The following is a 72,089-nucleotide window of genomic DNA, read 5'->3' as shown; positions in this document are numbered from 1 at the left end:
GGGAGAGACGCAGGTGCAGGCAGAGCAAGGAGGGGGTGCCGTGGAGAAGACGGGAATGCTCCTCTTGGAAAGATGTTCACTGCCGGGCAACATCATCACCTACTCTGTAAGGCACAGAAAGAACTAAACAAAAATGTGAGAGCCTCCTCAGTACCCTCCAGGGCTGTTTGCCCTTAATCTTCTCTTTGTAAGAGCTGGGGTTTGCATCTACACTCACAAGCTCTCCCCTCTCTGTTTCCTGGAAAAGTCTATCCTGCTTTTTATATCTGTACCCCCTCTATAACTCCTACATCCCTTAGAAAACTGGTCCTCCTAGGAAAATGTCTTACACACATACACCTCAACCTGTCATTTCACCGATGTCGCACACTTGAAAATTCCCCACCTCTTCCCAATGGGAGATGGATGAGCTCCTGATGATAAGGAGGAACCTCTCACACCTAAGGAGCATCCTGAATTCTGAAGCCTTACCTGGGCCTCCACACCACAGCCTCGGGAGGCAGCTCTGTTTCAGGGCTCTGCAGAGTCTCCGAAGGCCACTGAAACAGCAGCTGGGAAGAGAAGGACCTGTGCTCCCACACAGAGCCTCAGCTCGCTTCCTGACCTAATGGGAGCACTGCCTTCACTTCCTGGGGCCTTGGGGGTTAGACTGGAACACAAAAGTCTTCAAGGAAGATGACCTAGTGGAGGAAACCGACTTACCACAGAGCGTCACAGTGACTTCATTGCCACTGAAGCATCCGCCCGGGGCTGGGACACAGTCAAATGAGTGAGCCGAGGGGGGGGCGGGGGGGGGGGGAGCTGCAGCTGGGCGTCAGGGCAGCGTCACTTCTGCCATGCCACACACACCCTTAAAATGCTTATTTTTAAAAAAGGAGAAAAGCAAGAGGGCCAGAGAGGGCTTTAATAAATTACCAAAACAAATAAATGAAATAGAAGGATGGTGAGAACAGGGTGAAGGTGGACTGGTGAGTGGGTCCCCTCTTGAGTCTTCATCTGCCTGCCTAGATTTTAGCTCCTCTCTGCTCACATTCTGGGCAGGTGCCCTCACTCCACTGGATAAACAGTCCTCCACCAAGCCTTCGCATTCCCCATGATTCAAGTGTTTTCCTTGGTTGAAGCCAAGGGTTCAGCCTTGGCAACGTGGGGGGTCTCTGGGATGACAAGATGTTCTCAATTAATTTCCTAGGAAATGATGCTTCTCACTGTAGCTGGGAGACAAGTTCCCATTCCATTACTTATAAAGGCATGTGTTTTTCTTAAATAAATGCTAAATAAAACTAGTCTTTATGTTTTCCTCCTTGATCTGCACCCCATTATTCCATAAATAAAATGAGGTCCTCAAAGTACACAGACTACTTTGCAGGGTGGTCTGGGGAGACAAGCCACAGGCTGTGTGGCGGCCTATGACACCACACTCTTCTCTGGAAAGTCACACTGGCTGTGCGGCTGCCCTCTGCCAGGACACTAGATGCAGAGGAAGGTGAGTCCAGCTGGGCTTGGTTCCCCCATTCCTGCCAACTCCGGGGGGAGGGGCTGGAAGGCAGCTTCCCATTGTGGAAGGAGCAGGGCGTCTGGGGCTCCCAGATCTGCGTGATTGCCTTCTGATCTTGGGAACTCTTGAACTTCTGTAAGCTTCTCCTTTCACCTCAGAAAAAGGGAGATAACAATACCTACCTTGTAGCACTGTTAAAATAAAGGAGCTGCCATTAAGTAAATGCTCAAGAACAATAATAACTATTATTGTTAAATTTTTGTTATTATTGAAGTAAAACACTGCTCATTGGAGTGTTCAGGTAAGAGAGGATTTAGCTTAAATAAATTTTCGGCCTAATATCAATACAGGACTTCCAGAAGCACGCATCTTCAGTTCTGGCCATGTGTAGAAAATAATTCTAGATCATGTTAGAGTGCAGTTGAACCTGAGAGAGGAATTGGACACCTGGACCATTTAGCATCTTTCATCACTCTGGGCAGTACTTCTCATTGTGTAGTTGGCTTTTCAATTGGACAGGAGTTGCAGGCAGTTGAGTTGAAGGTATATTGTCAAAACAATAAAAACAAACACAAACTGTATAAAGTAGCATGTCTTATTGCAGTTTCCTTCTTTTTCCTAAAGGAAGGAGGTGAAGCAAAGCACAGAATAAAAACAGATGGTTTTGAAAGCTGATGGAGATTTTTGCTGTCTGTAGCTCCAGTGGATTAAGATAAAGAGGTTATGAGGTGGGGATGCCCCTTAGCAGACACTGGAGACTAGCTCTTCCTAGACTTTTGCCTGAGTAGACACAGGCTTCCCAGCAGGAAAGAGGTCTTTGGTGTTGTATCTACACTTGCTAGATGAACTGGAGACATTTTTTGAGATAAGCTGTAAACCCCTTCCTTTCTTGTCTTCTCGTGAATCCCAAATGCAGAGAGAGAGAACATAAAAACTCTCTCTCCCCCTCTGTCCTACTCTCCCTCTTTCTCATTTGGATATAAAGTAGCTATTAGGCATTAAATACTAAAAGGAAGTGATAAGACAGATTAATGACATTTACTGATCACATTTATTGATCATCCACTGCTATACAAAGAGCTTGTGTGTATATTATTTATTTTAATCATCACAATTGCTTTGTGGGACATATTTTTTAATTCCCATTTACACATAAGAAAACTAAAGTTCAAGATGTTAGGTGAATTGTGCAAAGTCACACAGCTTATGCAAGGCAGAGCTGAATCGAATTGAGGTTCTCTAAGTTCAAAGCCTGTCCTCTTTCCAAAGAAAGTCAACTGAGTCTAGAACAACTAATACTCATAAAATATTATAATTGAAAGGGAGCAATTGGAGACATATCTTTACTTTAAAGAGGAGAAGGAATTGCACCACAGCTTGTGTAGTGACACTTCCCCCACTGGGTCTGAGCCTCGCCAGCCGCTCCCCAAGGAGACCATTGTGGTTGGCCAGCCCCTGCTACACTGATCAGAAATGCTAATATGTGGGAGGAGAAATGCTAATATGTGGGAGGGGAAATATTAATATGTGGAATGAGTGCAACAGGACTGCATGAAATGTACTATTCAGGCATTGAAGATATATAATATAGAGAAGGACACAGTGGCCCATGTGAAGGAATTTGACAAGAAGTACAACCCCACCTGGCAATGCATCATGGGGAAGAACTTCAGTAGTTACATGACACATGAAACCACTTTATCTACTTCTACCTTGGCCAAGTGGCCATTCTGTTCAAATCTCATGAAAAGCAGGAACTATACAGCACACCCAGTGACCCATCCAAAAATAAAGACTGCAGCCTAAATCCCAAATACCAGAGACTGAAATTTTCAGCCTTGCCTAGAGGAACACCTTGATCTTGAACTTTCATTGCGTTGTTTTGTGCAGGGCATTCTCTATCATCATTTGTGGTTATACAACAATTAGCAAAACAGCTTACATTTGTGTTTATTTTCTATTCCCTATGTCTCTGCCCCATGCTTTCCCTCCTCAAAATCCATTCCTTCCCCAAAAATAAATCATTTGGAGAAAAATATAAAATAAAAGTAAAGAGGAGGAAACTGAAGTCCAGAGAAGCAAAATCATTTGTTTAGGATCACATATCTCATTAGCAGCAAAGCCAAGTGTAGAATCCAGAATTCTTTCCAGTATTCCTTGCTAACCCTTAAGAATAAGTTCTCAGAATCAACACTAAGGTGCTCCTCTTGTTCAACATGAAAGAAAGGCATTTATTTTTTTCTTTTATTTCTCTGACTTGGATCTTGTTGTGAAATGTGTGAATGGTGATGGACATGATGTTTCCCAAAGGACTGGCTGCTATAAATGCGCCAAGAACAATTGACGGAGACTCTGGTCTCGGTGCTCCGGACTCCTCCAGGAGCCTCAGATCTGTCTCACATCTCCCCTGTGTCAACAGGACTCTCACACCAAGGCCTGGGAAGCAGCTACATGTCTTGGTTTTAAAAGTCAGTCGTGTTCTATTTAAATTGTTCAAATATGAGAAAGAGCCAGTTGAACATCATTGCAACAGTACCATATTTGAAAATAAAGTGTTAAGATATCTGTCAGTAAGAATTGTGAAAATATATTAAAAGAACTCTATGTTAATGTTTCTAAGCACATTCCCATCTCTGTAGAGGTTTGTCTTGCATTTCCATGCCAGCTCCTGGGCGTGGTTTGCATAGGGGTTAGAGTCAAAGGCAGTGGAGTTGGATGCCTAACCCTGGCCCCACCACTTGCTGGTAAATTTCTTCAATTCCTAATCCTCAACTTTTCATCTACTAATTGGAGGGTGGTAAGAATTACAACAGAGACTGCTAGTTCTCTTCCCAATTACCATGATCAGGCTAAGGGAATCCTGGTCTTATTTGGAATGTCAACAGGTCGGCTGAAGGAGTTTATGTCTGGTCCTCCTTGCCACTTTGAATAAAAAATGAGATGCAAGTGGAAGTCATCATGTGTAGGTTCCAAAATTTCTCTAAAACAGAACTACTTATCTGAAAGGTGTTCCCTTTCATTCTGCCCCCAATTCCTCGTTTTTTTCTGTCTAGAACTCAGGGAAGGCATCTGGAACTCTGGCAGCCACCTTGGATCACGAGGACCCAAGCCCTGCAGATAGGGGTCGGGGGGACACGAAAGGAGCCTGGGTCCTTGACGACCAGGTGGCACCATGCCAGCCCCGAACCACCCACCTCCAGGTTTTTCTTACATAGAAGAAAAGTAAATGTTCATTTTAATATACTTATTTAGAAGTAACTATTATATACAGTCATATCTAATGCTGATTGAAGTATCAACATCAACGATCTTATAATAAGTAAATAAGATAACTCATATAAAACATGTAGGGCCTGGCATTTAGTAAGTACTCAACACCTTTTAGTTGCTGCTACTAATATTATTAATACCGTTAACTTCTATGATTAGTACTACACCAATAGTTTCCTGTCTTATCTTCCCCATGCTTCCCAGGTAAGCTCCTTGAGAGCAAAACTTGTATTTTACTACTGTTGTAGGCCTGCCACTGTGCCCTGCACATAATTTTGTAAAGGTATCTTCTACTTAGAAGAAAAGTAATTTTAAGTTTTTTAGTTAAACCTGCTAAGTAGAACCAAGTTTATATGAAGGTCTATACAGAAAGTATCCAACCAAGTACTATGAAAAATAGAGACATTTATTGAAGAAGATACAAGATACAAGAAACATTGTACATAGGGCAATGACACCTCAGTCCCTTCAAAGTGGGCACCTTGGGACCTCACACAGTTCTCCGGTCTTTGTTGATTGCAGCATACACGTTCAACATTCTCAGGTGTTCTGCTTGTTTCAGGCCTTCCAGAACATGGATCACTTTCAACAGATTCTCAACCATCTTAGAAGCATTTGTGCCACACTTTTATTTGTGCTGCGCTGCACTCATTGTATCATCCCTGAAAGCCTTCTGAATCATCTGAATAGTTTCTGTAGTGGAATGTTCAAGCTTAATGCAAAACTGGATGCAGATTCATTGCTCTACTCAGTCAGTCATTTTGAATGCTATGGCCACACAGTACACATGCTCACTCAACGGCATCTACTGCCCCCACTGGCTAGCACAGTGAAGTGGTCACTGTTTACACATGCACATTTCATCCACCCTCCTTGGCCGCCAGGTTACATTGACATCAAGCAAACTGTTCTCATTATATTAACAATGGCTGGACTTTTTCTGGACAGACCTCATAAATCATTCATAATAAAACCTGCAGAAATAAAACCAATTTTTACATAGGTTTTTTTTATTTCTTAATTCTTGTTTCAAAGTATGTATTATGTTGTTTATGTGTGAATTAGCAACCAGTTTATAAAGGTATATTGTTAATAAAACTTTATGTTTTTTTCCAAAAAATATGCAAAAAAACAGGGAAAGCTTGGCACTGGGCCGAGAAACCACCTGCCACACCCTATCACCAACCTTTAGGTGTCTCATTTTATTATTATTAAATTTATTATTGGGCCTATCCTTTATTGAGGACTTACTATGATCTAGGTACCAGGCTAAGCACTTTTGTTGCCCGTAGAAATGGGGTATGTCCAGAGGGTCATGAGAAAAGCATTCTGGGGACCCACGTACTGGAGGATGAGGAGTAGTGGTAACATTCATTGAAGCCGCAGCACAGAGTTGGAGCAAATACAAAGGATGGTCCCAGGTGCCCAGTGTCTGTGTCTCATCCATGGCCAGGTGGTTCTGCTCCAACCCACTGTGGAAGATGTCCAGCCTTGTCTTCACCAAGCCCAGAAGGGCTGGGGTCCAGAGATCCTGTGCCATCAGTTTAGTCCACGCCAAATCTTAGTCCCCATCCGACTAGCTTAGTCTCAGTTCCTGGCTGGCGCTGCCCTGCGGTATCCAGGCTCACTCTTGGAGCCAGTGGGAGCCGCACTTGGGCCTGCATGGCTGTCAGGCCCACGTGGCTGCTGTGGAGAAAGAACATGGAAGGAAAGGGCAGACACACAAACAAACAAAAAACACTTCCCTAGAAAAAGGCCCTTGTTAAGCTTTGACTATATTAACTCGAGCTTTCAAACTGACCAATATCTTTTTCAATCCTTTGTAGGTTTGTGCTGGACCTTGCCACAAACCAATCAGTTTCCTGTATCTTCCAAGGTCCTGTGTCCCTTATTCATCTGATCCTTTTCCCAGGCTAGACCCCTCCCCTTTCATGGTCATCATCTGGGCTCCTGCTGTGCCCGCCCCAGAGTAGAAAAACCTACCTTGCCTGAATTAATCACTAATATCGGTCTTGTGGGAGAGCTAGGACTCCCCACCCACCCCCCACTTTTTGTAGAGTTAGGATCTGGAAGGAAATATTCTAATGAGTGTTAGTTTTTCAAACTCAAGCCAGATTACAGAGAATGTTTCTTAAGATATTTGAGCCTATAGAAAGCTCACAGTTTTGTTTTATCTTGTGTTTATTTTTTTCAAAGACTCATTTAGAGGATAAACAAAGTCGTAAAAAGAGCGAAGAAAGCTTAATTACTCATTTCTCTTTTCCTCTAAAGTAACCTCCATTTTAAAAAAAATTATGTTCTTGATCACCAGTTAGAAACAAACCGAGTGTGAATTGAGAAAGTCTTTAAAAAAGACCTTCCTTCCTCCTCCTCCCCCTTTCTCTCTCTATTTTTTTTTACAAGATCTTCACTTCTTAGACCTGCCTGCCCGGACCACCCCACCTATCAGGATAAAATTCTCTTACCCACTCTTTTAACTCACACCCTTGTATTTCACACACCTGATTCTTTCCATATTTCTAATTCATAAATGCTTTGTCTCTCATCCTTGTTCTGTATGTTAATTTCTGTACAATAAGTTTGAAGTAAAACTATTGATTTTTTTATGTCAAGTTAAACTCATACAAATAAGAGGGAGCCCTGCTTTAGCACACTGACCTTGTCATTCATTTGCTTAGGGGTACTGAGAACCAGCTAATTCCACAAGAGCTGCTCTGTGGGCCTATTTTACGCACTCATTTGGTTCAACTGGGTATTGTTTTTAAAAGCCACATTGAAATCAAAGTGTTTTCCCAGGCTCTTGGAGTGCCCGGGTCAAGAATGCTGACAATCTGCTGTCAGAGAGAGGCTGTCAGCATCACCCCCTATCAAGCGCTCCCAGTCATCACTTGCATAAGAACAAGCAGGCAACCCGCTGCCTTGTGACAAGGGCTGTGACTCTGGAGGGAGCCAAGTGCTATGAATGAAGCCCTGTAAAAGGTCATTTTATGTAAGAGGAAATAATGGCGTCACTCAGGGGGCATACATAATTTTGAATTAAAAACCTGTTTCCTGGATGCTGGAGTACATGTACTTACCAGGGAGGGACCCCTCTCCTTTTTCCCCTCTCCTCTCATGAAAAGCTACGAGTCCTGAAATCTTCTCCAAGTCGTGGTTATTGAATGTCCTACGAAGGTTATCAACTGGCATTTATTATTAAATGTTGAGCTTTGTGGATTACCTGCACCTAGTTTCCTGGAAGGGAAGCAACAAGGTGGACCACCTCCAGATTCCAGGGTTGCCCACTGCCCTGCACACCCCTTCCTCAGGGCACACTTCTCCCGACACCTACACAGAGAGGCGAGAAAAGCCAGTCAGCTACCTCCTTAAACAACTGTACAAACATTCAAATCACTTCAACATTTTTTCAGCTCCAGAGATAATTTCAAGACCTGGGGTTGCAGTGGGGGTAGCTGGTAACACCGGATACATTCCATGAATATTTTAGGAGTCATGTGATAAAATAAATTCCAAACAGCTTTTTAATCCAGTTTCCAAATAAATAATTCAATTAATTTTTGAAAAGGATATATTGTAATGACCACATTTTAAAATATGCTTGTTTCAAAATATATACCTGCTTTCATTTGTGAATTTTCTGCTCACTTAAGGTTTTTGTGAAACCACATGGATGATATTTGGAAAGTCTAAGCGAGAACTCAATTTTGAAAACTGTAGACTTAAAGTTTACTTTTAATATGTATAAACCCCTTAAGACAGCTTACATAATTTAAATAAAATTTATACTTTTGGCAGGGGGCAGGGTGTGATGTCTGAAAGCTTCAAGTGATTATTTGCCAGAATGACAATACCTTGAGTTTACATAAATTATCTCCCAAGCTGTAAGAGCAGTGGCTCAATGGAAAGAGTACTAATTACCAATCAAGGGGGCTAGGTTTGGTTTAGAATCCTGTCTTTGACTAATTGGCTGTGACCATGGGTGGCTCACTGGCCCCTCCTGGGTTCATTTTCTTCCTCTGCAAAAAGAGGAGGGATAAATGAGACTTTGTCTAAACTTCTAAAATACCATTTGCAGCTCTGGTTTCACACTCACCATTTATGTAGATAGAGGAGCAGTATTTTTGCCTCCTCTTTTATACCAGGCACATACAAACCTGGGTCCACCAGCTGGAGACAGTCATGCAGGTCAGGTCTTCTAGTAGCTACCTGATGCCTATAAGGCATCTGAAGTTTAATGAAAATTTCTTGCAATTGCCCTGGCTGGCATAGCTCAGTGGATTGAGCTCGGGCTGCGAACCAAAGTGTCGCAGGTTCAATTCCCAGTCAGGGTACATGGCTGGGTTGCAGGTCATGACTCCCAGCAACCGCACATTGATGTTTCTCTTTCTCTCTCTCTCTCTTTCTCCTTCCCTTCCCTCTCTAAAAATAAATAAATAAAATCTTTTTAAAAATTGCTTGCAATAATTACAATTATTCCATTGTGAGCCAGTGCATTGTAGCAAGGGTCAGATTAGTCTTCATACCTTCAACCACAGCTCAGGTACTAACAGCTACCTTAAGAGTCTCCTTTGCTGTCAGAAACTAAAAGAGTAAATTCATAAATTATTCTGCCACTGAGACTGGAGCCATTGCCTCCAGTGGTGGTGTTGAAACAGGGCAACAGGCAATTACAAAGGGACTTCGCACAACCACAGACCACTGCTTTCTAACAGGGTTTAGGCAGGCTGGGGCCAACCCTCAAAACAGGATGCTCACAGCTCTGGGGAAGCCAGCTCTGCCCGGGGCTGTTTCAAACCCTTCAGATGTCAGGCTCTGCAACAAAAACTAGCCAATTTACCTTCACGAGCCATGAAAGGTACTAGCAAGAAAAGTGAATATATAAATGCACACACACAAATGTATGTATTGAGGATTACTTAGAAGGATCATTAACGGCAGGATGTTTATAAGCTGTAGCCAAGCTTTGTAGAAGTAAACATTTTTTCCACAGCTAAATAGTAGAAAGAGAATATGCCTAAAACTATTTCCAGTTTGGCTTCTTTAACTGTGATTAGTCACAAAGCCAGGCTGCTCTTTTGAGGTGATGAGTCAGCCCTGACAGAGTAAGCCACACTGCTCGGTAGAATTTGCTCCAGCCAAGCACCAAATACTTGCAAAATAACTGAACTGTTGGTTTCAGGAGGAACTGAACTGTACATGAGCTGTCAGCTTCGGGAGAAAGACTGTGGAGGACCGTGACATAATTAAAACTTTGAAACTCTGCACGAGTCATTTCCTGTTTCTCTACAATAGTTGAATACTCATTTGTCAGTCACTAGGGAAGCACAGGATGTCTGGTCTTACAGGACTGCGGTCTGAGTTTGCTGGCTCTGCTGGGAACGGCTTTGGCAGGGTTCGAGGGTCTGCAACAACTACATTGACTCTTTTTTCAGGTTGTTCACTTCCAGAGTCCAACTGATCAAACGCTTCAGGTGAATGCCCAGGCAGGGAGCAATCCACTCCCACATCGACCGTGTCTCAGCAGTTAATTCTGACTCTGCATTGAGGTGTAGCAAAGTGCAGCTCTCCGTCCTCAAGTTCTAAAAATCACTTCAAGATAAAAGACAAAATCAGATTCAGGAAACCCTCAGACCAAGAAGATCTGCCTGCATCAGCAGTGCACTCAGCTCATCCAAATCTCTGAAGTCCTCTGACCCCACCTACACCCTCTTTTATAACCAGACTCACTGTGTAGGCAAGGAAGGCCAGGGCTCTAGAACCCCCACCCCATGGCATCCGTTTGCCTGTGCGCTGAGGGTTTCCAACAAGGTCTTTTGGAAAGAAACAAAGCAAGGAACAACACCCTGATTCACGGATTCATATGATCAGTGAGTTCATTATTCAGGTTTTCCTATGTCAATAATGCTAGACAATTGCAATGCTGTATTCCTATGATTCCTTCCACTTTAATATAAATATAAATTTGGCTCCAGTTCGACAAAAAACTAGGAATTACTGTTATTTTTAGTTGCAGTAATATCTTGTTCTTAAATCCAAATTATTTGAATTGAACCATACATTATATGTACTATATGAATGTGTAATATCTATCTGTATATAGGTATTATGGAAATACAAATATCTAATCCCTCTTAAAATTGTCTCTAGATAATATTTTCCATAATGTATAATTGCTTCACTATACTGCATAATGCTTCACTATAAGTAAAGTGGTTAAGTAGCGGCTCTGGGACTTGGCCACACGCAGATTTCATGCCACTTCTTAGTGCACCCAGGCGAGTTCCTCCGGCGTGGAGGGGCTGTCGGTCCCACTCACACGTGAGCGGACTAAGGCTCAGAGAGAGTGAACAGACTGCCTGCTGTCGTAAGACTAATCAGAATCAGAACCAGAATCCAAGCCCATCCATGCTGTTTCCAATATAATGTATGCATGAATTATTGCAGCAGTATTGATAAGAGCATAAATACAGAAACTCACTAGATGACAATAGACAAAGAAATGAATATATCAACTCAGTGGGATATTATGCTTTCATTAAAATTATGACTTTAGATAGTAATAATGAAGATGATAGCTACAGTGTATTGAATGCTCACTTGTGACAGGAAGAGCAACAGCCCCTTTACGTGAACTGATTTTGAGTTCACGACCCCACGAGACAGGTGCCATTGTTGTCTGCATATCACACATGGAAAGCGAAGCTAAAATAAATTAAATCATGTGCCCAAGAGAACTCAGCAAAAAGAACAAGCTTACTGACTCCAAGCAGATTTCTCAGTCTCAGCACTATTAACATTTGGGGCTGAATAATTCTTTGTTGTAAGGGACTGTCCTGTGATTTGTAGGTTATTTAGCAGCATTTCTAACCTATATCACTAGCTGTGAAAATGAAAAATGTCTCCAACTTATCAAATGTCTCCTGAGGGACAAAAGTGTTCCAGACTGAGAGCCATACTCTAAAGCATAAACTTAACCACTATGCTATACACCTCCTTCCAACACCACCAGCCTTCCTACAGAAACATTTTTTTTTCCTACAGACATAGCCATAGACAGAATTCTCCAAGAAACAGGATCTGAAACTCCGGGCTTTGATTGCAGAAGGTTTAGGTGGGAAGAGGGCGAGAAAGGGCAGTGTTCTGGAGAGTTTCACCTGTGAGGAAGCACGGGAAGCAAACCTGGGCAGAGGGAGAGCTGAAAGGCCAGCCCATTATCCAGACAGGGCCCTGCCTGTTCTGCAGGGAGCTCTGGAGCTGGGATGGCCCTTTACAAATGTCCTGATGGAGACAGCAGGGCCTGGTCTTTATCCACTCCCTGGATGGACCCAGACCAATCCCTGGACGTGGGTTACCACAAAGGGGGTGCGTCCCAAGGCGATATGATTCTCCCTGAGACAAGACTGAGGACAATTCTGAGAAAAGGACTCACTGAGAGCATGACAGCCACCAGCACTACCATGCCTAGGGACCGAGTGCCTTCTCTCTATTAAAAAAAAAGTATATATATGTGTGTGTATGAAATAAGGTTATGATGAAACAATCAAAATATTATTTCATTATCACTCAAAATACATAAGCATATGAACTAACACTGGAAATTAAGCAAATGAAATAGTAACACTATAGTTTTTTTTCTCTTTTTCAAAGTTGAATGCAAGGATGTTGCTATCATACTGCTCTTACCATTTAAAGAAATGCTGAGATCTCAGAAAAATACAATTCATAGCTTTAAAACACCATATATTATGTATTCATGTGGCTATAACGATTCCCAAGCCAGTTTATGTGTCCTAAAATACAGGGAGCTTCCAAGCACTCTTAGATTATGTACTAACTTATTAAATCTTCTCAATAACCCTAAAGTAGATACCTTCATCAACTACATTTTATGGAGAAGAAAACTGAATTTCCACAAGGTTATGTAACTTAATATCTACATGGCTGTTAAGTGATGGACCTGGAACTTGAACCCATGTACTCTGATGCTCAAATCCTGGCCGTTACCAACCGTGCTTTGTCACCTGCTGCGAACTTCCTGTCGCACTGGACCCCTGAAGTCCCCTCACAATGGCAGTAACCTGACTCCCCAGGTTTTATTTCTTTTTTAAAAAACAAAATATTGCATAAAACAGTAGAGTAATAAAGCTGACAATATAAAACTATGCTAAAGGATAAAAAACTGCCTTCAAATTTTCTATTTTAAACCTTTTGAGATTTAAAGGTTTTTAATAATGCCAATGGAGATTTTAAAAGTTATGCTATTTTCCTTTAAAGGATCAAGTCTCTCTTCTGCTCTCAACATAAAATAGGAAGCTTTATAAATATCTGTTTGAAGAATGATTCTCTGAAAGTCAAGGCTTTACCCTCTCAAGAGACCTAGAAGGACTAGAGCACAGGTGGCGAACACAAGGCCCAAGGGCCGCATCCGGCCCTCCACCTTGTTTTATCGGCCCGGCACCTGGTTCCTACCCGGCAGCAGCACCGAGCTCTCACTTAACAGTTGAGGAGCAGTTCCATTTGTACAGTCCTAAAATTACATTCGGCCCATTGAAGGCAAGCTAGAGGCTGATGTGGCCCCCGGTAAAAATGCATTTGATGCCCCTGGACTAGGCTCTGCTGGGACTCAAGAGGGAATTGCCTTCAAGCCAGTGACTAAACACCATTTCTCATCCTCTGGGACATCATGGAAAATTCAATTCAAATTCATTAGCATGAGGTAATTATTTCACCAAAAGATCTGACTGAATTTTTATATGCCATATTCAAGATGCCCAGGTAATGCTTTTGAAAATAAATTTCCAACCTCAAAAATGATCCTTTTCTTCCCAGAATGGCTACAGACTTTACAACAGAGAAGCCCTCTAGAACTTCTCTCCCACAGGGACGCATGGTGCCCGTGCCAGGTGACAAGGCTTTCACAAGGTCTGCAGATCGGTCGTCTCAGTTGGTACTTTATTGGAAATGGAATGCATTTTTAAAATATGAAAAATATACCACATCTACCCAAATCATCTAAGAGGCATATTTACACAAATTATGACCACACTTAGATCCACCAATGTGATAGTAAAGCATTTGGTACATGGTGATACTTGTTTTTCTGAAGCCAGCATTTGAATATTCTGAAACTAAGCAGAAAGCTGACAGTGGAATGTAACAGACAATCATTCTATCTTTCTTCTCAAAATAAACACAGTGATGTGGAAGGACCACCTATTATTAAGATCCTCGTCTTCTCTACCCAGCTGATCACTAGCAGGCCAGCTTCAGAGCAGAAAGGAGCAGGCCTCTCTAGCTCTTATGCAGAAGCTTCTGCAGACCCGGAGTCCTTCTGCTTCCTTCGCTGGACAGCAATGCCCTTTTGAAGAAAACCCCGTTGGGTCCTAAACTGTTTGGCAGGTGCCCTGCTGTTATCCAATATTATATACATCTCGATTGGCTGTACAATTTGCAAACCAAAAAAGTCACCCTTCAAATTATGTCCAAATCTTAGAAAGTAGTTCTTAAAAACCCATCCAAAGCCATTTCACAATTAATATATCTTAGTTTGCTTTTGGTAAATTGGTATATTTCTCTTGAAAGAATCACTGATGGCTTCAATACCAAGCTCTGTAATTTTCAAATTGAAATTTTATTCTGCTGAAAGCAATTTATTGGTAGAGCAAAAAGAAGTTTGTTTAACATTTAGGGAAAAAAAGAGAGAAGAATGAATGCTCACAGGCCCATCCTCACCCTACAAAGCTCTGTTTGATGGGATTTTTCTAGTTCCACCCAAGTCTTAGACCCCTCTTTTAAACCTACCATTGAAATTGACATTGCAAACACTTATGTCAGATTTAAAACGAGAAATCTTTAAGAGAAATAGGTAGATGAGGGCAGTTTAAAAAAAAAAAAAAAAGACCTTTGAACTTAACCAGACCTCCTAACAGCATTTATGAATGAGAGAAACTCTTTTTAAGCAGCAAGTTGGGTTTTTCTACCTCCAAGTGAAAAAAATGTCAAGTGAAATTATAAAGTTGGTTCAGTTTCTCTCTGAGCAAAATCCAGCTTCCTCTATGAGGGCAATGTTCAGTTTGAAAGGGCCCTTTATAGCCATTTAGTCTCTGACCTCAGCACTCCCTGCAGGGCCTACGCAGATGTGTGATTTCCGCTGAGAAAGTATGCCTAAGGAGCTCCGTCATGTTGTGAAGCCCTTCCCAGTAATTGCTGTTCTCAGGGAACAACAGGAAAGCAAATGAAACACATTGTGAGGCAAGAGAAACCACCTCCTGGGTGCTGGGAAGTTACATGTTTCCCTCCTTCATTCCTTTGTCCAAACAAATAGTTAATTGAGCTCACTGTATACAAAGCTTGGTGCCAACAGAAGTTCAAGGACAAAAGTTCAGATGGGACATTCCTTTTAATTTTCCAACTTTTTACATCTTACATTTATTTAAGGAGTGGGTTTTCTGTTGGACCTCCCCTTTCCTTCTTTTTCTTGGGTTGAAAGAAGTACTTTTATCTTTTTTCATGGAGGTGATTGGTTAGGACTTCTAATACCTTGGATGGCTTACATCATTTTTTATGGGTAGAATAGAACCACTGACACATTAAATGATTTGCATTTGTATTTTGTTGCGCATAGTTGTTTCTTTGTTCTAGAATTATTCAACCATAATAATTTCAATGTTGTCAAAACACAGAAACCATCCTACTCCTCTCCTTTCTCATTTCTGAGGTTTCACAATTAAATGCTAAGAGACCTTCAAACTAGAGAGCCACTAACAGGGTCAATTCAACATAAATATCGCAGCAGACCAAGGCTGTGGAGAGACAGAACAAGGGACCATGATTCTGGTGGCCCCATTAAGAACCACAGACACTGTGGAAAAAAATCTTCCACCAGCCAGTACTTAGCCTATGTATAAGCTAACAACCTACAAGAACCTTAATTTTAAAAGTACTTGGTATAAGTTTTACCTTTTTCATAGCAATGAATTCGAAAGAAAAATCCTTCTATCTGGAAAAAAGCCGTGGTTTAATAGGGGTTATATAATGTACATATATGAAACCTCGAGCACAATGAGGCATTATCTAAAAAGTACAGCGGTGGTTCCATAGAAGCCGAACCAAACTTGCCTCAGCTCTGCAGATTTGGCTAAGTTGCCTATCCTATTTACATGCACATATATATATGTGATTTTTTAAATCTTTGCAGCATATGTTCACAACCATAACTTAAATAGCCACTGGAAGTCCACTTAAGTTCTGCTTGTCATTTTCTCAAGTTTTCATTTCCCTTGCCACTTTTTGGATTAATGAGCTCAAAATTTCATCATTGTGCTAAAAAATAATTTGACCACAATACTCCTTTCCAGATGAAGGAGTATCTCTAACATAAAATTCTGTTTTCATTTCTTGACGACATTAACTTAGCATGGGCCTAATACTGACCTGCCCAATCTGGATGCTGGAAAATTACTGATCCAGACTTTGTGAAAAAGACAATGGAAAACAGGGACCTGTGAGCAAAGCTGTGCAGACAGGAAGTGATTTTCAGCCCCTGCTGGATTTTGTGTCATCTACAGCACATTTTAAACTCAAGTAGCATCTGCCCTTGTGGATTTTGACCATCCTTTTCATTTAACACAGAAGAGGGTTTGTTTTACCTTTAAAAGCACATCCCCCACACCCAACCCTTCTTGAACAAGTGGCTGCTAAAACAAAACTGAGGTTGTTTTCCTACTGAAAATTCAGTGTTTATCCACTCACTCCTTTCTTTTTCAATTTCTGAGTTTAGTTAACCTAACAACAAAACATATAACCCTCCAATTTTTCACAGAGCAATAGAAAGTAAAACATTTTGTTTCTCTGATCAACATTATTTTCAGTAAGAAAACAAAAAGTTATGACTCTTAGTCCTTTGAAATAGTTACAAACTGTCATTTTAAACTCTAAGATTCTAGGCTATACTTCTAGAATAAAGTAAGAAAATGTGGTTCAAGTAAAGTATACACAGCTCTTGAAGGAGGGTAATCTCTACTGTGGACAGAACACAAAAATGGTCTCTCAAACAACTGGAATGGTTCCCTTTTCCTTCACTATGTATTTTGAAATAAAACACCGAATGCATTTCTACTCAGCAACCAAAGAAACGTCCTTATTAACCCTTGACAGATAACGTAAGGGAGGTTTTTTTCCCTACAGTAGACCCAGCCCTACCACACGTTCAAGATCACCTTGCCATCAGTTGGGCTATGTTTTAAGTATTTTGAATTAGACATCATTACTACTGATTTCCTTTTAGAAAAACAATTAGATTTTCATAATTACACAATTCTGAACATTTAGCTTCTTTAAACTTCTACACAACAGATATATCTAAGGAGAAAAAACCTCAAAAACAAAGTTATATCACAGAGTTTAATTTCAACCACCTGGCATAACAATGGAAGTGTCAGATGTTCTGAAAATGCCCTAGGAATAATGAATTAATTAATTCTTAGTGTTTTCCCCTACACTGCCCTTTCTTCCTTTACAAGATTAGAACTTACTAGGGAATAGGTTTTTGAAAATAAAACTCCTTTTTGGGGAAACGGCCTACATTCAGAAATGTCTTAGAACAAGTATTTTTAAAAAACTAATAAATAATCATAAATCAAAATACATTAAAATAAAATTACAGTACATCATCGCTCCTAGAAGGTCCACCATAGTGGATATCCTTTCAAAGGTTCATAAATAAAGCCTTCTGGACTTGAAATTGTTTCCTGCATTGTGATGAAGAAGAGTACGCAGAAAACTGAAGAGGAACCCCAAGTTATCAGTCTGGTAATGTCCAAACTACTTGATCTGGTGCAGAGCAGAGATTTGTTTTCGATCCAAGTGAAGACAATGGAAAGGTGCTCGTCTAACTTCATCAAGTCCTCAAAACCTGGAAAGAAAGGGCATGAAATGAAGTAGGTGGCTCAGATTCCTCCAAGACCCAGTTCTCTTCGGGCCAGTCAGGCAGACAAAGCGTGCTCGTTCAGACACCGAAGTCACTCCCTCAAGTGCTCAGACACGGAGAGGGCCAGCGGTGTCGCTGAGGGTGCACACCACTGAATGTGTGCGGGCCAGGGTGGGCGGGGTGGCAGTGCTCGAGGCCTCCCTGCCTGGCCCGAGTTCCCCACCCTCCCCGCTCTGCCCTGCTTCTCCTCTTTTCACCTACCCAGAAACTTGTTATAACTTCTCATTTTTCCACCCAAGAGTCAAATCGGTGTACAAGCTTCCTACTCCTAAGAGCCCTGAGCTCCAATCCGCCCCAATTCTCATAGGGCCCTCGGTAGCGGGAGGTGACGGGACCTTACCTTGTCACCTAGTCTTGCCCGGGTGCTGCCCCCTTCAGGCAGAGTTGGAGGTGCTGCGGAGAAGTCGGTGGCCCTGCGGCTGCGAGAGCGGTTGTTGGTGCGGGTGCGGTAGTTGATGCGGGTGCGGATGAGGATGCGGGTGCGGGTGCGAGTGCGGATGTGCATACGGATGGAGCGGCTGAGGCTTGGGCTGGGGCTGCAACTGGGACTGGGGCTGGGGCTGGGGCTGAGGCTGAGGCTGGGGCTGGGGCTGGGGCTGGGGCTGAAGCTGTGGCTGAAGCTGTGGCTGCGGGGGCTGCTGCTGGACCAGGTGCTGCTGCTTCTGCCGTGTGGACTTGACCGCCAGGATTGCCTGACGATTCTTGTACTGCACCATCTGCAGCGTGATCTCGGCGTTCCAACCCTGGTCCTGCGGGCACCGAAAGTCGATCTCCTTGCCCTCGGCCATCACCACAGTGAAGTACATATACTTGCCCTTGCGCTCTACACAGTCCACGGTCTTCATGTTGGAAAAGTGCAATTCCTTGAGCTTGACCGGCGGCTCGAGGTTGGCCACGGCGGGGCCTCCGTGTTGGGACGGTTCCGCGGGCCCCTGACCAGGCTGTTGCTGTTGCTGGTGGTGTTGGTGTTGAAGCTGCTTGGGCGGAATGAGCAACAGCCCCTCCTCAGTGAGGATGCAGCACTTTTTCTTCCAGAGCTGCAGCAACCCATCGCTTCGCTTCTCCAACACACCTTCTTTCAGCGCCTTGCAGCCGCTGCTTTCCAACATCTTTCCAGCATAGAGGGGGACGCCAATCGGCTCGGCCTCTCCACTTCCAGCCGCCCGGGCTGGGGGCAGCAGCAGCAGACGCGCTCCGTCCTCGCCCCAGCGGTTTCCGCGGCCGCCTGCCCGGAGAGCGCAGAGGAGGCTAACACGCAGAAAGCAGAACGGCGGCGCCTCGGGGCCCGGGCAGAGGGGCAGCCGCGTCCTGATGCGCCACAAGGTCCGGGAGCTGCAAGCCTCCGGGCCTTTGCGGTCCTCTTGCGAGCGCTCACTGAAGGGCACTGGCCGGGCCCCCTCGCGACGCTTTTGAATGGGCCATCCCCTCCACCCCCGAGTGACACCCAGCGGAAAAGGCGGCTCTTGGCGCCCGCACCGCGGGGAAAAGCCCAACTCTGAAAGGCGCTCTGCCGCCGGCACACGCCTCATTAACTTGGGGCCTTTCCAAACCCGGCCGCGTCCCCGCCCCCAGCGTCCCTCGCTCCGCCTCTCACCGCCCACTGGCTCCTGCGCTCCTTCCCCGGGATGACTGTAGAGACCCAAGCGCTGGAAACTCCTTTCCTCCGCCAGATAAGTGAGGGTGTCCTAGCTGCCCTACGACAAATGCCGACGCCCAGAGGGCGCGGAGAGGCCATCCCCACCGCCCCGCCTCTTTTCGGCAGGCGGGACAGTCGGCTCACAGCCTCAGAAAATGAAGATGGGGCCGTGAGGTGGGCACAGCCACCGGACAGTGCACAGAACGCCAGCCTCCCTCTCCGCCCCCGGGAACCAGCCCTGGGAATTCGCGCTGCGCTTTGGAATCCCGCAGAGCCAGAGTCCTGACCTGGGCGAGCGAGGAGGCTGGGGATGAGGCTAGAGACCCGTGGAGTCTCGTGGAAGTGTGCCCTCCCTGGATGCTATGTAAACATCTCAGTGCATAAAGGCCGAGAGGACACGGTGTCTTTACACTCATATTCGCTCATGGTCCTTAACTATATCTTCTCTGAACGGAGAGGGCGATTGTTAAGGCAATAGCACTATCGTCTGTCCCGTTTGGAAGGGGTAGAGGAAGGTGACCCACTTCAGGTTGCGCCTTCCCTCGACCCAGAACGCAGGCACTACCTATCTTCACGCAGGCTCTCCAGCTTCCTTCGAGATCCATCGGTAGAGTCTGCAATATCTCACAACAGTAACTCAACTCTAACTACAAATCTGGGGAGTGTCCGGTGCTGAGAGAATCCCCACTCAAGGCACAGTTTACTTAAGCCTTCAAAGAGCAGATTGGGCTCTGTGGGTCACTCTCTTTAAAAATGCCTACTAGGCCAGATCTCTGTTTTGTAATCTTATTTGTGATGTGGGAAAGGTAACGCTGAACTAGCCCCTAGCTCTCTCCTACTTCTACATTCAATTTCTATAGAAATTCTGAGCATAAGCAATAAAGAGCATAACCTGAAACCAAACCTGCTGGTGGGGAAATTCTTCCATTAAGTAAACAGGGGACCCCAACTACGTACCAACTTTGAGGGTATGAGGAAGAATCACACGAAGAAGAAATAACCCGGGGGCGGACAAGTCGGAACAGGACAAAGTAAGAAGAAAGGCTCAGTGCTGCGTGTACCAAGAAGGGACAGTTTAGTTCATCTGCTAACTTCTTGCCGCAGGAACAAAGAACTCAATACGGGAAGAAGTCAGAGATGAGCTTGGAGAGCCGAGGAAGAGTCAAATCCTTTGTACTATGATAAGAAATTCGGACTTAATCTCAAGGTAATCGAGAACAAACTATAATTTTATTCAGATTGTGAGACTGATGCACTGCCTATTGAGCTAAGAGGACAGGCTTAAAGTATAAATTTAAAACAGGAGGACTCTGAATCTTAATCTAAGAAACAATGCCTTAGCAAATGGGCCAATTTCAGCACAATCCTGAGTCCAACTGAACTGCATTTGGTGAGTTCTCAGGACCTTCACAATGTTAACGAATTAGCAGTCTTTTAAAGAAAAAGGCAGTTATTAAAATTACCTAAGTATTTTTAGTAAGATTATGTGAAAAGATATAAACAATTCTGTATACCAATAACACACACTATTCCTCACATCTCAGTTCTTTCCTTGCCTTTGTAGGACAAATGGGCATTCCAGAGAATTTCTACATGACCAGCTGTTCATCTTCTTAACAGAATGCCATTCAACTCATTTGGAAATGATACTTCCTAAAAATGTGTAATTCAGAGATCCTGAGGGCAGGTGTATTTGGGAAAGTCATTTCACATGAAAAAATGATACAATACAAACTCAATTGCATAAAAAGTAAGATGTAATCTGGAAGCCCAAGCCATTTTCTTAGGAGAAACTCAATGTATATGGTGTTATCTAACCTGCAGTTTACCAAGACTCAACAAATATATTCTATCTAAATTACTTCAGAATGTCTGAAGAAGTACAATTTTCAAAAGCACTTATTTTAACTAGAGACTTTAAAACTCGGAATTTCCAGTTGGGTATTTCATGATTTGGTGACTTTGTTACCAGCTCAGAAGTACAATATGTTCTTCCTGACCACAGTGCATTGATTATTGGAAATCTCAGGTTATAGCAATCTTGTAGATTGATGACAGCTTTTATTTCAACATTAACCACCAACTCATAAAAAATGGCCATATTGGCAATGAAATAAATTCACACATAGAAAAAGAATTATAGGAAATAATTGTTTCCAAAGACACACTACAAGTTCAGCTGCAGATATAAAAACCTACAAAACTCACTTAAAAGTTACTGAAATTTAGAAAGCTACCTACCAAAATCATTGCTTTGGTAAACAAATTTGAAATAGCTAATTCAAATTATATATTACAGCTGGCTGTACCAAGTTGCCTATCTGTACTATAGGTAGCATTTGGCACGATTGATGCTTTTCTCCTCTTGTACACAATTCTTCATTTGGCTTCAAGGACGTTACTCTTAGTTTTCCTTCCACCTCCCTGATGACTGTCTCAGTCTCCTCTACAGGGTCCTTTTCTTCCTCCCAGTCTTTTAGAATGCCCCCGGAGCTCAGTCCTTGTTTCTCTCTCTACTCACCTACACTCACTCCCTTACTGATCTCATCTAGTCTCATCATTTTCAATGACATCTATATGCCAAAGGCTCCCAAATTAATATCTGCTTGCTGCCAGAGAATAAAACAAAGAGTACCAAAGTTAAAAAAAAAACTGAACAAAACATGATACTAACATTCCAGCAAGGCAACACATACTAGTAGAGACATTCACTGAATAGGTCACTAGGAGAAAATGTTTGAGGGAATTTTAGGTTGTAGAAAGCAGGGTTCAGATTGTTTGCTAATTTGAAAAAATAAACAAAAATAGTGCTCCAGATAAGATGGAGTCCACCAGTTTATGTATGATTGGATAAAAATTTTCTGGATGGAACTCATTCAGTAAGAGTGGAGTCCCTTCAAGTTGATGGTTTTCTTAACATCTTTAACTGGTTGGAATGGTTATAGTGAAAATAGCCTTCAGTCTTATTTGATATATTCCAGGCCAGTATTACTATAAATTGAAATTTTCCCTTTAGCCTTCTCTATAGTACTATTTGGATGTCTAATAGAGAACAGATAATATGTGCTTCCAAGCTTATCCCTTCACCCTGATCTCCACCTGCAGCCCCCTTCTCAGTTAATGGCAATACCATCTGTACAGCTGTTCAGGCCAAACCCCTTGGGGGGTAGTACTGCCCTTAAAACAAGCTGAGGCCCTTACCTAGGGCCCTGAGCTTTAGATGAGTCTAAATGATGTGCCTACCTGGAGTCCCCTCATTCAGGATTCCAAATACCCTGCCTAAAGGGCTTCAATTGTTCCAAACTGTACATTATATCACTGTCACCAGTGTGTGCACTAGTATGGAAGGAGGGTGAATTCTCAACATGCAGACTAGGACGTCCATACAATGTGCAGGAGGCCTGGGGCCACACAATTCAGAGCCAGGGATAGAAAGAGAAGGATGGTGGGACATGGCTGAAGATCCACTCTGCTTGCAAATGTTCTGTCACTGGAATTTAAGAATCTGAAATGCAAACCTGACCATCCAGGTACTCATGAAGGTGTATTTGCCAAGATAGTAGCACTGAATGTATTTTCATTTAACAAACCTGTAATTGTTTAACCATTATGTATGTCCATATACTCTTGACCCTGATTGCAGTTGTTTAGGAGCATGCTTGCCTTGCAGCTCTCTTACTCATTTCTCTTGATACCCAACCCACAAATTGCCAGGAAATCCCATCAGGTAAATCTGGAAACTACATGTATATTTCATCTATTTTCTTCTTTGCCACCCTGATCCAAACCATCGCTCTCTCCTTCTCCTGAGTTACTGCAGCAAAATCCTAACTTGTCTCTATTGTCGTATGATCTATTTTTAATCCAGCAGTCAGGGTCATCCTAATCACTTTTTTCAGGTCTTTGCTCAGATGTCCTCTCAATGAGGCCTTTCTTCATCACTCTTAAAGTTGCAACCCTCCAATTCCCCTTAATTTCCCCCCCATGGCATGTGTTACCTCCTAACACACTACTGAGTTATTATGCCCTTTGCTTATTTCTGCTCCCCTTACTATAGAATGTACCCTCTTAAAGAGGGTCAAGATCATTGTTTTGATGTATCCCAGTCACCTAGTACAAATCTTGGTACATGGTAGGGACTCAACATATGTAGAAAATTTAAATGTATTCAGAAGCCCTGACATGAAAAGAAAATCAACGTCTTTAAATGTCTTGAGATTTTTCATGACACATCCTACTTTAAAATTTTCTCAAACTGTAAAACATCATGATAAAACTTCTAAAACTTGCCATACCAATATATATTTGGTATAATTTTTTAAATGGATTAACTACTACATATGCTAAGCCTCTATGAACTTACATACTATTCTGTAGATGCTATCTAAAATAAGTCCTGCAAACCTTTTCCTTTAAAGCCACATGCAACTGAATATTGCTATTTCTTTAAAAAATTTATTTTATTCATTATGCTATTACAGTTGTCCCAATTTTTCCCTTTGCCCCCCTCCACCTAGCACCCCCAACTCCCTCAGGCAATCCCCACACCGTTGTAAATGTCTGTGGGTCATGTGTATACGTTCTTTGGCTACTCCACTTCCTGTCCATACTTTACATCCCCATGGCTGTGACAGATATTTAAATTACCATCCTATTGGTTTCTAGTAAGAATAACCAAAGGATGAGAAAGAGTAATGGAACTGAATTGGTAGCAGTTTCTCTTACTTAGCAGTTAAGTGGCCAAATACTTGCTTAAAAATCCATTAATTCTGGCTTAAAGACCTTATACTTAATAGAACTTTAAAAGTTAAGAAGTGCTTACTTTCATTTATAACTTGATTACAAAATCAAAAAACCTCTAACCTTTAAACTTCCCAATTTGCAATACACAGTAAAAGTTTATGAGACTATTAAATATATGGATATAGCAAAAATAAAGTGTTTTTCAAGAAATAGTTAAAAGTCAAACCAGCAAAAATATCTACCCACCCTTCGGTGCATAAATGCCCACGTTGACTACTATTCATTTCTTCATTTTAAGTGAAACCCACCTTAAAGATTCTAATTTCTCCAACGCCAAGCTGAAGAAAATTTTTCTCTTCAGATGAATACTGAACTAGCCACTTCTCTGGTGCATTGGCTTACTAGTCTTCCTTTCTGCCTAATATAACTGATGCCCCCTAGTGACCAATTTGTATAACACAGCTTAGAGCATGCCAGAATAAGTGTTAATACTCATGTTTTTGAAACTGTAGATCAAGCAATTAGCTCTCTGTTCTATTATGCCAATAGCCTAATTTTTGAAACTTCCTTGTTTGTAGATCAAGCAATTAGCTGTCTCTCTTCTATTATGCCAATAGCCTATTTCAGATTCTCATTTTTTTCACCTATTCTCTCATAATAGCCCAACCACTGGAATCCACGCTATCCTATGGTGTGTTGCTACCAGTTCTGGTCCTGAAATGATAGAAAACTTTATTGCCTACCATTGTAGAGAACATTCCAAGTCTTTTCCCTGGCATGGAAGCCCTTCCCTCCTCCGAGAGTAAGTCCTACTTGCCTTTACAATTTAGACTTCCACTCAACACTGAGCTTGTCATCACTTGTGCCTACTTTGCTCCCCCAAATCCTCTGTAGTGTTTTGTTCTTCAAAGCCCAGTTCAAATGATGTTATATTTCTTTTAGCTAACTCCTCCCTATTCATATTCCACTTCAGATTTGATTGGTAGTTAACATCTTGGGTAACAGTTTTCATCATTGTGCTTACTAGCCTGGTGGATGACGGAGATTGCTGCTTAGGTGCTGACTGACAGCACTTAAGGTGAAGGCGACTAAATTTTAGTTCTGGCTGGAAGTATATTGCTGTTATTCAAAGCAGAGAGGGCAGGCAGGCCGAATAGACATTTTATTGAAGATAGTCAACAAGTAGTAATTCAGGGGTCTGGTGATGCTTACTTGTTAGAGTAATATTAGCTGTGAAGTGACAAAAATGAGCAGATAAAATGGGGCAGAGGTTTGGCTTTGTCCTAAGTTCAGCAGTTATTACCTTTGAGCAAGGAATGTAGTTCCACGGAGACTAAGAACCAATAGTATGGTGTCAGAGTACTACTATTACTCAAAAACATTGATACTGACTTCTGAGCCTGCAGGGGTGGCAGTAGAGAAGCATCAGATAGTTCAGTGGCTGACAGTGGCAGCACTGAACTTTGTTTACTTGGAGCATTGCCCTAGCTAAAGAGCAGCACATGAGCCTCTGCCCTCCATTAGGAACCCCAAACACCTAATATCCTTTCCTAAGTCCTCTTCTACTCAGACTAGATAAATGCTCCTGTTCTTTGCAACTCTAAATGTATGGTTGATAGCCACTTGGGCAAACCTCTCCCCCTAAGGGACTACATTCCCAGAAGCACTCCTTTTGCAGTCTTCTATTACTACATGTTATAGTCTGAGGGAACCAACTACTCAATTTGGTCATTATTTGTTTAAAAAAAAAAAAGTAAATGAGCAACACCCTTTTCTGGACATTAGAGGAAGAAAAGCAGCAGCAAGTATAGGTGATTCTTTCCAAAAGTTCGAGGACAAAGGAAAATGGATGGTGTGGTAAACTTGTTTGGGTGCCGTGAATGACAATTTACGTGGTAGAGGAACTCGGGCTTGTAAGCCAAGGATTGGAGGGTGAAGGTTATGTCCCAGGTGATAGTGTAACTGACAGAGGACTGAAGAGTGAAAAACACAAAAATTCTTTGCTGTAGCCAGGCCCAGAAAGGTAGAGGGATGTTAAAGAAAGAACCCAAGACAGCTTTTTACCGCAAGATTCCACATTGCCATTAAACCAATCAGAAAAAGTCAACTCCCACGTGAAAGGTAACAAAAATCAGTTACTTAAGTAACTATTAGTATCTTATAATGAAAAACTAGAATATTTTTTTCTAATGATTCCATTTACACGATTGCTTACATCATCATCCCAACCTCTTGTATCCTTCTAGGGAAGGTATCATGTAAGACCAAATGTAAGCTTTGGGTGAAGACCAACTCGTCAGAACATGCCCTCTAGGCTGTATTCCTTAATGATCTAAGGCCCATCTACTTGTGTCTTAAGTTCAGTTACTTGTCTGTATTCTAGGATATCCCTGCCGAAACCATCCCTTTGTAAACCTGAAGCTTTTCAATATATATGGGCAATGTGGCTGACATCCCAACCTTCATTCTCCAATTCCTAACAAACTCAGCTTTGGCTCTAGAGGTCCAGGTCTCCATTTCCAGCCTCTGGAGTGCTGTAAGCACTAATCACAGGGTCTTTAAAGATAGCTGGATGCTCTAAGTCTTTTACCTCTTTCTGCCCAACCTGCTGCTGCCTAAACTGGGCATGATACAGCATTTCAGACAATAGAGCAACTTTAACAATGGAAGCCACATGCCAAAGACAGCAGAACAGAGGATGGATACCTCTTTTCTGGTAAATCCAGATAATTCTGGTCTCTCAAGTCTTCGATATTCTGAAATCTCTACCTTAAAGTGAGTATTTAACCACAACTTGTGGACAGGAAGCAGGTGCAGGAGTCTCTTTGAGTGGATGGGAAAACAGGTGGAGGCCATATATTGCCATCAACACATACTAACTTGTGGCCTTGTCACTCATCTTGTATCATTACATATAGAGGGGGAAATTACCATCTTTAAACAAGCATGGAGATTAAATAAAGGACAACTTCTACTGTCTTAAATTACACACGTGTTTCAAAAATCAAGATTTATAATGCCACAAAAGCAAACGTTACAAGTTAAAAAAATCCAGGGTAGTAGTGAAGTTTGTCTCACTGTATATTGCACCCAATCTTAAGAACACTGTCCTTAATGGTCATCTGATACCATTTGAGGTTCCTTTACTGATCAAACTTGACATTTTTGACTCACAGTCATTACCTGTATAAATTCCAATATTAAGATTCCAATAAAGTGATTTTTCCCCCCAAACGGGCATGTAACGTATAACCTTTCTTGATGTCTTTTGGTCATTTTGGAAAACAATTGCAGCTTTTGCTGTATCAACACTATTGTACCTAATAGTATTTAAAAAAAATAAAACAAAATAACTTGTGGCCACACGATTCCAGTTTACTTTTCCAAAATCTTAAGTCCTCCAGCAAGATATAGTCCCCCTACAATTAAACTTCAGTGGGTTGTGTCTGACTCTATAACCAACGGAGTACAGAAGTGAAGACTTCTCAGGATAGGACACAAGATACTTTCCCAACTTGGAAACCAACCACCCTGTGAGGCAATGTCTAGGTAGTGCTCTGACAATCCCAGCTTGTTTCATCAACTGCCTATATATGAAATGCTTTCAGTTAAGTTCATTTGCTCTCCATTAAAAGCTGGCCACTGCCAACGATGAGCGGAAATAAAGTATCCAAACAATGATTTATCAAGATTGATAAATCTTGTCAATGCTTTAAGTTTTGATAGTGCTTATGTTATGCAGTGCTAGGTAACTGCAACAACTATTGATGAAAAACTGTCCATAGTCCCACTGAGTTTACAAACAATTACCTTTATCCACTTCCTCAATGTAAGCTACTCAGTTATGGATGGATGTGACTACTACAAAGGATCTTGGAATATCTTGGTTGACTTATGGGATTGAACTAATGAGAATCAATTACTTACCTTGTTGCATAGCCCCATACAGTACTATGGCTTATATATTGGAAGGAGTCCAAATAAGTCCTACGTAATCTACACATGCAAAAACTTGCTATACACTTACCAGTTCAGAACTGAAGAACCAAAAAGAGTGGGTAGTAATTCAATGAAAAGGTGACTACTTTGATCTAAGATCAGTTGCAGGAAGTGAATGAAAAGGCAACGAAGCAGAGCTGAAACAGTGCAAATGTAGGTTAGAGAAGCTGAGTTGTTGCTATCCAACTTGCTTTTAAGGTTAGGTCCACTCACCAAGGCCAACTGAACAGCAAAGAACAGATCCCAGTCTCTAGTTTTGAAACACATACTGTATGTATGGACTGGCTTGATCCAAGCTGAAAATCACTTGACCTCAAGACAGACACCTCTCATCATCCACCCCTCATGGTCCCTCCCCAGTGTCCAGGGCTCCATGTAGGTATCAGGGATATACAGGATAGGCTGACAAATTATGACTTCATTTACTTTTATCTTAAATCAGTCTGGGTTCAGCCAAAGGCAAAATAAACCAATGTATAAAAATGTGTGTTTTAAAAAGTAATTAGATTCTTAAACTGACTTTAAGGGCATCAATTATTTTCTTACTTTTTTACAATATCAAGCACATACAAAATGTGTATTGCGCAGACTTAATTTCAGTGTCATTCTGCACACCACGTATGGCATCTCTTAGCAAGGAGCAATTTTACCTTTAAAACAACAAAACACCCCAGCCCTCCCCCCAACTAATTAAAATTAACTGCATCAATTTAAAAGATGATCCCAATGACAAACTCTACGTTTTCTTATGTTAGAAAGCCCATTTCCTGACTGCTCATTACATGTATATCATGGTTGAAGTACTCTCCAGGTACTAGTAGGTTCTCAGCACAGCCAATCTTTCACAACTTATCACAACACTGAGCATGAACGAACAAAGTGGTAGATGGACTCCAAAGGCTTTTTAACCATTGTACTGTCCAATGTGGTAACTATTTTATTCCCACATTCATTAAATATGAATGACCATATTCCAAGTCCAAGAACTTGGCTTTTTATCTAAGTTATGGGGTTAATAACTGGATTTTTAAACCTGCATACAAAAATCACCATTATACAGCTAAAAATTAATCTCAATTTCACCATTTAATTTTCAGCTACTGGAAACTTAGTGCTTTAAGTAGCACATTACCTAAATTATGAATACATATTTTCAAAAAACAAAACTGTTTACAATTACCAATAATGAAGATAAAAAAATCTAAATGAAGAACATACGCTTCCTTCAACCTATCCATTTATTCTGTCCATTTTAAGTAACTCTGGTTAAAAGAATCACCGGGAATAATCACTTCAAGTTCTGTATAATTGCTTTCAATCTTTTAAGGCTCTAATTAATATACATTGAACCATATAATGTAATTAAATCGGGGGGGGGGGGTAAGGTCTGTGGGGTTTGTTTCTGCCGAGCCAATATGAAGTGGCAAAGGCTTAATTTAATCATCGTTCACAAACCATTGTGAGCTTTCCAGTTCACTATGGGATACTTATGAGCAATAGGTGCTATGACCCAGAGAAATTTTGGCAAGAGATGTCTTCTATGACAGTTAAAGTGAAACATGCCCTTTCATCCCCTATTTTGCATTCAGTAACCCCACTATTATCAGGGGCACCCTATTTCCACTAAGTGTGATCCCAATATGACTACTTTGGGATCTACTATTGATTATTTGCACAAGGATCTATATATTACAATAGGTGGCAAAATTATTTAGAAACTGATACAGAGGCTCCAAAACCAAACAGTGCCCCTTTATCTTCTTTGTTGTATAATTCTTTGAGTATATTTTAAACTTTAAATTGGATTAAATTGTGAAAATAAAATAGTAACATCTGGCTTGACTTCAACAGTCAAAAATATAAAGGCCAAAACTTTTGTAAGACTAACCAACACATAAAATGGACTCAAATGCTAAACCAAGCCCTGAAACCAAACATTCAAATACCCCAATATTAATGTTTCTGCATAGTACAATGTTTTCACAAACCAATGAATTCACTCTTATAAGCAGCAGTAATATAAAGTTAATTCAATTATCTTAAAGGACTTATGTACCAATCAATGTCATAAACCTATTCACAAAATAATGAAAATATTTCTATTCAAGCTAAGGTCTCCTTTTCATGTCTACCTGTTATTAAATGAGCTAAAAACTGAAGTAGAGATAAAAAGTCCATTTTCTTAAGTATTTACTATTCTATGCCAATTACATAATTATTCTCAGAAATACTAATACTGCTTCAGATTTAAGAATTCTGAGAAATTCTATAAATTTTACTTTCATAAAACTATAAACTAAAAATCTTAAGTGTCTCAAAAAAGTATCTCCAGTTAAATCAGTAAAATCTGTAGAACTGTGGAATTCCTTCCTTTCTAGTCTTCCAATGACAAACTCCATTTAGCAGGTTTTGGGAGGTTGCTCATATTCTGAAATTATGCCAATTTACAGGCCACCATGGCCTAAGCATAGACTATCCAACTCTGAACATCTCTACTCTCTGTTCTTACAAAAAGTCATTAAAAAAAAAAAAACCACCCAAATCATCACCAGTACATTTTATAAAATTAAATGCAAATTTTATTAAGGATTTCCAATTACATATTTGAAATTTCTTGAATGGGGTAGAACCACTTTGGAACTGGAGAGATGGCAAAGATGAACACTGATATCCTTTGAAACCCCAACTTCATTAAGAGAACAATTCCTCTGCAAACCACATCCTTATCTAACAAGACAAAATGGCATTACTCCCCCACTTTGGCAATAGCTATTTCCTAAAGGAATGGAGGGAGAAAGAAAGAAAAAAAAAAACAAAACCCACCACCTGGTTTTACTACTGTCAGTTCATTAAAAATGGGACCCTATCTTTAACATTTTTTAAGTTCAGCTGTGTTCAAGTGAAGTATGGGTACAAAAAAAAAAAAAAATTAGCACAGAATACCTGATCAAAGCAACCAATATCATTTTGAAAATGAGGAAGAAAAATATAAGGAGTTTTCATGGCATTTTCCCCCTATAAACTATTGTAATTGGTTAAGGATTTCCAGTAGTTAATTAAAATCTCAGGAGTAAAACAGAGAATACTATACAAATAACAAAATGTATTCATTCACATTCCAAAAATGGAAGCTTTATTACTTCTAAAGATGAACCTAATGTTATTTTATTACGAGCAGAAACACTAAGCTGTTCTACAATTACAATCCAATTAGTCCACGCTTACTGCCAAAGCTTTTAAGTTCACCAAAAAAAAATTAACAGTAATTAGCCTGAGGTATTTGAAATGTGGCTCTACAATCCTCAAATGTAATGGCATTCCACCCACTCCCAGTCTTATTTCTATTTTAGTACCATGATCTCTACAACATGGTCATAACTAAAATACCTAAAACAATCTTTGGACCTTTTCAAATAATTGGCTATCCATCCATTTTTATTAAAATAGGAGCCACACAAAGAACGTTGTCTGACCAGATCCCAGAATAAAGTACTTAACTTTTGTTTTCTAGTTTATTTATCAAACTGTGGTAGAATAAAAGGTTAAATATCATACTTGTGGTGCAAACAGGTCCAAAATTTTAAGCTTTTAATAAGATTGAGAAACATTTCATATAATTTAATTTAATATGCCTAACACATGAGGTAGTTAAGTAAACAGTACTACCCATTTTAATACATAGTAAGCAAAAGCATGGGTAAATAACATGCTCATACTTTAAACAATAAGAACTGGAATTAACCATAGAGGCTCGGGGCCCCTCTTGTGTTTCAACCAAAAGAAATAAAACTTAAATTTTCTTAAAAAAAAAAAAAAAAAGAAAAAAAAATCACTTGTCTTTGTTTTTTACACTTTCTTACTAGATGTAGTACACCTCTTCCAAAGTTGGCACCCTTTTCTTCAGTATGATGGTAAACTGAGTATAATGTTTAAGTCAAGCTAGGGCTCTATTTCTGCCTGAATTAGTACACAATTAAGACATTATCTGTGAGAACTAAAATTATATTTGACATTTTTATTTTAGGCTGCAAAACCAAAAACAAGCAAGCAAACAAACAACATAAAACTTGAAATGAACTTGTCAAATGATGAAAATTCATCCTTTCCAGGGAAGCAGAAGGTAGACCCTACCACAAAGAAAAGATGCTTAGTTAATGAGGTTAAGTTTAAGAGTACAGTTAAAATAATAAAGCTTAACTTCTGAAAATACTAGGTTTTATTCACCTCCCTATGGTAACCAATAATCACACTACTGAGTTAGGGTTCTTTCCAGTGAACTATGTCACCTAAAATATAAAAACCCATTAATCCCCTAGGTTAACATGTGTGTTCTTACTGGAAATTCTTAACCATAGCCTTATCTTGACAAGTTTTTTTTTCATTAATGATAAATTGTTTTAGTATAGGCACTGCATTTCTATAACAAAGTAATGAAGGGCAAAGCTAGTACAAGCAAACTTAAACCCATGGAACTACCACCTGAAAAAATACTTTGGTTCTTCAAGGAAAAAAAATAGCAAAACAAAAAATCTGTTTCATTTAATAGTTGTTTTATTTTTGTAGCTGTAATCTAATAATTACATGATAAAAAATACCTCAGAAGAACCAAACTATGTAGATGAATGACAATGTGTGAGAGAATTTCTGCATTCAATATATCTGGCAGAAAAACTAAAGTTAAAATGCTAGGTAGAACAAAATTGTTTTTAAAATACCAATTCCTTTCCTTTAAAAAAAAAAATACTGAGTCTACCAAGAAAATACAAAAACATAAGGCTGTAAGTAAATAATAGTTGTGTTTAGGCTATTACAGTGCAGGTTATCCTCAAGGCCACACACATCCTGCTTCACTGCTGCTTGCACTCTGCTGGGTTTTGATCCTTCTGTTAAAGGAAAACAAAAAGTCAATCTATCTTTTTCTACCTGCTTCAGTTAAGTTTTCATTAGCAATTAACTACCTTAATTATCACATTATCTCACTGCTCTGTCAAAACTTTTGCCAAATTAATGACAGGTTATAGCAACGATGGCAAATTAATTTATTTAAACATTAGCAGATAACAAAAGTGCCAAAATAAACCCAAAATTTAAACTGTAGAATGAACTCTATAAATTGAGACACACTGAGCCATAATCTCATTAAATTAAATAACTAGGCAATTGAGGTTAGTCATAGTACCCAATATTTTTGCTTTCTTATAGATCAGTTATTAAAAAAAAATACTCATTCCATTCACAATTGAACTGTTAGGAGTAATTCATACTTGTTAAAATATTAAATTTGTTTTTAACTATCCCCTCTTACCTGTTCGCTAGGTTAAAGTGATTTTCTGGATATTTTATAGCATTTAGCAAATGAATGAATGTATTAAAGAGAAACCAGAGTTACAAATGAATCCTGGTAAAATGTATGATGTATTTTGTGGGGAGGTAAAGAAAGGTCTTTACTAATCCTGATATGACAAGTTCCAGGAATAAAACTGGGATTCAGAGATGGAAAAGAGAGGTGGTTGAAAGAATCTAACCAAGCACTCCTGCATGCAGATGCTTTTAAAGCTGACCTTTGTTTATAAGCTTTCCTTTGGAAGGAAACAACCTAAAACCATAGCTATAATTTAAAATACTTCTAAAACACTATTTTAAAAAATGTACGTGGTAACATGCCATTAAAATAGAATCCTAGGACTTCAGTTAGCCTGAAACTGGAAAATATAGTCAGAACCAAAAATAAAAGTTTCTTAGAGAGAAGCATAGAAAGTATGTACACTGTTGAAATGCCAGTGGTATTACACACACACACTCTCTCTCTCTCTCTCAATGGGCTAGACTTTAATGTACAAAATCAAACTTGATGTATTCAGATACACTAACTCTTATTTAACCTGATTTAAATTTAATAGAAAACAGCACTAATTTTGCTCACCTTTGAGTCATAGTCTGGATCATTTTCCTCATCTTCTTCTTCCCCTTCCTATATTAAAGTTCAAAATGCATCCATGAAGTAGGTACACAGTAGCAAGAAACGGCTCATAACGTAGGGAGAATTTAACACAAGTTATGCTATAGGTCAAAAGAATTTCATGATTACAAAGTTTGGTGCAATGCAATTTAATTTGAAAGCTTCTAATATGAAAAATTTCCCAACACAACTTGAGACATCCAGACAGCTTTTATTGAAAAGATTTACTGCAGCCAACGTTGAAAAAGTTTACTGCAGCTTTTGACTTCTTCAAAGAGCTGATAACCCTGCAGCAGAACAGAATTATTTGAAATAAAAAAAATATTCTGAGTTTTGCAATTTATTTATTGAAACCTTATACATACATTGTTTGGCTGTAGATTCTAAAATTGTAATTTTTCCAAAAAATGATTTTATCCCACACATCACAGAATAATGATTATAGCAAAGGAATACATAAGTCACTCAATTTCCTTCTCAGTGTGTTTGAAAGAATTATCTGCTCATTTGGTAAACATTACCTCATCCGCTTCTTCACCTTCTTCATCATACTAAAAAAGGAAAAAAGGATCAAGTTTAATGAAGCTAACAAACTTTGGAGAACAGCATTATTTACATTCATCATTGTATCCATTAATAATTAAAAGGAGGAAAAATACTTTCCCTGAAGTGACTGACTATAAATTAAAAGAACAATAGCTATAGGAATCACTCAGCCCAGTGCCATATAAATCTATCATTTGAAGAAAATCAGAGCAAAGTACCACTTGTGGATAAAATATGATTCGGGCAGCTATTGGTGTAAATATTACTTTTCTCTACTTATGTGTGAAACACAATGCATACAAAGTCCTTCTGAATATTGCCATTTAGCAATAAAGACTCCCAAGCCTTTGAGGGTAGCCTAATTTTACCTTAATCATTAGGTAATATTCCTTGGGATAAAAATTCTATGCTTCCTAATATGGTTATCTCAAGTACTTTAAAAAGTCCTTGGTATCTTTTATTTGGTTAAAAACAACAGCATAATAGATCTACAATACTAAGCAAACATAATTTTCACTAATTCAGCCAGTCTTCCAATTAGCAGAAAAATAAAACCTACAACAAATGGACCCAAAGATGGCCTACTTAAAACAATTCAGGAAAGTTATCTACAGGAAATCAGTAATTATCCTAATTGCATTATTCTGTCTTGCTTTCTAAAAATTACATCTATTCATTAAACCCCTCGCCAATTCTGACTATCATACCCTCACCAATTTTATTGCAGGATTCAGATTCACTCACATCATCATCATCATCTTCAATAGCTTCTCCAGTAAAATACAACACTGATCTTGGGATTATACGCTCACGTAAAAAGTGACCAATTTCAAAGTCTGCAGCAAGGATAGCTTCAGCATCATCATCCTATTTTAAAAAGAAAAGCACAAAATTTAATAACTTTGTTTTAAAACTCTGGGATTTAAATCATGAAGAAACTCAATTTCACTTTTAACTTCCTATCATTTTTAAACTAGCTTACACGTGGTATGATCAAATAGTCATTTAAAGGTTTCTAATAAAAAGAAACTAAGTTGAAATTAAGTGTACATACTCAGAGAAATTTTGGGAAATAAAAATTAGAGCTGGTTATTGCTTATTTTTTATGGTTTGAAAGTAAAATATAAATAAGCAACTTGGTTATATGACTAAAATTTTCCTTTTAAAGTATTAGTTACTGAAAACACCAAGTGGAATAATAGAAGGAATCTCAAGTTTTCGTAAGTATGTTCTAGTTTTAATAAGGAGGAAAACTATATAGTCTTGAAAACCTGAATCCCTCACAGCAATATCTGTCAAGTCTCAAAAGAAAAAAGAAAAACAACAAAAAACTTAGCTTTTCAGCATTTCTCAGTGAAAGCACCAGGAGTATTCTGAGTGTAATCTTTCAGATCCATAAAGGCCTTCTCTATGTACTGCAAGGCTCAGGACAAAATGCTAGTATCAACTACTCCACTACACACTTTTCAAAACCAATCTTATTTTCACATACAGGAAACAATTCCATAACTAAATAAATGACAATTCAGCTTACCAGGTCACCACTCTCAGGAACTGCAAAATTGAGAAGAGAAATTCAAATGAGTAAAAAATTAAACAAAACTTACTACAAAACAACTAAAAATACCCCAGCTAAAACAATATTTACCTTCAGGAGGAGCAAAAAAATTAAAGAAAGAATCATTGGAAACTGTTTTGGTCACAGTACGAACTGTCCCACGTCCCTTGTGTTTCTGCTTCTTTTTAATGGTTTTCAAAGTGACATTCTTCCCTTTTTTCCAATCTATCTGGCACCTTCCAAAACAAAGGAAGGGAAAAAAAATCTGTCACAATTAACACATTACTTTTAATTGCATGGAGAACTAAGATTTTTCTAAATAAATAATATATTAACTTCAAATCTTAGAAGGGAAAACTGGTCCAAATGTTTTCTGTAGCAATATAAGGAGAAAAATTTATTTCTAAACATTTTTTTCAATAAATGTATTCATAATTACCACAAATTTACAATATAATAAATTAAAGTGTGCATTTCCTTTGGAGAAATATCTGTAATAGCCCACAGCCAAGAAAAATTCTAGGAAAATGGCTAAGTTCTCAGAAAACATTTTATTCAAACATTTGTTTAGAAATAAACTATGTATGTATATATCAAGCACACACACTAGAAAAATACCAATGTCACAAATCACAAGTAAAACAAAAACATGTAGCGTTCTATTAATATAGTAAAATTAAAACTCACCCTGTACAACCCATAATTTCTGGTCCATCAAAAGAAAAGGGATCAGAATCATCTGGTTCCGACCTCATCCTATATGTCTTTGTCAACACTTCATTTGTGAAATACTCATTGGGTTCAAAGTGAAATTCTAAAACAAAGCTCTTAAAAAAAAAAGTATGAAAACAAATTAAATTCCCACACCACCATTTTCAATGCTTTAGTAAATAAAGCTTAAACTGACCAAGTCCCCCTTCCTCCCTCCATCCCCATGAAGATGACTTGTAAATCTTAGACTAGATCCTGAGCTTGACAAAGAAAAAGCCCAACCTTACTACATGCCAATATAAGAATCTATAGCCTATAGTAGCTTTGCCCATACTTTACATAATACCATTGATGGTTTTTGGGACAAGCTGTTGGTTGATTTCTCATAATGGAGAAATAGGGGCCTTCTAACATCTTGTTTTATATAATTCCCAGACATATGCCTTTTAATGTAGAAAAAGTATTTTCTTATTCATGTATCTTTGATACTATTTTTTAGTCCATTTTTAATCCAGGATCAAGAATAGACTATATTTTTAAAATAGTTAAAAGGTAGGAGAAAGAATAAATGTTATATATCACATTACCAACAATTAAGTATACCAAGTATCATTTTTAATTTCTTCTCACCCCCTCAAATGTCACATCTTTTTAAAAACTTTCCATTTATTTATCTGTAAACACTTAACGTTACAAAATTAAAAGTATTTCAAAGTTTTTACCATAGGCTGGCCAGCATCTGAGAACTTCACTTTAATATCTTTCAAGTGCTTCAGAATAGGCTCATCATGTTCCTTCAAATTAAAAATATATATATATATAAATAAATGAGTAATGTGGCATTTTAGAATTAGTGTTCTGTTACTGGACAAGAAACATTTTAGAATGAAGTTTTACGTAGCAAGGACAACATCATTATCCACACTAACTGGGATGAAGAATATAAAAGCCAAATCTAACATAGGCATGTTTGCTTTTATAACTACTGCTCTTTGTTTCTTTCAATCTGCTTGATGTTTTCCTACTTGGCTAACGTAGAGATTCAATAAGCAGTCATTGTTTTGAGATTTGTTTCTTGACATTAACTTCCAACAATCACTGTATCAGGCAATAAGACTACAATACAAATGGTAGTGGCTCAAAAAATGTTTCTGATTAGGAGGGGCAATGTTTCCCAAAAAAGTGACAATTATAAACGAGTTCAAGATATGTACAGTATTCTTTTAAAATGCAAATGTTCCTTGGAATAGTAATTTCAGACTGAAGTATCTTCTGGATAAGACAATTGAAACTGTTAAGTCTTTCACATCCTACCACCACACTAAGCATCTAAGACATAAGGCACAAAGCCATGAGAAAGGAACAGACAGTAATGAGCAATTATCAAATGGACCATTTCATTATCAAATTTTTGAAAGTGAATAGTTTATTTGGTTATATTAAGCAAAGCTGCAATACTGCCTCTATACGTAACAGCTCCTTTAAAAGGCAATCATTCTACAATATTAATAATGATGAGACTAGTCATCAGACATTTATATTTCAAAGGTTTACTCTCTAAGGTAAACTGCCATTTTTAAGAATAACATTACCTGAACCATATCACTGAGCAAGTCAACATTCTTAAAAACAGTCAACCAAAATTCGGGGATTCCCTTGGGGTCTTGTTTTTCTTCATCCTTTTTCTCATCTTCAATCTTGGCCTTTTCTTTCAATTCCTCCTTGATAAATAACAGCATGTGTTACTGAATACTTAGATTAGACCCTTAGATTATATATTCCCTTAATTTAAATGCAATGGTATAAGTATAGAAACCAACAAACCCTCAATTAGTAATTACAACTTTCAGTCCTAATAGTTCTAGTCTAATTACGTAACCACTGCTGTTACCCATACCAAATCTACTTTTATAAAATAATGACTTTTAAGCATAGTAAACAGGAAAACCAAAACAAATATAAAACTTGTCCAATTTTTTAAATTCCTGTTTTAAAATCATTCATCAATGTTTTTTAATCAAAATATTGTATTCTGTTAACCAACCAACATTAAAATAGCAATTTTGGAGAAAGAGAGTCATGTTAACAGCACTGATTTGTGTTCTGCCATTATTAGTTGTAGGCAAGTCACTCAGAGGCCTCCATTTCTTCACTTGAAAAAGCAAACAATCCTCTGCATGTCATCAAGTTCAAAGGAAAAGTTTTTATTTCCAAGGTATAAAACATACTAAATTAAAAGTTGGCACCAACCGAAATTTCATCTTCCTCATCTGGTTTCCATTCACATTCTTCTTCCGTAGGTTCATAAATTGCATTAATGATCTCAAATCGCTAAAATGATTTAAAAAATGGTTTACATAAAAACACTGACATCCAAGCAAAAAACTGTTTCTCATTAAGAATCCATAGAGCCCTGGCTGGTGTGGCTCAGTGGATTATTGAGCGCCATACTGCGAACCAAAGGGTTATGAGTTCCATTCCCAGTCAGGGCACACGCCTGGGTTGCAGGCTAAGTCTCCAGTAGGGGGCGCTCAAGGGGCAACCACACATTGACATTTCTCTTCCTCTCTTTCTCCCTCCCTCCCCCTCTAAAAATAAAAAAATCTTAATATATATACATATTATATATATATATAATATATATATAACTCATAGATCTAATTAATGTATATCACAACTTAAATGTTATTATTGATAGTTTTCCCCAATTCATACATGTAATAACTATCTTACTGAGAGGTCTACTTTGTTTCCAGAGTTTTATTACCTTCTTGATTTTTACATAAATAAATAAAATGAAACAGTAAAAAGCATTACCTTATCAAATAAAGGCTGATAGAGAACAGCATACTTTCTTTCAAGATCATGAACTTCCTCATAGAACTTGGCTTCTATCTGTGCACATTTAACTTGAAGATTTTTGAGAGCATTCACTCGTCTTTTAACTACCTTAGGCAAGCTGAAAGGTTAGAAAGCACAAAGTTACACAGCATTACAGTAAGACACAAGTCACACTTCTTTTATTGAAACTGAAGCATACAAGTGAATGATAGGTTTCCTATATGAAGCAAAGATATACTAATTTAAAGTAACAACTTTAGGAGATATATAAGTACATGGGCCTCTGGACTGTAAAAGTTGAAAAGTAAAATTTTAACCAGATAGAAAAATGTAAATCATATTATCAACCCAGATCTTTCATCATACTCATCGTTCAGTTTTGTTTTCAGTAAGGGCATCTCAGCTATAAAATACAGTCTACCTTATAAAGTTAAAATGTCATGGAATGACAACACTAACTCTAAGAACAACAATGATAACCTAAATTTTCTTTAAAAAAAAAAAGAAGAGAGTATCTCACCTGTACCCATTAGTATTGGGGGAAAGGAAGGGAGTATGTATATACTGTGAAAAAGGACAGTACCCTACACCACTATTTTCTATTTTAGCCTCTATTTAATTTGGAATTTGAAATTACATTAAATAAGAATGGAATATTTTATGAAGAAGAGACTTGGGTTTTTTAACTAACAGCTTTATTGAGATACAATTCATTTATTATATAATTTATTGTGGCACATAGATTTTTAAAATGTTATACACACCTAGTCTGTGAGCCCCTCAAAGAATTACTTACACTTATGAACCACTCCACCTGTCAAAATATGCTCACACTCAAAATTTACCTAACTCCAGAGAGTCTGTGTAACAGATCCACAATCCAGGTTAGAATTCCCTGCCATAAACCGATTGTTGTGTATCAAGTAATTATCTTACCTAACCACAAATTTAGTTAAAATAACCAAAAGTAAAAAACAAATACCTCAAGATATCAACATTTTATTTCTACCAATTAAAAAAAAAAAAGCTTAATGTTGTTCTATTAGTGGGCTAATTGACTACCCGGACTCTGGCTCAGAACCCACAAGCACTGCCTCCTTCACCCCCTGAAATCTGGGTACAATGGATTACAACCAGGAGACTGCCTCCTCCCAAAGCAGCCAAATAATTTGCCCAAAATTGTCAGCAAACTTTGAATCTGAGATAATTGGAACTCTCCTTCAGCTCATCCCATCCCCTTAAACTCCACAGGATTGACACAAACCAGAGTCTGAACTTCATTCCTCCCTCAATATTCATTACTAGAATAACACTTATAGTCCAGTATCCCCTAAGCTAGACACCTGAATACAATTTCTAAAAGAATGAAATCTGAAGCAGCATCATTAGTAAGAATTGAGAGAAAAAATATACTTAGTGATGAGGGAATATACTAACAATATGAGACAAGACTGAGAAATCTAAAACAAGGTAGGAATATTATGGAAGATACAGTAACTAAAATAACCAACAAATAGGATAAACAAGACAAGTTCAACTGAAGAAAAAGTCCATGAGGTTTAAAAGGTCTCCCGATAGGAGACAGAAAAGCTGTGAGATATGAATGACAAACTAAACAATAGTTGAAAAAAAGGAGATGAATATCTAAAGAAATGAGAATCTCAGAGTTAAAGCAATATTAAAATACTTATTCTACTCCCAGACAGGTATCAAAAGACAAAATAAAATTTTAAGAGTTCACAATGAAGAAAGCAAGTAACCTACAGAAGAAATCAGACTGACATCAGGTTTCTAAAGAAAACACTGTATATATGTCAGAAGTAATAAAGTGAATTAAGAACTTTAAACTTACAATTTTATAGCCAAATTATTATTCAGATATGAAGGCAAAATAAAAGTATGCCAAATACTAATTGTAATCATTAAAAATAATTTTTGAATTAAGTTAAAAAATCCAAGAGAGGCTGCAGATAAGGTATGAGTAGTCAAACCCCTTAATAAATTTTACTGTTCCCTTGAAGGAACTGAAATACAGTACTAGAAGTTATATATAAAGAATACAGATATTGGTAAAATTTTTAAAAATCAGTTGGTAAATTTATATACAATATAGATATTGGTCAATTTAAAAAATTAACTTAGGTATTAAGGTTAGAGCCTTTACCATAGTAACAAGAAAAAAAGAATGCACTAACTTTGAACCAGCAAAAGACAACTCTATTCAATGAACGCAGAAAAGAAGAAAAAACAAATACAATAAACTTAAAAATAAGGAAAAGACAGTAGCAATTGAACCCAAAAAGCATTACCAATTTTAAGAAATGTAGAGTTGAAATTACTAATAAAGAAGCAAACATACACATTAGAATGAGATAGAAATTGAATGGAAAAAGACATACCAGGTAAACAAAACCCAGAAGAAAGCTATCTTAGTATCAGAAAGGACAGAATTTACAACACAACACACAACTGATAGATTTACAGGGAGAAACAGATAAATTATACAAAGCTTTCTAACTTATCCTTCCCAGACTGTTAGATCAAGCAGAAAGTAATGATAAGGAGAACATGAACACCACAATGACTAAGCTCGGGCTATTAATTTCAGCATATACATCTCCATACTTAGCATCCATAAAAACAGAATATTAAGGCCACAATGATACAAAGTAACCGTTTTAAAAAAAAATCAAATTACTAAGCATTTAACTAAAAAAATTACAAAGAGGAACTAGAAAACTGGAAAGAAGGAAATAACATTAAAGCCAGAGAAAGAGCAGCAATTAAGAACAACAAAAATACAGAAATGAAAAATCAAAAGCTGGTTCTAAAAGAACAGTAAGATTGAAGCAACTGGCAAAACTAATGAAGATGCAAAATACAGAATACAAAAGAAAAAGATCAGATCTCTAAAAATATCATGAATTATATACACTAATCAATTTTGAAACTAGTAAAATGCGTATATTTTTAGAAATGCTTACATTTTGAAACAGGCACAAGAGAACTTGAAGAGGTCAATTAGAGAGAAGGAAGGAAAGGAGGATAGGAGGGAGGGAGGAACGGAGGGAGAAAGTAAGGGAGGAAGGGGAAATATACCCCAGGACCTCTATTTCCCAAATCCCAAAGGTCCAAGTCCATTTTTAAAAGAGTTCTACCAACTGTTCAAGAAATAGTTAATTCCTATCTTGTACAAGTGATTCCAGAAAACAGGAAAAAAAAGTAAAAGCAGCCCTGTTCATTTCATTAGGCAATCGAAATCTTGAGTCTAAAACCAGGGGATACAATTACCACCCCTGAAAGCTGTATTGTACATATATACATAAATGCACATATCTAAGTTCCTATATTCATTTCATTAATGAATAAGGACTCTGAATAAAATATTAACTACCCAACTCAGTGATGAAACAACACATAATGATTAAGCTTATTTCAGGAATGCAAGGTTAGTTTGATATCCAAAATATGTATTTACAAATATATATATTTAATATGCACTTAACAATCAAAAGACAATCTAAAGTGATACATAAAAAAGGTCATAAAAAAATCAGAAACACAATACTTAATGGGGATTTTATATTCACTTCTGGTTAAGATTAGAAATAAGACAAAGATGCTCATTTAACACTAATCCTTACCATAATACTGTAAATTCTGGCAGTGTTATAAAGAAAGAAAAATAAATATGCAGTATAGTATAACATGGAAGGTTGGAGCTAAATTGCCATTATTTGCAGATAAGATCTTTTGCACATGGGAGAAAACACAGAACAAATTACTATATTAAGTGTAGCAAAATTTCTAGATACAAAACCAACTTTCTCTACCATGTTAATCTATGTTTATTCAATGAAATCGCTATCAAAACTTCAGTGTGTTTTTGAAAGAACCCTGATAAACTGTTAACCATATATACCTTAAGGGTCTATAAATGGTTGTTGGGTCAGTCCTGGCAGACGGGGGTATGTGTGAGGTGAGGAGTGGTGGAAGAAAGCAACTCACCCTGACAGATACTAAAACAGACTATAAAGGTATAGTAATTAAGTGTGACAATGACAAAAGAGATGACAAAAAAAATCAATGACACAGGCTCAAAGACATAGGTGTTTATAAAGAAGGTGATATACTATAAAGGTGATACCACAAATGGGGGAAAATGAACTGTTTACAGTGTTACAAAAGTTAGCTCACTAAGAAAGAAAGAAAAAGAAAAAATGGATGCCCATTCACGCCTAATACAAAGATACACTCTAAAGACATTAAAGATCTAAAGGTAAAAAGTAAAACTAGTCAGTAGCTAATAGAGAAGGAACCAGGAAGGACTTAACTTCAAAAGAACAAACCATTAAGTTAAAAAATTTAACAAATATAAAAAGTAATAACTTCTGTTTAATGAAGGATGCTATATGTAAATAAAAATGACACAATGGATTTACAAAGACTTTCTAAAACTGAAAAGGAATGAATACCTAGAATACATACCTAAGAACTCCTGCAAAACAAGAAAAAGACAGTAAACCCCAGTACAAAAAAGGGCAAAGGTTACAAATGGGCAACCAAAAAGCCTCACAATCATGAACAGAAATTCATGAGAAGTCAGAAAAAAAAAATAATAATAAGGCTGCACCTCTTCCACTGGTAAAAATAAAATTTAAAAAATTATAAAGCTGAAGAATGCCAAATGTTGGAAAGGATGTAAATATAAAGGAATCTTAGTGCACTGGAAACAGTCATTCTAAAAAGCAAGTGGGAAGAACTTGAGGCTTGCAAACTCTGTAACTAGCAATCCCACTGGTAAGTACAAGGAAATTCTTTCAAAGTTCCTTGAGAACCTGTACAAAAACAACCATTACAGTAAACTTTGTGCTAATTGAGCTTGGAGGCAATCTAGGTATCCATCAAAGAAAAAACATAATAAAACATGATAGACAAACATCATGAGATATAGGCAACATTCAGAGGCTAGAAGATAATAAAGTGCATATAGAGAGCAACACAGATGGATCTTAAAATCATAAAGCCATGTAAAAAGATTGTAAGCACAACAGGATATCTGGGCTATTAATGATTCATATGACAAACAAAATAAAAAATCTGTTATTTCTTCTAATTCTGTGCATTTCTAACCAACCTCTAAACAAATCTCAGAAATGAGTAAGATCAGTATAGTTCCTGTGGAGATGAGAATAAACTTTAAAAGACCAAACCTAAATTGGTGGTACTTAAGCAAAAGCTTGAACTCCAAATAATCCTATACTAGGCATTAACAAACATTAGCTTTCCACTATTATATACATTCATTAAGTCTCAGATGGTCTTAAAAATAGATACACCTGCAATGCTGATTACAGAAAGAGAAGGACTATGAAAAAGAACTTGTACCTTTCAATGTATCCTGTTGGTGTTTCTACCAGACCATCAAGTCTTTCTTGGAGGGCTGCAAGAATCTGAGGATTTTGCATCATCTGAACAGTCAGCTGACGCGCTTAAAAAAAAAAAAGGGCATCAAAGAAGGATTTTATGAAAATGTATTATGCTATTTTAATAGGACAATCCAATCATGGGGTTTCCCTGACTAGCCAGTAATTGCTGGTATGAGTAGAGACAAGCGGCAAGCTAAAGAAAATTCATTCTAGGAAAACGCAATGTGTAGGAAAACTTCAGATTCCTAATGATCTCTAATCCATGCCATTTTTCAAGACCATTTATACAACTATCAACAGTATCCTTTCTCTTCCTACTATCTTATATTTCAGCCATTGTGCATTTTGGGAAGCTCAAAGCTTCATCCAGATGCCTACCTACCACTCTTGATAATCCTTCAAAGGCAGACAACACATCAGAAAACTGCAAACAGTGACAGTTACAAAGCCTGGGTAAGAAAGTGAAACGAGTGACCTGAATATTTATTTGATGTTCGTTTCTATAATGTGCCTGGGTCTGTCCCAATAGAGAAAGTTAACAGCTGATAGTCAAAGGCTATAACTAAAGCCAAATAAAAAATGGTTATCAATGGTATCTGCAAATTATACTTGACCCAAAAATAAGCTAGATTTATGAAAAAGTTTTGCTATCTTTTCTTCACCAATAGACATTCCCCCAAATTGCATTTTCCCGATTAAGCTTTTAAAGTTCAATTTACTTCTAATATTTTTTCTTTCTTTCTTTTTACTTCTAATATTAATTTGGTTATCAGATGATGTACCATTCTGATAACCAGCATGCCTTTAGAATATCAATATTGGCCACTAAAGACAGTCCATTATCTTTTAAGAAAATGTTGCAAGATAAAATCTAAAACTGTAAGTTCAGTAGTCTTTTAACAACCTTATTCTGGCTTAAAAATTAAATGTTGAGTCATCTGATACCTTAATATTCTTGGCCCATATCTACAGGATATAACCTAAAACAATGTAGTTCCCCACCACCATTGACCTCTATTAACGTCTCTTTTGTTGTTTGATTGGAATGGATTAAAAAAGACACACACACACACAACTTTATATTGTCTACGTATTGAGTATGAAACATTTTCAAGTAAGCCTAAGCTAGTGGTATTTGTTTAGAATCACCACGAAAACAACTCCCACCACCACCTCTAACATTTGTTTTGCAGGCTGGTGCTCAATCCACTGAGCCACACCATCCAGGGCTTAACATTTCTGAATGGAAGCAAAACTCATGGTAGCTAAACTGTTTACCACAGATATGCCATGTCACTCTAGCAGTAAAGGGTACACACAGTGACTTCTGAGGGATCACTATACCCATACCTACCTCCATTACTATAATTTCATCCCATCTTTTCCCCATCCCTCCCCCTACAATATACAAGGACTTAATGAAATGAGGTATGGGCCAGTGGATAAAGCAGACAAGGATCAAAAAGAGAATGGTACTTATTACTACCCTCTAGAAGACATGTGCCAGTAATCACTGATCCTGAAAAAATTTAAATACCTTTGATTTTTGTTTCTTCACCAGTTTCTTCTTCTTCTACTTCTTCAACATCATCCAAATCTTGATCAAGTTCAGACTGTTCTTTGCTACAATATTATAGTATCACACCAAGTTCAAATGTACAAAATTACCAAAAATAAAAAAATATATAGAAAAACTTGAATTCATTTTCTAAGTTAAAATAACTTTCAAAAATATGAAATAGAAAACTCAAAAGATAACTGTTTTCGCTCTAACTTTGAATGTAAGCAAGTACAAATACTTAAAATTTCATTTAAAAGCATATGGTCAAATACAAAGTTTATACTTCAAGCTTTAAAATGTGGTTTAACAGGTTTTGATTCAGAGAATGTAGTATCAGAAAGTATGTGCTTTATCCCAATATCTAATGATTTTTCTTAGTAACAGTACTCTAATTTTACAAGACGGTAGGTCACAAAGCTAAAATATCTGCATTTCCCAGACTACCTTTTTAGTTTAGATATGGCTATGTGACTGTTTTAGCAGTGAGAGAACTAGTAGTATAGAACTTTGAAGATTTCTTTATAAGACAGTAAACAGTTGGGAGGCCTTTGTGACCTTGCTTCCTCCCTAGAATATGGATGGATGTGATGGCTAGAGCCCCAGCAGCCACACTGGACCATGGGGCAACCCACATAATGGAAGTAACCAGCTAAGAATGACAGTTTGGAAAAACAGAAGAGCCCTGTATCCCTGATGACTGTGAAGCATCCATATCAGCCTGTACTCACTATCTTTGTGGACCTTCCTCCTTTTTCGTTACTTCACAGTAGTGACAGAAAAGAATAGTACAAGTTAAGAAGGCCTGAGACTACTTGTGCTTAGAGCATAGCCAGGAGGATGGCACCAATGAAAGAGAAGATAAAAGTGGTAACATTCTTCTCATTTCATCTTAAAAATCTAGTTTCTGTACATGAAATTATGACCAGGAATAAAAAGGGAAATGAGAATAGCTAAGTCAATATGTAGATCGCTATATAATTCCTTTTGTGATTTTACATTTTAATATTTTGCTTAGAGATTTGGTTGCTTTACTTGCTTACAAACAGCATTAGAAAGATTTTCAAATATGGACAAATACTATCTAATTTTCACATGGGGACAAGTACAGAAAAGGTCAACTGTATTCTGCCAGCAAAATTTACGTTCCTATCAACTAAGGAAAAAAACCAGCCTCCCTATCAAAAACAAAATAATCATTTCTGAAATATCTCTGACAGCATACACTTAAGCACACTAGAGTAAAGGGTAACTAAAGACAACATGGAACAGCTCTTCCTCCAGTGCCATTTCCTTCAACCATTTATTCAACATTTACATCTTAAAGCTTTAAAACAGGGGACCACAAACTACGTCATATGGCCAAATCCAGCCCACTCTTATTTTTGTAAATAAAGTTTTATTGGAATACAGTAATGTTAGTTCATTTATGTACTGTCTATGGCTGCTTTCATGCTTATACAGCGAAGTTGAGTAGTTGCAAAAGAATGTATGGCCTAAAATGCCTACAATGTTTAAGATCAGGTCCTTATCAGAGAAAAGTTCACTAACTTCTGCTGTAAAAAACAAGAATCCCCTCTTCCCTTCCCTCTGCGAAGGCTCACAGGCATCCAAAATTAAATAATGAAAGAGGGAATCAATTTATTCCTCCCTCCAAATTTATAAAATGGAAAGGTTAAAATCACAGACTGCACATACTCATCTGATCTCAGTCCTTCCAGAATCCCTACTAAAATTATGATAAAGGGACTTTTTTAAAGAGACACACACCAAAGGACAAGGAGAAAAGAACAGCAACTTCACTGAGATCTGAAATCTAAGTAGTGGGGAAAGCTGAGAGCCAACTCAAACACATAATCTTTAAAAGAACACTTAATATGGATAAAATAGGGAGGACAGGGCAAAACCTGACAAGCAGTTAAATCCTTAGCTCCTCTCCCTCACTATAACAGAATATGGCAGTTTCTTCTCTGGAAAGGGATAAACAGAGACGCTGGACTGGAGGATCACAGTTACAATTACCTAAGGTATGACAATATGCACACTGGAGTAATGAAAGTAGAACCCCTCCCTAGCTGTTTTCTCCCAAATTGGCTCCCAGAACACCCACTCTTCACTGAGGTATATCTGACCAGCCAAGAAAAAAAACTGATGCTGAGAATTCTCACAATGCCCACCTTCATGACCTTACATTAAAATCTCAAATGGACAAGCATCCCCCTTCCCAACACCCAAATTTTCCAGGCAACTTTTTAAAATCATCCTTTAACTGCCTGACCCCACTCCACCCCAATCTTAATGAGCAATCAAACACAAGTATTACCTCCTTTTGAGGAAGGCCTCTCATATTGACACCAAATCAGAAGAAATAAAAATTCAAGAGCAAAAAGACAATGCAGGGGAAAGAAACATCCAAAGAAAACATATTACAATCAATGAAAGAAGAACAAGATGCTATAAAATCAGGAATAGATGGCAAAGGAGAGCCTGAGAACTAAAAAATAGAAATTTGGAAACTCAGTATGAGAGTTAAAGATGAAGTTTCTTCAACAATTCTTAGAAAAAACAAAGAGACAAAGATGGAAAATAGTACAGAAGGTAATTAGAAGAACCAGCCCAACACACAACAGAACAGGAGATCCAGAAAGAGAAAACAGAAGACAATCAAGAATATTCCCTAGAACTAAAAGTCATCAAATGGCCAAATTCAAAGGGTCTACCCCTGAATGTGTTAACATGAGGCGAAAACACAGACCCAACAATGTAAAAAATTCTGAATCCCAAAACCAGAGTAGTTTCCAGAAATCAAGAGATCTATGTGTACATTTGTTTAAAAAAGTGCCATGTACAAATGATCAAGAATAATTAATAAAGACCTTGAGTTTTCAATACAGCAACACTGGAAACCAGGTAACAACAGAGCAATGCCTTCAAAATTCTTAAAAATGATTCCCAAATTAGAATTCTACACACAATCAAGCATCAGAGTAGAAATGTCATTATCATTTATGCCATCTCAAAATAATTTACTTCCCATGTACTCTTCTAAAAAAGGGAGGGGAGGGGAGGGGGGAGAGGGGAGAGGGGAGAGGGGAAATCAGGACATAACAAAGAGCAAACCCAAGAGAGAAGAAACAAAACAAACCCCCTGGAAGGTAATAAAATAGATCCACAATTTCTTAGCTAAGGCCAAGAAGCCAAGCTAGAGGAAAGTGATTAAGGTGATGATACTTTTTTACCATTAAAATGCCTACTACCATTTCTTTCTTTTTATGCTCAAGACAGCATTCATGGGAGGATCAGCCAGATTCCTGTATGCATAGTACTTGAATGTGTTAACCTTGTGCTAAAGTTTCCTGCCCTTCCACCTCCATGCTCTGCTGCTTATAAAAGCTGTGGATAATCATATCATACCTCCCCCATCCCCAAATATTGTTTTAAACTGTCCTCTACATTGGCAGGCTACGGTAAAATTACAAGCAACAAATAATACAGCTCATCCCATTTTTCCTGATCATATTTCTACAAGACACCCATCCATATTATAGCCACACCAGATGCCAACCTCACCAACACTATTTCCAGGATGTGTGACCTTGCCCAATGACTTCTCCAAAATAAGCCCTTGAAATGCCAGAGTAAAACTGAAGTCACGCTATGACCCAGATACTCCTTTTTGCCTTTTATTTTCCTACCCTGGAGCCTTCGACTAATAATGGTAATGTTGCCTTTTTCTTTATACATTTACATCTGTGACTGCTATTCAGTTTTTCAAAATTAAATGTTAAGAATTTGTAGGTGGTGAAACTCTTTAACAAAAAATGAATAACTTAGACAAAAGCCAAGACAGTGCTTACACCTCTGAAGAGGAAAGATGGAAGATGCAATGGAAAGGGGCACACAGGGGTTCTAATAGTAATGGTCTATCTTTAAAAGCTTGTATATATAGTGTCCTGACCTTCTTTAATCTCCACATAGACATTTTATACACTTTTTACACCTTTTATCTGGTATACATGATACATCATAATGTTAGTAGAAATCTTTGGGAAATACATATAGGGTAAAAATGGATTCTGCAAGTATCTGATTCATTATTGTGCTCAGCACTTTCCTATGAATTTGTCAAATGGCTTACTGTATTTATGAGTGATTATATATGCTATATTTTGTCTTGGATATGCAATATGTAACTTTTCTAATAGGAGGTACTAAATATTAGTCATTACCGTACTTTTTCATAATACATAACTAGTACTACTGTTAACTACATCACAGTACAAATCTCTGAAAAAGAAACCAACTATTTGCCACTTACTTGTCAATGTCTGCCATGCTGTAAGAATTCCAAATATCTATGGAGAGAAACATCAAAGTTAAAAGTTTAAAATTTATTCAAAACCAATAAAAACACTTAAAACCCAAACCCTATAAATCAATACTATGTTAAAAACTATCCCAAAAGAAATGTATACTCCCATTAAGTAAAAGTATCAGTGTTAAGAAATACCATGGAACATAGGTTTTCATGGTTAAAATTAGCAAGTTACTAGTAGCAATTTAGAATCTATCATGTAAGAACTTTTATTATAGCACTGTTAGTAAAGAATCTAATGTATGCTAGAATCACAGAAAAGGAACAATGCAAAGGATCTTTATTCAAATTCCTGTAACAACCATGAATGATCAACTTTTTAAGTTTTTAGGCTTAGTACCTTTACAGATCAAACCCACTCATTTTTAACAGCATTCATTTTTATCAAATTCATGTTTAAAAGCCAAAATTTGCCACCTACTATACTCATGCCTGCCCCCAACCCTGGAGATCTTTGTAAAAAAGGTTTAATAATTCCTATATTCAATGTCAGCCTTTTAAGTTATTTAATGACAGTTTTAAAGCTCTACTTCCTAACCCATGTCAGCTAAACCTTTCTTGTCTCTTCATTCCACATCACTGATAACCACCACACCCCCAGCCTACCCTGGATATGCTGGTACATTGTCAGCGCTCTTGGTTAACACACCCAAATACTGTTAGAATCAATCACAGCACATCCTAAGTTCTTTCTTACTGTAAAATTAGTATTAACTCTAGAATATTTTTAGAAAGCCAAAACTCAAGGTAAAGTGTTATATTCAGTCAGAAAAATGGATGAATGCCACTAATGAAGCAGATAGTAAAAAAAAAAAAAATTTAATCAAGCTTAGAACCCCACATTAAAATCAAGTTCTTATCTTTTAAAAATTAAACTTAGCCTTTAACTCACAAAATGATACACAATACGATTCCTTACACCAACATGCTTAATATACTTGTTAATTAAAATGTTAAGAGATACTGATTTTAGCAGTCAGGGCCTAATATCTGGAGTATTACTCCTCCACTGCTAACCCTCAAGTGTCCACTTGGTGGCATTACATTTAAAATTCAAACTCCTCCAACAAAATTACTTTGATTCTTTATTAAACAGGATTCAAGACAGACCAGGATGGAATTTTTACTTCTTCACAGATGCCGATTCTGGATAAATTAGATTTCATGGTTGTACACATTTTTTGTTTTTTCGAAGTAGACCTGATTTTGAAATCAGATCATTTGGGTTGATACCAACTTTGAAGTAATCTAGCTCATGAAAAAAAGTCTAGTCTTACTTAATCATCTACAAAGTTAGAAAAAACAATGTTTCCTCATTGGACTGATCTTTTTTTAAGTATACTCTATTGATTATGCTAATTACAGTTGTACCATCTTTTCCCTTTTGCCCAGTTTCACCCAGTACCTCTATTACCTCTAGCAATTCCCTCCTTAGTTCATGTCCATGAGTCTCATGAGTTCTCTGGCTTCTCCATTTCCTATACTACACTTAACATCCTCCCGTCTATTTTGTACCTACCAATTATGCTTCTTATTCCCTGTACCATTTCCCCCATTCTCCCCCTTGTCTCCCCCACTGATAACCCTCCACGTGATCCCCATTTGTGATTCTGTTCCTGTTCTAGTTGTTTGTTTCGATTTTTTTTTAGATTCCATTGTTTGTAACTGTGAGTTTGCTGTCATTTTACTGTTCATAGTTTTGATCTCCTTTTTCATTTAAGTCCCCCTAACATTTCACATAATGAGGACTTGGTGATGATAAACTCCTATAGTTTTACCTTGTCTGGGAAGCACTTGATCTGCCCTTCCATTCTAAATGATAGCTTTGCTGGATAGAGCAATCTTCATTGTAATCCTTGTTTTTCATCTCTTTGCATACTTCTGGCCAATCCCTTGTCTGCAAAGTTTCTTTTGAGAAAATCAGCTGCTAAGTCTTATGTGAACTCCTTTGTAGGTAAATCTCTCCTTTTCTCTTGCTGCTTAAGATTCTCTCCTTATCTTTAATCGTGGGTAATTTAATTATGATGTGTCTTGGTCTGGTCCTCTTTGGGTCCAACTTGTTTGGGATTCTGAGCTTCCCGTACTTGTATGTCTGTTTCCTTTACCAGACTTTTACCAGACTGGGAAAGTTTTCTTTCATTATTTTTTCCAATTAAGTTTTCAACTTCTTGCCCTTCCTCTTCTCATTCTGGTACCCCTATGATTCGGATGTTGGTACATTTAAAGCTGTCCAAGAGATTCCTAAGCTTCTCCTCATTTTCTTGAATTCTTGTTTCTCCTTTCTGTTCTGATTGAATTTTTGTTTCTTCCTTTTGTTTCAATCATTGACTTGAATCCTGGCTTCCTTCCCTTCACTGTTGGTTCCCTGTATATTTTTCTTTATTTCACTTTGCATAACCTTCACTTCTTCCTTTATTTGGTGACCATACTTAGCCATTTCTGAGCACCCTGATCACCAGTGTTTTGAATTCTGCATCAGATAGGTTGGTTATTTCCATGTCGCTTAGTTCTTTTCCTGGAGTTTCGATCTGTTCTTTCATTTGGACTATATTTCTTTGTCATCTCAATTTGGCAGCCTCCCTGTGTCAGCACACCTGTTATATTTTAAGGGGTGGCACCTTAGGTATTCACCAGGGTGGTGCAACCCACTTTACCACTTTGTGGCACTGTATGTCTGGAAGGGATCAGAGGGAACAATGACATCTGACCAGCTCTAGCCCCATTTCCAGTCACTTCTCCTACTTCCTGTAAGCAACTGGCTCCCTTCTAGCTGCTGGCCTGGTGCTGATTCCCATAGCGGGTAGGCTTGCCTAAGTTCCAGGACCCTGTAGGCCCTTTAAATGGACTCTTCTGAGAGACCAGCACTTTCTTCTGCTACGCTAACCCCCACTGGATTTTACAGCTAGAGGTTAGGAGGCTTTGTTTTTCAGGTGCTAGAACCCTAGGTTGCACAGTCTGGCCTGGGGCTGGGGATTGCTTGTCCCAGTTGTCCCTCCTTGTTTTTATCTGCCACCCATGAATGTGCGACTGCCCTTTCCACCAGTGGCAGCCCCTGCTGCCTCACCACACCGTGTCCTCTCTGGCCCTCCTACCCATCTGAATGAATGTTTCTTCTTTAAATCCTTGGTTGTTGGACTTCCATATAGTTTGATTTTCTGGAGGTTCTGGTTGTTTTTTGTTTTTAAATTTGTTGTCCTTTTTTTGTGTGAGGAGGTGAAGTGAGTCTACCTATGCCTACAACTTGGCCAGAAGTCCGAATTGCCAGATTGATCTTAAGAAGCAAATTCACTTAAAACATTCCTCTAGTTCTGACAAATGTACAGAATGACAAATACACCACGGTAATGTAAGATGGTAAACATTAGGGAAAAGTGATTGGGAACTGTCTAAACTATCGACAACTTCTCTGTAAATATAAAATTACAAATAGTTCATTTTTAAAAAGATTTCCATACTCAGATTCTGAACCATCATGCCTAAGGAAGCAAAATAAGAATAAGGAAGTCACTTTTGCCATATGGCCAACTGCCAACCTCAAACTTGAACTACTGTACTGTGAAATCAAACGTTATGGACCTATTCAAGGCGAGGAATCTTTATGGCAACCCTCCCAAATTAAGCAGTAACCTAAAAGTGCTAAATTCACAGGGATAATAAACCAGTTCTACTGAACAAAAGCCCAATATAACCTCATCTATGTTCCCTTCAAAATCCAAGCTATAAGCTTAAAGTGGTCTCTGACAAGGGTTTGTAGGCACCTGCATATCCAAATGTAAGTGAAAGGCACCTTCATCATAGACCTCAAATAATTCGTAAAATTTCCAAGAGCAAAAGGGACAACAGAAGCCAGTCTATAAAGACTTAAATAACTATAAACACAGACAAAAACAACCATATGAACTACGTTTGAAAATACAATGCCTGCAGCTACGTCGACAAGGAACAGTAATATATTAAAGGTGATGTAGCTATTTTGGCAAAGGACTAAATAGAACTTCTACAAATAAAAATAACAAATCAAACTAAATGAACAAGTTTAACAGCAGACTAAATACAGCTGGAGAACTAAGTGAGCTGAAAACAAGCTTAAAAGAAATCTTCTAAAATATGACAGAACTAGAAGACAGAAAATACTAAAGTTAAAACACAATTTAGGATACAATAAAGTGTAACAAAGACTTAACACAACTTTTAGGAGTAAAGAAGAAAATGGAAAGAGTATTTGAAGAAATTAGGAGCAAAGAATTTTCCAGAGCTAATAAATGATAGCCCTACAAATCCCAATTGGGACAAATAAAAAAAAAAAAAACACACTTATCTGAGATATATGAGTGAAAAGGCAAGACACTAAAAACAGTCACCTAAAAGATACACAGAGAAAAGACTTAGATTAACTTCAAAGGCACAAAAGATGGCTCTTTTCTTTTTAGTAATGAACATCAAAAGACAACAGAATGTGCTGTTGTGCTTAACATGCTGAAAACAATGGAGGATTTTAAAATATTATACCAACCAAAATATCCTTCAAATATGAAGATAACATACTTTCAGCTCCAACACTCTCAGTAGTAAATTCTAAAAGGACTTTCTTCAGGCAGAAGGCAAGTGATTGAAAATGGAAGGTCTAAGATAAAAGAAGTGAGGGGCAAAAGGATATCCATATATATCTAAATAAATATTTTAAAAGAAGTAGTATCACCACTGTATAGTGTAAAAAATTTAAACTACCACAACACGAAGTCAGTGGTGAGAGTTACGAGGAGAGGAAATGGACCCAAGTATTCTAATGTTCTTATGTATGCATACTGTAATTTCTAGGGTGAACACCCTGAAAGGTTAAAGACATGTATGTTCCAAAACAAGAGGAAAAAAATTTATATATACAAATATGTGTATTTTTACATCAACCTGAAGAAAATGGATAAAAAAAGGCACATGCACACACAAAAATCAGATTTAAACCAAACACCACAGTAATTACATTAAATCAACTAAAGGCCCCTATTAAAATTGTTAGTGAAAGACAACGTGACCAAAAGAAACCTGGTATCACTATATTAACATTAGGTCAATGACTTTAAGGAAAAGTATTACTAGAGATAAAAAGGTGAAAGGTTCAACTCATTACCTCATATATGTAATGTATAGAAGACCTCAATGAAAACACAAGGTTCATCATGACTAAAGTCATACCTTAACCTAAGAACTTAAATACAAAGAAAACCTTACAGTGAAGAAAGAGGGAAAAAAAGTGATTGAATCAAAGCATAAACTAATTATTTTGTAATCTTATAATAGCTAGATGTCCAGACACGAGCTATCAAGTAACTCAACATTGCAGTAAACCTGATTCTAAGTTCTCCTTACTTTCAATGAGAAGAAAAACTAACATTTACAGCCTACTCTGTAGTGGACTATTATAGGGTTTCCTCTTATTTGTATATAAAACATTACAAATTTGCTCAGCAACACACAAGAGATTAAGTGGAAAAAACTAGTAATTAAAATCTGACTTCTAAAACCCACGCCCAGTCCACACCACTCCAAAAACCAAGGTGCATTCCCAATCAGCCTACTGTCTCACAGATTATATAACAAAGTAGTTACTATTCCCTTATGGAAAATTACTCACTCATGGTTAAACGGCCAATCATTACAAACTACGTGTTTTAAAGCGAAAGAATTAATAAAGAGAAACAGTAATATCCCAAAGATAAGATTTCCCTTTACCTCAGACCTCATCTCATTCTAAATGCACTTGAACAAATCTGTCTTTCAAGCATTACTGTTCCATTCTGTTCCATTACTGTTCCACATTTTCAGTGGTCCAGGGGCTCAGTCTTTGATATGGCTCCAACACAACTTCAGTCAGTCCCAAGCAAATGGACTTCCATTTGAGAACACAATCCTTTGTTTAAAGGATCTCATTATCTAAGGTATTATCTAATCCAATGACAAAGAAAACAACGGGTTGGACTGATATTTGAAAATAACACACAAGCATAAACAAAAAGTTTATTCACGTGAAACATGACATATTAAAGACAACTTCATAACCATTAAGTCCTCCAGCTTTTCCTTAGAGCACAGTGAAACCTAAGCAAGAGTGTTTTTCAGCCCTGGCTGGTGTGGCTCAGTGGACTGGGTGCCAGCCTGCAAACCAAAAGGTTGCTGGTTCAATTCCCAGTCAGGGCACACGCCTGGGTTGCAGGCCAGGTCCCCACTTGGGGGCATGCAACAACAGCTAACTGAAATAGCTTTTCCACATCAAGGTTTCTCGCCCTCATTGTCCTCCCTTCCCCTCTCTCTAAAAATAAATAAAATCTAAAATATATATATAAATAAATGTGTTTTCAAATTCCAAACTAATGTACAGTGTAACAATTTAAGTCAAGGGAACTATCGCTTTAAAACCAATACAAAATCCTCATTAGAAATCATGATTGCTCAGTTTGCATCCCTAGGTAGTTCTTTACTATGTACCTCAATTTCCTCATTAAAATGGTCATACTACCCACCTCCAGAAGCACTAAATCAGTTACGTAAAATAACTTAAAACATTGCCAGAATAATCACCCAGTAAGTGCTGTTATTATCTACCCGTTCTACCTACTTCTGTACCCTTTACCTTAGAAAACAATCCAAACTAATAAACTTCAAAATTATAGCCCCCTTTCTCAATAAAAATCAAAATACACAAACCTTCTAAAAAAGCATGTAGCAGAAGGTAGAGTTGGTAACAAGACGTAAACAGTCTACCTTTGGTCACAAGCCCAACAATGCAGCCTAGTGGTCTGCTGTCAACATACTAAACAATTTACAAGGATGAGTGAAAACAGCAACAGTCACCTTCTAACCCTAACTCTGCCCAACAAGAAAAGAAGTTATATTGATGAAATCAGCATGAAATAGGACTCGTTATCACCTCTGTAATAGGTTCCTTCATGTGAAGAATGTTGTAGAAGCCCTGGCCCGTAGTTCAGTTGATTAAAGTGTCATCTGGATATGCCAAGGGTGTGGGTCAGATCCCCAGTCAGTGTATACACAAGAAGCAACCAATGAATGCATAAATAGGTGGAACAACAAAAATTGATGTTTCTCTCTAAAATCAATAAAACTTAAATTTAAAAAAAAGTCTTATAAATACTACCCTAACTCCACTTTCTTTTTCTTCACACCATCACCACAACTCAACATTTTATATGTAGACAACCAATTCCCCTTTTGGTTCACGATGTAAGATGTATGTCTAAACAGGTACTAAAATACACAAAGAATCAACTAAGAAAACTAAGTAATCACATATTTGACTTGATCTGAATAGATTAATCATTAGTTTTCTAAACTGATTAGGATTCATTCCTTCTCATCTTTTCTGTCATTAGTATTTCAAATTTACAACCAAGCAAAAAAGGACCAAAGCAAGCAATGTAGTATTTTATTTTGCTACCATTGAAGAAAAAAACCACAGGCCCAAAATGGCATCACGTTTGCTAAAAGCCCATGATACCAAGCCTAGATTTAATACCTGATCTAATTGCAGTTTCACTCTCTCCCAGCAACAACCTTAATCAATCCGGAATTTTCTGCTCAACATCAATCAAGTAATCTCATATGTACCCTCTTCTCCCATCCACAGAAAAAGGCAATTGCATGACAAAAACCTTCCCAGCTGAAAACCCTTTTTTTGTTAACAGCAACCTTGCCTTACCCTTCCTCCTATTAAAAAAACCTTCCATTTGGTACAAGCCCTCAGAGGGCTGGGTGGGATGCCGCTCATGACTTAAAAATGTCAATTAGACCTTCAAATTTACTTGGCTTAATTTTGTTTTTTTGGCATCTTCATACCTTGAAGTCAAACAGACTCTACTTCTTTTAGCCCCCTTCCCCACGAAAGGACTCTGTATTGAATATATTTTAAAATGTTTAGAATCAGCCCTGGCTGATGTAGCTCAGTGGGTTGAGTGCCGACCGCCAGGTTGCGGGCCAGGCCTCCAGTAGGGGGCGCTCAAGAGGCAACTACACATTGATGTTTCTTTCCCCCTTTCTCCCTCCCCCTCTGTCTAAAAATAAATGTTTAGAATGAAATCAGTTATCTAGACACAGTATGTGTAAGTTGAATAAGTAATAAAACAAGCAACTGAATTTTGGATTAGTTCCAGTACAGACAAAATTTACAAAAGGTTTTCAATCAGGTATGGTTAATTTTTAAAATGCTATTAAATTAACATAACACATAAAAAGGCAATCTATGAAGTCAAGATTTTTACAATATTATATACCCAAGCCAACCTACCATTTAGCTTCATCTACCCTCCAGATTTCCTAAAAAAATAAACTGCACATTTTGAATTTGGCCCATTCGAACTCAGACAACATGGAACAAGCATCTGAAACTCAATACTCCAAACAAGCATCTGAAACTCAATACTCCAAAAGATCACTATAAATCTCATTTACCGTCTGTCAGTTTTAAGTTCATTCTATATACAGCAGGTCCTCAAACATCATGGTTTCATTTAATGTTGTTTTATTTTAAAGTTCATTAGGTGATTTAGGAACCTAACTCTTTTATATTGATTAGCTTATGGTACATTGGTTTCCTTATACATCATTTCACTTAAAGTCAAATAATTCATCCATGCAGTTAATGACGACTTATAGATATGGTTTCCCCCTTATCCAGAGTTACTGTGGCTTACTTCCTAAGAACGGTAAGTATAGTAGTATTAAAGCTGACATGAAAATAGGACCTACCTAAATGCTAATTTGAAAAGGTATTTTGGTATTACCTGTTTTTAAGAATAGCAAACTTCATTTTACAGCTCAGTTCTCCTGAAACCGGGGAATTAGTGTTGAGATTTTAAAGTGCAATCCTTACAAAACTAATCCGACAGTGATAGTCTGAAACAGGGGCTCTTCAATCACATCCTGTACCCAGTTCATTTTTTGTACCCTCGAAGTCTAGCCCTCCTAGACAAGATTCATTTACTGCTTCCCTTCACTGCCTCCTTTTTTGAAGTGGGGGCATAGACAAGGCATGTTACAAACTTGGCTAAGTTTACACTGCTCTTCATTCTACTCTATAGTTCCTCCACCATACCCTCACTCATCTTAAAAACTAAACAGCTAGTTAAGTATCTTATCTGGGAACCTCAATAAAGGAACTAATTTGTGAGAAAGCAATAGAAGTCCTAGAAGAATTAAAGACACTGCAAGCCAAATTCTTTAGTAACGCCACCTTAAAACAGTTCGAGGATCAACCCTTTCCGAATAAAAAAGCGTGGTCAAGACACCCATCCAAATTCTAATTGTACCTGAGGTACACCAAAAAATCTTTTGTTAAGAACACAATATAGGCATTTCACACACATTAATCCTTAAAAATTCTAGTAATGGAGGCCCTGCATCAACTATCACCTAACACTCATACTTTTCTCCTGTACCAATGAAAAGATTAAGCCCAAATAGAAGCAGGTTAAGAGTTTGACACCCAAGGGCTGGACTTATTGTTCACTATTCATTTTCACATCCCACCGTCTCTACTATGTTCAGTAAGTGCAACAGAAGCTGGGGTCTCCAAACAGTCTCAGATGGCGGCCACGTGCAGAGGGAAGCCGCCGGGGTTTCCCCCGCCCTGCAGAGTCTCCGCCCCCGGTAGGCGGAGAGCCCCCCGAGCCTCGCAGCCTCCCCGCCCCCTCTCAGCTCAGGGGCCTCGTCCCTTCACAGCCCCTCCCACCCATCGGAATTCGCAGCCTCCACCGTTCTTTCCATCCCCCAGCGGCCTCCTCCGGGTATTAATTTTGAGGAAACGGGGACGTCGAGGCAGCCATGCTTACGCAGTCGAGCCTGGCCCCCACCCTGCACCCCGAGAACCAGCAGCGCAGCCGTCGCTTTCTCAGGACGCCCGGCCGAAGCCGTGGCCTCGCCCCTGTCCGCGCGGAGAAGCCGGTGGTGCTGAGTGTACCTCGGCGCACACTGGCACGGTCTCTGGCCCTCTCAGGCCTCACCAACCCCCGCGTCTCCTCAGTGGTTCCCGAAAAAAAGCGCTGGCTGATCCCGGGAACCTCTCAAGCTACGGGGTCAAAACTCTGCGGACGGGTCCGGCTCTGGCCCACAAGGCGAGCCGGGAGGCCTTGGGCGGCCCGTGGCCCCAGTTCTCGGTTCCCCGTCCCTCCGTCCCTCCCCTCTGCGCCGACCGCGCGGCCGACATTACGTTCCCCCTTCTCTTTCAGGCCCCAATCCGTTACCGATGGCTAGCACGGGTATCCAGGAGGCCGGAGCTGCGCAGTCAGTGACTCAGGGTGGCAGCGGGAGGAGCAGGAGGCGGCGCCGCGAGCAGATGGCGCTAAAAAAGACCCAAGAGCCCGCCGCTCGCGCTCATATACAATTAGCGTCAGCACGTAGGACCAGCTCCCCCGCCCTCCCCCTGGCCTCGCCGTGTCCTAGCAACGCGAGCGGGAGGCGGGCTCTGGACAGGTTGCATAGCAACAGAACCGTCCTTCTTCCCTGACGACCTCCACGCCCTCTATGCCCAGCTCGGATTCCACCGTTCCCGCTTCCGCCCCCTGCTATGCCCTGGGCTATCTCTATTTTTTTTCACCCGGTCCTCTGGAAAGGAAATTTCAACCCCCTTACATTCTGGGGAAAGACCCTGAGACAGGGACTGGGCGAAGAAAAGAGGCCAGCCGTCTAGTCCCGGCTCGCCACACGGTGATGGCGAGCGCTCATTAGTACCCGTCTGTGTCCCAGCCTAATCCCTCCAACTCCCCTTTCCCGGGAACCATTTTGTCTCCCCGCCCATTTCAACCCTAAGAACAACAATTCTTCCCTCCTGACCACCTCTACGGCGGCTTCTACCGGTTTTCTTCTCCTAAAGGGGGGGGGGGGGGGGTCTCCTTGGTTCTGGGAGTTCTCCAGCTCTACTCCAAAACCCTTTTACTTGGCGTATGGTCCCTCATTTTTGCTTTAGTATTTTTTTTTTCTGATGGATGAAGGTGGCATATTTGTTTATTCTCTGGATGCTTTATAGTGAATGTGGTTATGTTTCATCTTTCTGAAAAAGCAAATCCTATGTAAATAAATCCTCAGGACTGAAACAGCATGGCTATTTTTCAATTGATGCTGGATCGACTAATAGTCACTCCTAAAACAGTGGTTCCTAAAGTGTGGTCCTGGTTCCCAGACCCTTTCAAGGAGGAGGTGTTCCTTGAGGAGGTTAAAAGTATTCCTGTAGAAGTACTTAACTAAAAAGTTACTCGCTTTTTGCATTCTCATCCTCTCACAGTGTTTTCCAGAGGCTACATGACATGTGATATGGAAACATTGAAAACAGAAGCAGATGTTAGGATGCAGTCATCTGCTGTTAAAGGAGACAGATTTACAAAAATGTAAAAGCTTGCCACTCAATTTTTTTGTTTTGTAAAGTCGTTGCCAATGAAACTTGGTGCTAATTCAAGGCAAGAAGGACTCCAGTTTGGGGTTTGGTGAAGAAGAAAACTTGGTGCAAACAGGTCAATTTTGCTACAGCATGTAGAGCTTTGCAACAGTATTACAGCTCAGTTAGGAAGCAGCACAGATCAGGCCCCCCTCCAGATAGAAAGCCCTGCTCTGCTCTGCTAATATCTTCCAAGTTTCATTTCCAGTTGAAGAACCAGAGTCCTCACTCTTTGGTGGAAAGGAAAAGTGTGCAAAGTTTCAGGGGATCTGACTTGTATAGGAAAAGTCCCTGCCCCTGGTCCCTGATTGAGCCCCTCATGCAAATGAGGACTCCAAATCCTCACAGCTTGATTGGTCCAAAAAGCACTGTCCTAATTAGTCAGAAGGTAGCTGCTCTGATTGGTCAGTGAAGATGCTAATGAAGCTTTAGCTGCATAGCTCTGATTGGATGGGGAAAGTCTCAGTTTTATTGATTAAAATAGGCTTTCAGGAACACCTTTATAAACACTGGCTCAGAACCACAGACAGGCAGTTCAATGAGGGAGGTAGGCAGTTTTAGCATCAGTTTTGTGTGACAGTCACCTGGAGCCCTTCTTAGTTAGTGTCTTCCTTTTTTTTTTTTTTTTTCTAATCCTCACCAGAGGACATGCTTATTGATTATAGAGAAAAGGGGAAGGACAGAGAGAGAGGAAGGGAAAGAAACAACAATGTGAAAAACACCAATATGAGAGGAAAACTCCATTGGATGCTTCTCACTCAAGCCCTGACCAAGACAGAACCTGCAACCCAGGTTTGTGCACCAACCACAAATCAAACCTGCAGGCTTTCAGCTTATAAGACAACACTCCCACCAACTGCACCACACCAGTAGTATATGCTTTTTAGGGATCAACACTTTTCATATAAAATATTCTTTTATGTTAACATTTAATTGGTTTACTGTTTTTAAATAAAATAACGAATACTTGTAAAATTTCTTTAATATCTAATATGATGAATATCAGTATTTATGTAAGACACATAAAAGTTTTGGGGGGTCCTTAATTTTTAAGAGTGTAAAGGGGTATTGAAACCAAATAGTTTTAGAACCTCTTTTCTAAATGTTGCATTCCTTGAAACTTCAAACCGCCTAAAGTCTTCTATTGTAAGACTCATGTTTAACAAGTATCTCTAGTCCATTTTAGAGGATACAGTTTTTCCCTTGACACTCCTCAGTTTCATTAAAATGAGCTGCCTTCCCACTCCATACTGCAGATGCCTCACTTTACCTACTTATTTTAGTTCTTCCCATGTGATATTTTTGTTTTTCTCAACCTCTTTCTTTATTTTTATTTTCATTTTTATTCTTTGTCTTTTTCTTCCAACGTTCTTTCTTTATATACATCCTACTCGAAGATGATGTAAGGCTAGCAAGGTTTATAATAGCATCAGTAATGACTCCTCTAAAAGAATCCATAATACCTAGGTGGACCAGTGCTCAATATGTGCATACACTTGGCACTAATTTCAATGGAGGCTTCTAGAGTTCTGCATTCTAATTAAAGCTATGCATGATGTGAGGTGATTCACATATTAAAAGTGAACCAAATAGATTTCTCCTCCTCTCAATAAACCTTTTTTGATGGTAGAACTTCTGAGACCAAATGGAGAAGTGATGGTTTCTATCCTACTCCAGCTGGCCCCCACCAATTTCAGGCACTAACCTAGGCCTCCAAATTTCTAACACTTCAACTCCCACCCCCAGACTTAAGGGCTTGTCAATACTAGTTTATATTCATTTCCCCCTCTTCTCCAGCCATTTAAGTCCAGGGAAGGCCGATCACTTATGCTTCCATTAAACAAATACTTACATGTCAGGAGCAACTTGAGACACTGGAAATTCATCATTGAACAAGAAAGACAAGATTCCTGATTTTATTGAACTTATGTTCTAGTGAGGTTGAGCAGGTGACAGACAAGTAATGAAACAATTGTAGATTTTATGAGCTATGAAGAAAATAAAATGAGACAACGGGGTAGAAGACGACTGACCTGAAGAAACCATTGATCTTTGCACATTGACCCAACTTAGATCCCCAACTCACACAACTTAGTTAACTCATCTAACCACTATACATGGTGATCCTGTCACTGATCTTGGGCTGTGATGAACTTTGGGGTAAAGTTCCCTTTTTCTTATCTCCCATTATTTTCACTTGATAGATTTTTATAGCATCTTAGCCTAGTGGTTTAGAAGTATGGCTTTGGGAGTCGAACAGCCCAGGTTTTGTCCCTATTTTGTTGTGAAATTTTGAACAACCTGTAAGTTACATAACATAGTACCTGACATACAGTAAACACTCAATAAAAGTCAAATATTATAAACCTCTTCCTAATGTTTGTATATTTGGCTTTTTTTTTCTTTGAAGTTTGAGGGAACTTTCCTAAAGTCTTCTAATAGTATCTAACACTATTTTTGCAAATATTTTGTAGAAAGCTAACTTGCTACAAATTTTAAACATGTTTTACTGAGCCAAAATAATTCACACCAATTACCATAAAAGTACTATATTCAAATTTCTAAATATTGGATACAGATACTGTAGAGATCAACCAGACAAGCCAATGACAGAAACAATATTTTAAATGTCCTTTTGTCTGTATTTCAGCCCCTAAATAGTAGGAAAGTGCTTAGGCTTGGAAGTAGGACATAGATTTATCCCAATACTCTGTGACCTTGCACAAGTACTTATACACTCTGATCCTTAGGTTTCCCCATTTGTAAAGTGTATTAATAATTCTAATAATGCCTGCCTCTTCATTAGCATGAAACAGAGAACTATGTAAAGCCCCCTGAGCAATGACTTACACTTGAAGTGCTCAATAAATGTTTATTTTCCCCTCCCAATTAATAAGTATGCAAGATGTCTGAAAGCACCAACAATAATTGTCATCTAAAAACTGCACAAGGTATAATTAAATAACTGCTATCTTAGTTTTGAGTCTGGTTGGTTTTATTTTTTCCAAATTATTATATAAATATAATCAATCTAAATTCATAAAAGTGTAAATCAATCTAAATTCCAGTGCAGAATTGTGAAAAAATTGCCTTAAATTTCTCCCTCTGCATCCAAAGAAGGATTAATAGATTTTTTTGTTTGAAAATATCTTTATGTTGCTATCATTTTTAATTGAAATTTTTATTGAACTGATTGTAAATTCACACGTGTTTGTAGAGAATAACACAGAGAGATCCATGTAAACTTTACCCAATTTACAATGGTAAAAACAATACACAGTCTTATTCAGATTTCCCCCTTTTCACTTGGATCCATGTGTGTTTGTGTGTTTAGGTCATAATTTGTGTATCTGTCACCACAAGCAAGATATAGAAGCATTCTATTACCACATGAATCAATGATGTTGCCTTTTTATGATGATTGGGGTATTTTCCCCCTAATTTACATGCCAAATATGGTCCCAGATTTTACTTTTTTCCTTGTTTCTCACACGTTGACCACTTAGGTGGAAAAATAGTCCATTCTTGAGTATGAATTTTCAATCTTTCTTTCTTTTTTTAAAGATTGTATTTACTTATCTTTACCGAGAGGGGAAGGGAGGGAGAAAGATGAAAAGAAACATCAATATGAGAGAAAAACATCGATTGGCTGCCTCTCACACACCCCCAGACTGAGGACCCAACTTGCAACCCAGGCATGTGCCCAGATTGGGAATTGAACCGGCAACCCTTTGTTTTGCAGGATGACACCCCACCAACTGAGTCACACTGTTCAGGGCAGTTTTCAATATTGCTTATCTGAACTATTTGCAATAGCCTTGCCTTTAGTCTCCCTAATATCAATTTCTTATTCCTCTCTGATCTATACTGACAAGTAACCAATCTAAAATATAAATGTAATTGTCTACTTTGTACATGGTACTTTTCAATGGTACTTTATGTCTATGTAACAAAATAAGGTCTACTAAGCCCATTCCAATCCACAGCCATCTAATTTTTCTAGCCATACATCTCACTACCCATGGTCATGAACCCCACTTTTTATGACTTTGAACTATTCACCAGACCCTCAACATGCCAAGTGTTTCTTTATGCTCTCTGCTCTTCCCTCTACTTATCCTTCAATAACTACTTCAAAATTTTATCTTCTCTGGGGAATCTTTTCTAACTCACAAAGGGATATCTGGCTGCACACTTTTGTCTGTTTTCAGACAACTCTTTTCTGTGTGTATGTTTCTATGTTTTCTCCTCTTTCAACATACACTATACTAGATTATTAATTGCTATAGGGAAGTGTCCTTAATTCTGTATACCCCTAGCTTGAATAGTAACTAGCAGAGCAAGACCTTCAATAAATATTTGTTTGAGAGAATGAAATTAAAGGAAGAAAACATAGATGGGAGAATGGGAAGTAGAAGTCATTGAAATTAAACCAGAAGTCATTGACGAAGACACCGGCCCACAGTGTCCGCATCATTATGGATGAAATGAGACATTCACACAGACTACCGAGTCCAGTGGAGGAAAAGGGACAGCATGGCTTTTCTCTCAAGGGGAGCAAAAGCCACGGCCTCTGCCATGACAGGCCTTTATTGAGTTTCTCCGCCCATTACATGGTGGTCTTCATTTACTATGCCAGGTTCACTTTAGGTGGTTACCTTTTACAGAAAACAAAAGAGCCAATGCTACTAATCACATCACCGAAGAGGGATATTTGCAAATGAAAAGGCAAATGTTGAACCTGATACACTCATCCTTGGAAGGTTTAGCATGGTTTTTAGGAAGTTACTTTGCAGTAAATGTTTGCCACTGGGGGCTGGGCCCACGCCATGCAGGATGGTCTACTACAGTTATAATACTTCTCTTGAAGACAATATTACAGTGATCATGGAGTGTATGTTCCACAGACAAAAGTTTTCATAGAGAAAATTTGGCAATCTAGTCAATGCAAGAGGACTTTGGGACATAGTTTGGGTATTGTTTGAATCTTTATTTGGATGTTTTTTGTCTTCATCCATGCAACAACTTGCTGGTAAAGAAAAACTGAAGAAATATTGAAATCCTTGGGACTATAATGAATAAAGGAAGCAAATCACCTCATATTAATTGGAGACAATTAGAGTCTCCATCATTGGGAGAATTGATAGTGGAATGATGTGGTGAATGCACATCAGAGTGTTGTGCAGCAGAAACATTGATCACAATATGGCAACAGGGATGAATCTGTGAAATGCAAAGCTTGCAAAGTAAAGCCACAATTAGATATCATCACACAGCCATTAGAATCGGTCAAATTAAAACAAAACAAAACAAAATAGCCCTGGTTGTTGTGGCTCAGTGAATTGAGTGCCAACCTGCCAATCAAAGTGCTGCTGGTTCGATTCCCAGTCTAGGGCACATGTCCGGGATGTGGACAAGGCTCCCAGTGGGGGGCGCAAAAGAGACAACCACATATGGATGTTTCTCTCCCTCTCTTTCTTCCTTCCCCTCTCTAAAAATAAAAATAAATAAAATCTTTAAAAAAAACTCAAACACCTGAGGGTACAAAAATGCTGATAAATACATGGAACAATAGGAACTCTCATTCATTGTTGGTATTAGTGCAAAATGGTACAATTATTTTGGAAGACAGTTTGGCAGCATTGTATACTCACTCCTGAGTATCTACCCAAGTGAATTAAAAATTTATGTTCACACACAAACACACACACACACCCAGAGGTGAACATTTATAACAACTTTACTCCAGTTGCCAAAAACCAGAAGCAAAGAAGATGTCTTTCCCCAGGTGAATAGATAAAACAGTGGCACGATGAAATCCCACTCGTAATTTTTTTTGAAAAGCTACTGGTTCACTCAAAAACATGGATGAATATCAAATACATTTTTGTTCAGCAAAATGAAGCCAAGTACAAAAGGCTACATATTGTATAATTCCATTTATATGACATATCAAAAAGGCATAATACAGGAATGAAAAACATTTTAGTGGTTGCCAGGATTTCAAGGGGAATGAAGAGTTGACTTGAAAGGCCCTGCAGAGGGAGGGGTTTCTTTAGGTTAATGGAATTCCTCTAGACTCTATAGATAGTGGGTACCTACACCCTTTATCCACTCGTCAAAATCCATTTGCTGTATTCAAATTTTTAAAAATCTACCAGGATTTCTAATGAGGGATCCTAGGTTGGAATGCAGGCTGTGACAAATTAACTGCATTACAAATATGCCATATAACCTCATTGAAGGGATCGGTAAAAAAGGAAATGACTTTGGAAATCAGTGTTTTGACTAGATACTGTAAGGCTAATTGCAAAAAGAGCTATTCATAAACACTGTACTCTATTTAGTAAATTTGTTTCTCATAGGGATAAGTAATAGGAATTATGAAATAATTTACCTATATACTATGAAATGTTTTAGTTTGTTAAGCCTGCAATAAAAAAGTACCAAACTGGGTGGCTTAAGCAACAGAAATTTATTGGAAGCTAGCAGTCAGAAATCAAGGTATTGGTAGAGTTGGTCCCTTCTGAGGGCTGTGAGAGAAGCATCTGCTCCAGACCTTTCTGTTTGGCTCTTAGACATCTATCTTCTTTCTGTGTGTTCATATTAACTTCCCTCTATATGTGTGTCTGTGTTCAAATTTCCTATTTTTGTAAGGAAACCAGTCATATTGGATTAGGACCAACCTTAATGTCCTCATTTTAATTTGCTTACCCGTTACCGCTATAAAAACTATCTCCAAGTAAGATCACATTATGTGGTACTGGAGGGCAGGACTTTAACATAAAAATTTTGGAAGGGCACCATTCAGCCGGTAATACTAGGGTCAAACAAATAAGTAAATAATTGTAGATAACGGGAGCAAGGTCTCTCATTACCAGAGAAAAAGTCACAAGGAAGCAAAGATAGAAGGCTAAAATAAGCCTTGTGGTACTGGATTGGGGCCAGAGATATCTGTATGAATTCATGTTTATAGACAGATGGATGTGTGCCTATATAGGTTAGTATATATGTTACAGAACAGAACAAGGGGGGCCTGGAACGATATACTATTATTGAAAGAAGGCCCCGGGTCCGTTATGTCCGCCGCCAGAGGAAAGACGTCTCTCAATGCCAGAGATTCGTGAAAAGGAAAGGAAATGTTTATTTAATGCTATACTAACTTAAAGTAGTGACCTAATGTCTTTATCAAAAATCCCAAAGTCCCCCCAAACACCCACAAACACAGTCCTTCCTTCCTTCCCCCTTTGCCCAGTCCAGAGTACCGTAACTCAGGAAAGGAAAACGAAGTCCATGGCTCAGACAGTCCTCTGGTTCTTCCCAGTTAATCCTCCATCTCGACTGGGAGACCTCCCTGGGTTCCCGGCACCCTCAGCTGAGTAGCCGGGATCTCTGCTAAAACCAGGTGGTGGTTCCCCCTTCTAAAGCTGCGGGGGTCCCCACTCTGTCCAGGCCTCGTGGTTCTCCCTTTCAGGGCTGCGGGAGTCTCCACCCTGTCAAGGCCGCGTGGTTCTCTCTCCTATGGCTACGGGAAAGGAGAGTCCTCACTATGTCCAAAGCCGCGTGGTTCTCTTTCCTAAAGCAGCACGGTTCTCTCTGGGATGCAGGAGTCTCCACTCCGTCAAAGCCGTGTGGTTCTCTTTCCTAATGGCCGCCAAGTCTGGGTTTTAAATCACCGCGGCCAATCTTCCTCTGCAGCCTCATTTCCGACTCCTCCCACACTCGGCTTCACTTGCCAGAATTCATATCCTTCCAGCTTTACTGGGCTGCCATCATGAGTCTGGGCAGGTGTGGCCCCCATGTCCTGGAGCCAATCTTCTCCGAGCTCCCACGCAGGCGCTGTAGCTTGGGGGGGGATCTGCCCCTCAGTCACGTGTTGGTGGGGAAGTTATTTCCATTCCCCTGGCTCAGAGATGATCACAGCTATTTAACATATCTAAGCGACCAGCCAAAGGCTATAGATATGTTAAATGACCACGCCAGAGGGTAGCTGCAAGGCTGTTGCTGTGCAAAACAGCTCCCAATGGCCCTGCTCCATTTGTCCCTTCCCCCAACCCACACCCTGGGTGGGGGGATGGAGACATCTTAAAATCTCCTGGACACCTTAAGTTCTGGACCCCATTTCAAATGCCCATTTGGGGTCCCCCCCTCTTGGCTGCACCCTGTAACATATATACATATATTTCCTAGTTCTGTCCATTGAGAGGGCCTAGAAGCAGTGGTCTTCCAATAGCAATAAGCATGCCCAGCACCCAGATTTTTATTTCTACATACCACTCACATACAACATAGTAATTAAATATAAACAAATATATTTCAATTCCCAATCAGGACACATGCCTGGGTGGCAGGTCAGACCCCTAGTAAGGAGCGTACGAGAGGCAACCACACGTTGTTGTTTCTGTCCTTCTCTCCCTCTCTCTCTAAAAATAAAGAAATAAAATATTTTAAAAACCAAATATATATTAAATACACTGTAATGGAGGTAGAATGGAATGAGAGTGGAGGACAGAAAATTAAAGGGAATCAATTTATCTAGAAGGGTCTTATCAGGAAGTGGGGAGGAGTTACAAGACAAATATATTTTTAAAAAATGGCACGTGACTATGTACATTTTGCCAATACTAGACATTCAATATATCTCATTTCTCAACGTTCTACCTTTACAGATCAAATTGTGATTCATATTTTGAAAGATTCACTCTTAAACTAGAAGTGAAGGGCAGTAAAATTAGATTTGTTATCAGTTGTAGTAAATTTTTTTAATGTTTATGCTATTACAGTTGTCTTAACTTTTCCCTGTTTGTCCCCTTCCCACAGTCAATATCCGCACTGTTGTTCACATCCACTGGCCGTGCACAGTTGTTCTTTATCTAACCTCTTCACCTTCTTTCAACCAGTCCCCCTCCCCCTCCCCCTCTCTTCTTACAGCTGTCAGTCTGTTCCTTGTTTCTGTGTTTCTGATTCTGTTTTACCTATTAGTTTATTTTGTTTCTTAGATTCCAGTTATAAGTGAGATTATGTGGCATTTGTCTTTCATTGACTGGCTTATTTCACTTAGCATAACAGGTTCTATTCATACTGTTGCAAAAAGTAGAATTCCTTCTTTTTTACTGCTGCTTAGTATTCAATTGTGTAAATGTACCACAACTTTTTGATTCACTCATCTACTGATGAGTACTTACACTGTTTCCAAATCTTGGCTATGGTAAATAACACTGCTGTGAACATAGGGGTGCATAGGTCTTTCTGAATTGGTGTTTCAGGATTCTGTGGATATATTCCCAGAAGTGGATTTGCTGGGTCAAAAGGTAGTTCCATTTTTAGTTTTTTGAGGAAATTCCATTCTGTTTTCCAGGGTAGTTGCACTAGTCTGCATTCCCACCAACAGTGCACTAGGGTTCCCTTTTCTCCACATTCTCACCTGCCCTTGTTTTTTGTTGACATCAGTGATGGCCATTCTGGCATGTGTGAAGTGATATTGTACTGTGGTTTTAATTTGCATCTCTCTGATTGCTAATGATGTTGAGCATTTTTTCATATG

The 72,089-nt window shown here is 38.6% G+C and overlaps 2 protein-coding genes across 8 annotated transcripts; both read right to left on the bottom strand.

The window, feature by feature from the left end:
- Window positions 1–13,690: 13,690 nt before the first annotated feature.
- On the bottom strand, window positions 13,691–19,388 carry PHLDA1 (pleckstrin homology like domain family A member 1). Its single transcript, XM_045829780.1, has 2 exons — window positions 18,094–19,388; window positions 13,691–17,678 (listed from the first exon to the last, which is right to left on the bottom strand). The coding sequence occupies exon 1, from the start codon at window positions 19,280–19,282 to the stop codon at window positions 18,128–18,130; it is 1,155 nt and encodes a 384-aa protein (XP_045685736.1). The 5' UTR covers window positions 19,283–19,388; the 3' UTR covers window positions 13,691–17,678; window positions 18,094–18,127.
- A 12,743-nt stretch (window positions 19,389–32,131) lies between these two features.
- NAP1L1 (nucleosome assembly protein 1 like 1) lies at window positions 32,132–61,511 on the bottom strand. 7 transcript variants are annotated; one of them, XM_045829517.1, is made up of 16 exons: window positions 61,359–61,510; window positions 51,052–51,088; window positions 46,713–46,798; window positions 45,135–45,237; window positions 39,723–39,864; window positions 39,156–39,236; window positions 38,498–38,626; window positions 37,628–37,699; window positions 36,882–37,021; window positions 36,285–36,430; window positions 36,171–36,190; window positions 35,381–35,503; window positions 34,612–34,641; window positions 34,055–34,102; window positions 32,943–33,014; window positions 32,132–32,258 (listed from the first exon to the last, which is right to left on the bottom strand). In XM_045829517.1, exons 2-15 carry the CDS (start codon window positions 51,066–51,068, stop codon window positions 32,979–32,981), a joined length of 1,173 nt encoding a protein of 390 aa, XP_045685473.1. In that variant the 5' UTR covers window positions 51,069–51,088; window positions 61,359–61,510; the 3' UTR covers window positions 32,132–32,258; window positions 32,943–32,978. The 7 variants fall into 7 exon arrangements, with proteins under 7 accessions (XP_045685473.1, XP_045685476.1, XP_045685472.1 ...); XM_045829520.1 differs by lacking the exon at window positions 32,132–32,258 and having other exon boundaries at window positions 32,665–33,014; window positions 38,498–38,623; window positions 61,359–61,511; XM_045829516.1 differs by lacking the exon at window positions 32,132–32,258 and having other exon boundaries at window positions 32,665–33,014.
- Window positions 61,512–72,089: the final 10,578 nt, after the last annotated feature.

The sequence above is a fragment of the Phyllostomus hastatus genome, unplaced genomic scaffold (genome assembly GCF_019186645.2).
Source record: "Phyllostomus hastatus isolate PE091 unplaced genomic scaffold, TTU_PhHast_1.1 phas_scaffold_93, whole genome shotgun sequence".
NCBI lineage: Eukaryota > Metazoa > Chordata > Mammalia > Chiroptera > Phyllostomidae > Phyllostomus > Phyllostomus hastatus.
The sequence above is the reverse complement of the archived record's forward strand: the minus strand, read 5'-3'. Positions and strand labels throughout refer to the sequence as shown.

What these genes read in the sequence shown, in the direction of transcription:
- NAP1L1 (XM_045829517.1), bottom strand. An exon ending in TTCCTGAGAGTGGTGACCTG is followed by an intron (nt 35,504 to 36,170) that starts GTAAGCTGAATT and finishes TTTTTAAAATAG; the next exon opens with GATGATGATGCTGAAGCTAT. An exon ending in AAGGTGAAGAAGCGGATGAG is followed by an intron (nt 34,103 to 34,611) that starts GTAATGTTTACC and finishes ACTTTAATATAG; the next exon opens with GAAGGGGAAGAAGAAGATGA.
- PHLDA1 (XM_045829780.1), bottom strand. Translation starts at nt 19,282, where the DNA reads ATGAGGCGTGTGCCGGCGGCAGAGCGCCTTTCAGAGTTGGGCTTTTCC.